General features: G+C 36.6%; 1 protein-coding gene across 1 annotated transcript; it reads left to right on the plus strand.

Moving 5' to 3' along the window:
* Positions 1–44,191: 44,191 nt before the first annotated feature.
* On the plus strand, positions 44,192–55,536 carry LOC131160294 (uncharacterized). The gene is made up of 4 exons (XM_058115779.1): positions 44,192–44,304; positions 51,393–51,696; positions 51,893–52,009; positions 52,101–55,536. Exons 2-4 carry the CDS (start codon positions 51,394–51,396, stop codon positions 54,864–54,866), a joined length of 3,186 nt encoding a protein of 1,061 aa, XP_057971762.1. The 5' UTR covers positions 44,192–44,304; position 51,393; the 3' UTR covers positions 54,867–55,536.
* Positions 55,537–72,089: the final 16,553 nt, after the last annotated feature.

A 72,089-nucleotide genomic window follows, 5' to 3' on the forward strand; every position in this document is an offset into this window, starting at 1 on the left:
CCAAGTAGATAATTTCCACCATATTCCTCCCTCTAACAAAGGTAGCTTGGGCAGGGTTTATCAGATGCTCCGGGCAAGGTTTAATCCTTCTAGCTAATAGCTTGGCAATAACTTTATACATAACATTATAGCAAGAGATTGGACGATAATCATTCATTGTGGATGTATGGCTAGATTTAGGGATAAGGGCAATGGATGTGTGATTTATCTGTTTTAATAATTTGCCACTTTGGAAAAACTCCTTAACTGTTAGGTAGAGATCATGACCAATGATATTCTAAGACTTCTTATAAAACCTTGCAGAGTAACCATCAGGGCCAGGAGCCTTGTCATTTCCAATACTGAACAGAGCCCTTCTGATTTCCTCATCTGTTATAGGGGATACCATATCATTTCTTCTTGCTTCATTCAGAATAGTTCCCATCTTTATCACTTGAGCATTTACCTTTACACAGCTCTCCTCAGTACCCAGTAACTGAGAGTAAAAGTTTACAAACTCAGCAGCCACCTGGACATATGATTTTGTGAGCTCACCATCCTGTTTCATTACAGTAGAGATGTGATTCCTAGCTTTGTTCCTTCTCAGGAGGGCATAAAAGAAGGAGGAATTTCTATCACAATGTTTCAAAAACTTATATTTTTCCATTTGGAAAAGAAACAACATGTTAGCATTTTCTAATCTTACTGCAACATTTTTCTCTCTATACGATTCCTTTTGCAGATCAGGGCATGTCGGATCATCATGTAGTTTACTCTGAATTTCCACCAGTTCAGCATTTTCCTTTTCACTCCGGACAGAGATATGGGAGAAATGGAGAGCATTTAAAGATCTTAGTGGTTTCTTCAAGGCTTGAAGCTTCTTAACAAAATAGAATTGTCTATACCCATCATCAGACCTCTGCCACACATCTTTAACTTTTTCCAGGAACTCAGGATGTACTGTCCACATATTAAAGAATTTGAAGGGGAGCCTGCCCACCTCCAAATAAAAAAATAGAGATACTGAGTGGTCAGATAGACTCTAGGGAATTGGAAGTGCACCTGAGACAGCCAGCCATTCAAGTACCTGGCTTGATTTACCATGACTCTGTCAAGCTTACACCAGACTCTCCCATTAGACCACGTAAGAAAGCTCCCAGTTGACTTCAGATCAGTCAGCCCAGCCATAGTGAAACACTCACTGATATCCTCCACATCATATATTGTCACTTGCGCCCCATACTTTTTCTCCTCATTATTCAGAACACAGTTAAAATCCCCAGCTAGTATCCAAGGACCAAATATACCAGAACCAATGTGGATAATATCCATCCAAAGTGGTCTTCTGACAACAATTGTATTAAAACCATAAATGAAACTGAGTAAGCATTCATTTGAGGTTACTTGGCATTTAACAAGGCAATGGATGGCTTGCTCACTTTTATGGTGGACTTGCAGCTTCACTTTGAGTGGGTTCCAAAGGATTAAGATTCTTCTGGCCTCATGAAGGTCAAAATTATTGACTTGGTTCCATGAGAGGAACACCTTATTCATCATTTTTTCCAAACTTTCCATAGATAGCTTTGTTTCTAAAATCCCCATTAAATCCATATTATTTTTTCTAATGAGGTCCTTGACCCCTTTTTGTTTCAGAGGCATGTTGAGGCCTCTGATATTCCAAACACCAATCTTCATTTTGTATGTAGGGAGCTAGGACCCCCTTTTTTATTCTGTTGGCTAGATGCACCACCTTTCTTCCCATTTCTCCAATTTTTTTTTTGCCATATTAGATCCATCATTCACTCCATTGATAGCTTGACCACAGGTTTTAGGAGCACCAGCTGCAATTAAGCCACACACCACAATCTAGGATTCAAGCAGGCATGGATCAGGACACTGGAGCCTGCGAATCAGAACCCCTAGCCTCTTGTAACCCACTATTTCCAGAACCTGCAATAGCTGTAACTTCCGGGGCCAAGGCATCCTCTTCAGGTTAAAATTCACACCCCACAGTGTCCTTCTTTGAACCCTCAATTCCCAACCTTGCTTCTACTTCTGGGAATAGGTCCTCAACAAAACTCCCAAAGCTCCCAGAATTTCCATTTATTCCTGCATTTAGATTTCCTTTCATACCGTCCCCCTGGTCTGGGGCAACATCACAGATGGGGTCAGGCATCACACCCACACCTTGCTTGGACAATTGCATACCTGAGGACCCATCTATGCATTCAGTAGAAACCACTATTCCTTTCCCCTTATCCACTTGCTCTTGTTTGTTCTTCTGCCAGTTGCTATTCATTTTTTCCTGGCATTGGCTAGGATTTTTCCTTATCGATAGTCTTCCCATCTTCCATCTTCCTTTTCCTGAGACCACAGTGACTAATAGTGTGACCCACATACTTACATTGGGTACAAAAATTGGGCAAATTCTCATAAACAGCTTCTTGAACCATTTCTTCATTATTTGGTAGGAAAAATCTGACTGGATCTTTGATTTCCTTGGCCACATTTACCTCCACAAGTACTCTTGCATATGATATTCTCACCTGCATCATGGTTAACTTATCTGCATAGACAAGGTTCCCCAGTTCCGAAGCAATCCTACCTAGAGCCATTGGATTCCACATCTCGATTGGAAAATTTTTGAGCTGCACCCACTGGCAGAGTGGATCTATGTTCGTGGCTAAACTGGAAGTATTTGGGCATCTTTTTCATGTATAGTGTCCTGCCACGAGTCAAATATGGTGCTTTTTGCAAGACATCTTCCAGTTCATCATTATCCTGGAATTTGAACACCACCCATCCATCCTCATGTTTAATGTAATTCATCTTAACTTTCTAAGAATTCACCATAGTTCTAAGTGCATCCCTGCCAGGGAAATTTCCAACAAAATACCCCACGAGGCACTTCTGATACGACTCATCTAGGTTTGTTAGGTCACTTGCCTCCAATAAAGCACCACTGCCATTAGAGTGGAAAGTAAGAATGGCAGTACAACAGCTAGGTTTCGTATTATTTGCGAAGAGTTCAGACCAAGGAACTCTCTTATTGTTCCTTACTAACGTTCTTGCATTCTGAAACTTTTCCTTAGCATTTTCCTTCTTCAATCCCTCGCTAACAGAATCATCTTCCACTGTATCATCCCAGAGTTGTTTCTTGACACTTTCATTTCCATTCAAGCATCTCTCTGCTGACTCCTCACTCCCAACCAGACCAAGGGATTCCATAATCCGCTCATTCAATACCATCGGAGTAGATTGAACCACTCTAGCAGTCATTTCAGGATTCTTCCAGCCCTTTAATGGACTTGCATGTATCTCTGCATGAGGTTGAAGCTTGTCTATAAGTGTTGTAGTTGGTAAAGACCCAAGCGACTCCATGAATCTTTTCTCAGCTTCTTCCTCGAGCCTCACATATTCTGCTATTATCTCAGAATCTTTCTTTTCAACCCATTGACCCCTCCTACCTCCTTTTGCCACAATGAATATGAGGGCATCCTCGATCATTTTCTTCCTCCCCTCCTTGGTGGCCATAGCAACCTGAGTCCAGCTTTTCGATCACCCAGTCATCAGCCGAGGAGGTTCAAAATTGTATCAGACGGGAAACCAAAGATCTGACCCACCATAGCCCAATAATCCACCCCACTGTCTCAACCCGAGATGCAATTAGAACTAGCATTCAAACCGAAGCAAGAACAAGATCCAATCCACCTATGATTCAATCCAACAACACTAAAACACCAAGAACAAGTGGAAATCCCACAAGCATAGCACACTCTCCCCGGGCAAGTGCCTCTCCCTAGAGAGAGGTGAGAGCTTCTCTCTCTAACTTGCTCGTAACTTCTACATTATTATGGGGAATAGGCATTAGGGTTAGGGAAAAGCCTTTAAAAATGCATAACAGGGCGCACAAAAGGAGGAACTGGGGGCAAGAAAAAAAGAAAAAAATCCTACCTTTCTTTATCTCTCTGGCTCTCCCTTTCTCCCTCAACCGCCTCCCGACCTCTCGGTTCTCTCCCTCTTTCTTCCATACTCCTCTTTTCTCCCTTGCTCATTCCCTCTGCTCCCTGCACTCTCCATAGCCTGCGGCCACCAGTTGTTGTTGAGAGCACTCAGCAACCGCAGCTGAGCCACCTGCAGCCACACCAGTTTGTAGCACAGATCCAAGAAGACCTCCAGCAGCAGACCCGAGCACTCCTCCCTCTGCTGCACAACCCTAGCCCGAGAGCATCACCCAGCTCCTCCAGCAGCAAACCCGAGCACTCCTTCCTCTGTTACACAGCCATAGCTTCACTAGACCTGAACACAGCAGCCTCGAAGGCTCTCCTCCGCAACTGCTCCCTTCTAGAACTACCCACGGCCGTGAGCCACAGCAGCAACTTGCTGTCAAGCCGCCCCTCTGCAGCAGATCACCACAGCAGACATGTAAACCCACACACTCAGCACACACACATACTGGTTTTTTTCTTTTTTTTTTTATATTTCATTATTATGGAGCTTTATCTTCCAATACTTGTTTTATATGTATCTATGCTTATATTTTTGTTGTGGTCGAGATACTAATTAATTTATTTTTATTGTTGCACATCAGATCTTTGTTACATTAGTTGTACATGTTGAATATTTTTATTGTAAAATTATTTTTGTAGTTGGTATTTTAATATTGGATCTTCATTCTTAGGGTTTTGGTTGTTATTGTTGTATCGTTGTAGAATTTTTAATGTTGTCATATTTGTTTTAAAAAATTTTATCTCCAAGTTCATGTTTTTGGTGGTGGTATTAATTGATTTATGTTTATAGTTTAGGATTTTCGTAGTGCTTGTATGTTATTATTAGTAATATTATTAGTACGCTGATTGTATACCCTTATTCGTAATACTATTATATTGTTTAGAAATTATTATTAATATTATTATTATATTGATCTTATCACATGGATCTTATTATTATTCATATTCTGTCGCTTGCATGTTGTTATTAGTACTATTATTATAGGTATTGTGTTAGCATTAAAATTACACTATTTGTACATGATTAGTGGTAATATTAGTACATTATTTGTAGATAATATTAAAATATGGTTATTACATGGATTGTATTAGTATTAGTATTATATTATTTGCACATTATTATTAGTAATATTATTACATTGTTTATGTATTATTATTAGAAACATAAGTATATTATTTGTATATCACTATTAATATTATTGGAATATCATTGTAATTGTCATCATCATTATTATTACTATCACTATTACTATCATTATTCTATTTTAAAGTATACGTATATTTGATTGTGTTATTTTTAGTATTTGTATTAGCTTGTTATTATTTTAATATTACTATATTTTTGTTATTAAGTATTTTCGATTTTTTCCCTATGATTTCAAAAAAAGGGGTATGAGCTTTCGAGCTTCACGTTTGGTTCTGAGGGAATATATATATATATAGCTTTGGGGCTTCACGTTTGGTTCTGAGGGAATATATATATATATATATATATATATAACGTATATTTTTGTATAATTTGTTTACTTATTTATTTTGCATGTGTATTTGTAAATATACAAAAGGATTAACTTAAAGACTTTTTAAATTTACATAGAGATAATTTCATAATTAATTAGGTATCATTCGTAAGAACGGGTGCGTAGGGGGTGCTCGTACCTTTTCCTCACGTAATCAAACTCCCAACCCCAGTTTTGGTAACGTAGACTCATTCTACCCTTAACCGGGTAGTAATTAAGTGTTATAACCGTACTAAAAGGTTAGTGGCGACTCCATTCCTGTTGTTTTTCCTAAAAATTTAAACCATATTTTTTATTTCACTACCCCGAGGCACACGCGCTCCGGGACGTTGCGACAGCTTAGCGTCTCCGCTGGGAAATCAAGTAAACTTAAAGTCTAATTTTGATCCGGGATTGCGGAAACCGAAAGGGAGTACGTTGGTTAAACCCTACTTTGCGGAAACCATAAGGGAGTACGTTACTTGGTTAACACCCAAAGATAAATTTACTAAGAGTTTATTTGAATTCTGAATTTTGGGAAGAGTGTGAATGTTTTGTTGAATATTAAATTGAGAAACAAATTACATTCTCTACACGGCTTACAAATTCATATACGCAGGACTGCAAACAAAATAACCATCTTTATTGGATATTGTGGTTGATTGAAAAAATTGATTGGTTTGGTTGATTGATTGATTACTTGATTGTTTAAATACTTTATTGGTATATGGTTGTGGATTGGATATTATTTTAAGTATTGGTTGTGTATTTGGTAAATCAATAAGAAGTCAAGAATACATTAAAAAGAAGTAAAAGAAATTTTTAAATCCAATTCACCCCCCCCCTTCTTGGGACTACACCTTAGTTTTCAGACCCACTATGTTTCTTAACAACTAACACAGGTGCAACCCATGGTGATACACTAGATCAAATAAATTCCCTTAACTCAACTACATAAATTCCTATAATTTGGCTTTTTAAAGTGCTTTTTCGAAAATATTTCCTATTGAAAACTATTATAAAGTCAGTCCTAACTCATAGCCTCAATCCTCAACATCTCTTACCCATTGCACAGATTCCCGCCAATGGTTAGCCTCGCCTTTAAACAAAGAACTTACAATGATAACTTTATACTCATCAAGCATCATACCTACTAAGGAACTTACAATGATAACTTTATACTCATCAAGCACCATACCTGCTAGGATATCTCATATTGGGATGTGTAATCATTTGTATGTTAGATCAAATGTATAAAAGTCACTGGTAGCTTATCACAAGTGAAGGGTCTAGGATGTAATTCTTCATCATGGACACATGAAACACATTGTAGAGCCCAGATAATATTGGGGGATGAAACTATTCTGTAAACAATTAGATCAATTCTCAGAAATATCATAGTCTCCACATCAAATTGTGGCTCTCGTGGTGAGTATCATTATAACTCTTCTACCGACTCTGAGCGGTTTTGATTATATCCTGTATGAGTTTGATTTCCTCAAAATTCGGTGGAATATTCTTCAGTCCCATTCATATAAATCTACGATTTACTCATTCCATACCTATCAAGCACTCGCTGAGATTGAGGCGTTTCGTAACGTCATCCCTCAATTTAGCAATTCATATCCTGCTTACTTAAACAAATAATAGTATTTTTACAATTTTCCAATCATTCACGTGTTCCTATGAAACTATCATACATATGACTCGGTAAAAATCACATTTCAGTATGTAACACAATTTCACCGTACAGATAGAGTCTCTAGACTTTCAATGCCAAACCACTGCCGCTAATTCCAAATCACACGTTGGATAATTCTTCTTGTACTCCTTGAGTTCTCGAGAAGCATATGAAAAACTTTTCCTCGTAACATTAGCACACATCCAAGCCCTTATCTGAGCCGCACTGTAAATTATAGAACCCTTTTCTTCGGAAGGAACTGTCAGTACTAGTGCAGTGTTGAGCAGCTACTTTTAATTTCTGGAAGATTTATTCGCATTCCTCTGTCCACTTATATCTTACATATTTTTTCGTCAACTTGTCAAAGGACTTGATAACTTAGAAAATCTTCCATGAATCGGCGATAATATCTTGCCAATCCCATGAAACTCTTGGTCTCGTGGACATTCTTCGGTTTGCCCAGTTTACTACTACCTCTATCTTACTTGGGTCCACAGATATACCATAATTGGATACCCTGTGCTCAAGAAGTACAACTTGTTCCAACCAGAACTCACATTTCCTGAATTCGGCATACAACCTCCTTTCCCTCTACACCTGAAGTACCATCCTCAAATGCTTTTCATGCTCCCCAGGACTCTTTGGATACACTAGATTATCATCGATAATCATTACCATAACAAAACGATCCAAATATTCATGGAATACTCTGTTCATGAGATCCATGGATGCAGCAGGAGCATTAGTCAATCTAAAGGGCATAACCAAAATTCAAAATGATCATACCAAGTTTGGAACGCAGTCTTCGAAACATCCTCTGCCATGACCCTCATCTGATGGTACTCAGATCGAAGATCAATTTTAGAGAAAACTTGTGTTCCCTGAAGTTAGTCAAACATATTGTCTATACGAGGAAGTGGGTACTTTTTTTTAATTGTTACGTAGTTTATTTCTCGATAGTCAATACACATTCTTATCGACCTGTCTTTTTTTTTAAACAACAACATTGGTGTGCCCCACACTGATACACTCGGCTTGATAAACCCTTGTCCAACAACTCTTGTAACTATTCTTTTAATTCTTTTAACTCTACGGGAACCAGTCTGTACAGAGCCTTAGAAATTGGTGCCATTCCTAGAGATAAGTTGATAGCAAACTCCACCTCACGTTCGGGAGGTAACCCTGAAAAATCCTCCAGAAACACATCGGGAAATTCCCTTCTATTGGAATATCCTTTAGTTTTAATTCTGCCTCTGGCACTTCCATCACACAAGTTAGGCACCTCTGACATCCATCCAAGAGTAGCATTTTTTAACCTGAATGGTTGATAAGATTGGTGGCGAAGTGCGCACATACGATCCCATGAATCTATACTCCTTCTCCCCGGGAGGTCTAAATACTACTTCCTCCTTATAACAATCAATACTGGTATAGCTAGATGCTAGCCAGTCCATTCCCAAAATTATGTCAAAACTGTGCATGTCAAAAACCACTAGGTTAACTGACAGTATTCTCCCCTGAATACTAATTGGATAATCTTTAAGAATCCTTCTACACACTACCACAGTCCTCGTCGGGGTGGCCACCGATAAATCAACATTCAATGGCTGAGCTTCTCTCTCACATAATTTAATAAACTCCCTAGATAGGAATGAATGTGTCGCCCCTAAATCATACAAAACAACAACTTTATTTGACAAAAATGAAATATTACCTGCCACCACATCCTTTGCCTTTTTGCTTCTCCCAATGTCAAAGAATAGACCTATTCCGAGGCGGTGTTCCTCTGCTAGACGCCTTGGGATGCCCGAACATCTTCTTAAAATTGGCTGATGGTGGTGGCATTGATCGGCTATGAACGACAGTCTCGTGCAATGTGGCCAGGTTGACCTTACCGAAAACAAACATTTATCCCAGCTCGACATTTCCTCGCATGTTTCCTATTGCATATGAGACAAGGAGGGCGTGATTGATTACTCTGCCCACTCGATTTCCCACCACTAGTCTTTGGCCCACTTGTTCCTCCTCTATGGATCCTGACTTGATCCGGCGTGAAAACTAGGAGGCATGGGCTTCTTCCTATGATTTACTCTCTCTACACTCCTCTGCAAACTGGCCTCCAACATTGTGATTTTATCCACTAGCTCTGAGAAATCTTAGACCTGGAATGCCACTACCTGCTCGTAGATCCCCTATCTCAAACCATTCTTGAACCTCTGTGCATTCTTTGGTTCTTCTGGGACCATATATGGGGTGAAGCGAGACAACTCAACAAATTTGGCTGTGTACTGCTATATGGTCAAGTGTCATTGGATCAGATTCATGAATTCCTCCACCTTTGCATTCCTGGTGGAGGCGAGGAAGTATCTGTCGAAGAAGATCTCTTTAAAATGACTCTAGGTTAGAGCTGCAGGTCCTAGCCTCTACTCCTTAACCAGTTTTATGGCTTTTCACCATCTCTTAGCCTCCCCAACCAACTTGAATGTGGCGTACTGAACCTTCTATTCCTCTGTACAACATAGAACAATCAGTAACTCCTCCATCTCTTACACTCAGTCCTCCGCAGTGATCGTGTCAGCTCCTCTCACAAACGTCAAAGGATTTATATAGGTAAAATGCTTGATGGAGCAACCTTGGTCTGCAGGTGGGTAATCCTGACCTCTGGAGTCCCGCCTCATCTCTGCCCTAACCTATCGGGCTAAACCTCATAGCAATGTGGAGGTATCGATGTCATCCTCGCTGGAAGCCCCTAAGTCACTATCCCTTCCAGCGTCCATGTTCTTATCTCAGTGATCCATCTTGAAAATAGGACAATAAATACTTTTCTTAGAACCCTACTGCCGGAACATAGCCCGTACCATCAATTCACTAAAATCATAAAATTCACTACACTCTCATACTAAAATACTTAGACTTTCTCCACACAATAAACTAATAACCCTCCGAATTCCCAATCTCATGTTCCAATCTTACTGCTCAAAAATAGAACCGTTGATGGTATGTCATAATTTTCCAAAAACCATCGCCTCAGGAAAATCACAAAAAATCGTCACGAAATTCTTGCCTCTAGGCTGCAAGACAAAACCCAATACCCTTTTCCTATTCTTTTCTTAAATCATTCCAATACTCTGGTAGTATTATCTACTATAGTCTACAGAACCTAACAACCTAGGCTATGATACCACAATTGTAGCACCCAAAAAAAAAAAAAAAAACACATACATAAAATAACACTGTCAACGTACGACAGCTCTGATACCATAACTGTACATTCCCAAAATTAAAACACATGCTACATAAATGCATAAAATCCCAAATTTGTAAATTATCAAAAACTCCGTAGGGTCCAAAGCATCTTTATCTTTAATTTACATGAAAAATAACGGAAGCAAAATATTTTTCTACTATTATACGTACTAGAGTACTAACTCAACTATGACTTCTACAAGTCCCAAAATAATACATATGTCCACCCCAAAATGTCCAAAAAAACCATATAGTATCCTACCTACACTCACCCTCAGCGAGATCGTCTAAGTCCTGCCCTGGAGCTCCTAGGCTCAACTCCCTGAAGGCCCTGAAAATTTGATATATTTGTTGGGGGTGAGACATTTCCCAATAATACGGAATATATTATTATTAGGGAGTGGCAGATGAATGTTATTGTGACAACTATTTATATACATTTATTATATAATCCCTAAATAAATATGACGTTGGTATAAATAAATCACATCTCTAAAATTCATAACACCTATATCATTGTAGTTCGTAATAAACCTACTAACGTATGTTTTACAACATATCATAGATAATATGATGCAGTTTATAATAAATCTACACATTACATGATCTATTTAGAACTAACAACCGCTGAGATTGAGGCGTCTTGTACCACCATCCCCAATCCAGCCATTCATATAGGGCACTCACTGGGAGGCGTCTCGTTTCGCCATCCCTCACATTAACAAGCCCTCGGACTAAGGTCCTAAGGATCGGGGCATTTCGCCTCGCCGTCCTCCTTTGCCCTTACTTACTTTTATCCGGGCGTTTCATGTCGCCATCCCCCATTTCCTTTCTTTACGTTTAACATGGCATTTCATATTGCCATCCCCTGTTTCCTTTTCTTTTACCATAATTACTAAAACAAACATTAGTATTTTCACTATTTCCAATCAAGCATATGCCTATGTCAATTATCATTTCTGCAACTAGGTTTCAACCGTCACTACCTTAACTTGGTATAAAAGTAACATTTCTATACATACATACGTCACAGTATAAATTCACAATTCTACTCATATTCGTATGTAGACACCCCAATTTTAGCCAAGCCACCCCAACGAAGTCCGGTGAAATGAGATTTGACTTCGAGCCCTAAGCAACCCTGAGTTTCAAAATCAAGATTTTAAATCCCCAATTGAGTCTTTTTCATTTCAGAACATCGAGCCCATTAAAATGAAACACCCAAGTTTGGAGTTTTCAAAACAGAGTCTCTTAGTTTAGGTCCTTCAGTTTTAACCAATTTTCATAATTATGTTAGTTGCAAAATTAATCCGTCTTAGTTAAAATCCCACAATAAGTTTCCCTTAATCACAGTTTGTCTCGTAAAATTGTTTGAGTGCTAAGATTAAATCCTCATGAGTTCAAGCTCGTAATTGTGTGCTCTTAGAATTTGGACTGAAACTTTTCAAAATTCCAAAATTTTGTTTTATCAAAATAAAAGTCCAATTGAGTTTTGTAATTTATTTTTTTGTTAAGTCCAAATTTTGTTTTATCAAAAGGCCAATTGAGTTTTGTAATTGATTTTTTTTGTAAGTCCAAAGTTTCTTTTATCAAAATTTTATTTTATTGTCAAGAGATCAATTTTTATGAAATCAGGAGCTATTTGGTCAAAATTCTGAAGTCAAAATTGAGTTTCATTAAAGCGGGGAAGGGGCACGTGTGCATGTGTGAAGCACAAACAAGGAATGTGAAATGAGAAGTTACAAATAAAAATTACAATAGGTAAGTACAGAGAAGTGAAAATAAAATACAAAACAACAGTAAGGGAAGGTGTACAAACTAAAGTTGGTAATCAAAAAAAAAAAAAAGGAAAGAAAACTCGGGGGTACATACATTTGCACAAAATTACCAAAAAAAAAATTCAAAAAGAAAAATAAAATGGAAGATCCCAAGCCCACCAGTCCAGAGCTGCCACCTTGCATCACTCCAATCACCTGCGAGAAATAGAAGGGTTGGTAAGCAACGAAAAGAAAATTGCAAAAATAAAATAAAAATCAGATGCCATGCCCTCCTCTCCTGCACTGCCACCTGTGTACCCCAATCACCTATGCACAAGAGAGAAGGAAACCAGTTAGCCAACCAGAAATTCACAAAAATAAAAAAGAGGAAATCACACGTGAGTTGTTAAGAGGGAATTATTCCCTGACACAGCTCGTTAGAGGGGAATTTTGTTAGGGTAATTGGGGCCAAAATGCACTCTCAGGCTTCTTATAAATAGAGAGTCCTGACACTATAGAAAGGAAACCTCGGAGAATACAGAAAAACTATGCAAGAATTGAGGGGGAAAGAAAGCAGAAGAAAGATATGGGGTTCTGCAGAATTTGAGAGAGAAAATCAGAGAGAGGGGGGAAGGTTTTGCTAAGTTGATAGCAGAAAAAGGCTCTAAAGCTACAAAATACAGGAGTTGGAAAAGAAGACCGGAGGAGAAAAAAGGAAAAGGTAAAATACAGAATTTTCATTTTCATTTCATTCAATTCCTATAAAATGTGTAAAGTGCAAGTGCAAGTGCAAGTGCAAGTGCAAGTACGCCCCCTCTCTCTTAGTGTTCAGGTTCTAATTTGATCTGGAACTCAGGCTCTTTGAAGGTCCAGACTCATACCCGAACCCGTGCCCAAATCCTTAAGGTCCGAACCCAAGCTCGGGTTCAGACCACTGTATCTGGATTACCCATCAGACCTGAGCCTTAGACCCATCTCCTTCTTAACAAACCCGAAGCCCAATTTAATTCTAAAACCCCATGACCCGTTTGTGTTTTGAACCAGAGCCCAGCTTCATTGTAAAACCCCACGACCCATTTTTGTTTAAAATCAAGCCCATTTCAGTTTAAAACTATCCCAACCCAACTCCCTGTATCAAAAACACCCCAAGCCCATTTTGAAGTCCTATCCCAGAACCCAATTTTGAACTACCCAAGCCCAAATGTTTTTTAAAACTCCAGTCCATTTTTCAAATTCACACATGAAGCCCATTTCTTCTAAAACAAGCCCAGAACCCAATTTTGAACTACCAAAGCCCAATGTTTTTTAAAACTCCAGCCCATTTTTCAAATTCACACCCCAAGCTCATTTTAAAATTTTTTACCCCTACCCCTTTGCAAAATTACCTTGAGGCCCGCTAGTTGTAAAAGTCCAAGCCCATTTTTGAAGTCACCCAAGGCCCAAGTTGATCCCAACTCACTCCTCAGCCCACACACATGTCTAGTCACGTGTACCAGACTCACTTGGAGTACCTCTAAGTTCATACAGCACCCACTGGTTGACTTATGTGAGTTAACCCTCCCTCATTCACTCACTAGGTGAAGACAAGTCAACTCGTCTTCACCACTGACACAAACCCTAACCCTAACAAACCAGAGCCCCTAGAGATACAAAACATCACCAGTACTCAGACTATCACAAGAATCTGATCACAGACGACATCACAATCAAATCATATATGCATGTCGAACTTCAAAGAAAATTTTAAAGGAAAAATAAAAAAAAACTTATCTCTCCGAAAACTGAGGGAATTTCCCCCAGCAATCTAGATAGACCTCCCATCTAGACACCTCTACATTGGTTGCCATTCGCTGTGGTAAGAGAAACCGAGCCTTCGGTTGTAGCTTCGGAGGAAGTGAAAGACGGTAGAGACCAAGGGAGCTTTAGAGAGAATGTGAGTGATGAAGGAAGAGAGGGTTCATTTTCAGGAGTTATAGCAAGTTTAAGGAATGAAAGTTAGGGAGAGAGAATGCTGAGTTGGTCTGAGGAGAATCAAAGATAAGGTAGGGTCTACTTCAATTTCAGTTCAAGGAAGAACAAAAAATAGAAAAGGGATTACAGATCTGAACTTGAGCTTCAGGTATGTCAAGAAAGAACAGCGAACCAGAATTTGAGACTCGAAAACAGACTGAGAGAGTTGCTGAGGGGGTTCAAACTAGGGTTTCACAGTGAAGAGACAAAAGGAAAAGATAGAAATAGAGAGGGTTTTTAGAGAGAGTGTAAAAATGGGAAAAGCAATTTTTTTGAGCTTAAATATGTTAAGCTCTGGCACCCTAGGATTTTCACACGTGGTACCCCCATCACCCTACAATCAAGGGCATGCACGAATGAATCTCGGTCGTTCATTATGTGTTTGTTTTAAATGCGCCAAATGAAGCCACATTGACAACTGAAACATCACCGTTTGATCTGAGTTGGCTTGGATGGTCACAATCTCTTCAACTTCAGCATCTCCGGTGTGTTTAATTGCTACTATTCAATCTAGATCCATCGGATGGCCATGATTCACTCTCGTCAGCAACTCTGACATGCCCAACTACCACCATCCGATCTCCGCAGTGTGTCAACAACCCAGATTGCCTGTGACAGGGGTCATTATGAGGGCCCACATGCTCCTCTGCTCACTAGATGATGCGTGGCGCCCTCATCCCAAGACCATTAGTGCCCCTCCGCTCGCTAGATGACACGTGGCACCCTCGTTCCCAGACCATTAATGTTCGCTGCGGATCGTTACAAATCGTTAGATCATTCTCCCCTTTGGACCTCAGGGATCTTGCCACGTTGTCATGCTATGTCCTGCTTCGTTATCCACTGTATGATCTGCAGGCCACTGGATGGCTTAGATCTCACTGTGTCAACACTCCGAGTGGCCGTCCGATCACCTTCCCTAGTTGACAGCCACGATCCATCCATGCCATCGATCTCCACTCAAGTGTTCCCTACCATTCGGATGACTCCACGTGGACTCTAGTTCTCTACGCATGCAGAGGCACACACAGACGTCGAATCTCCCTCATATCAACAACAGAGATGAAGCCATGACTCGTCTCCAAGCTCCACTCATCGCGTGCCACGTGGCACAGTTGGCCTTGACCAGCCTTAAACTAGTCCCCCTCCAGATCGGTCAACATTTGACCGGTCTTACTCCCTGAACCGGTTTTTACTGATTTTTTTTCTTTTTTATTATTTTTCAAACATTCAAAATAATTCATCTTGAAATTGAAAAAAAATTATAAAAATTTCATAAAAATCACAAAAAATTCAGAAAAATTCAGAAGAAATCCTAAAAATATTCTTGACTTGATTTTCATTGTTTTTTCTTAATTACTTTTTTTTTATTTCAAATTTTGGGAAAAATATAAGAAAAATTGTTATAAAAATTCAAAAAAATCTAAAAAAAAAATACAAAAAAATATTTTTGAGTTGAGAAACTCATTTTTTCATCCCCAAGCAAATTTCAAACCTCTCGGAATATTATTTTTCATACTTAGAAAATTCTATGAAAGTTTCAAAAAAAAAAAATAAAAAAAAAATCGGGAGTATATTTTATACCCTATTTTCTCAATTTTCCAATCCCGATGATTGCAAAGGGAGGCATTGAGCTTTTTGGAGTATGGTATGCCTTGGTTATGAGGGAATACTTATATAGTATTTGTTTTATTTTTGTGCATTTTCTTTTATTTTTTATAGGGAGTAATTTTCTAAGACTTATTAAATTTATTTTGAGATAATTTTCGATTAATTTGGTACCGTTCGTAAGAAAGGGCACGTAGGGGGTACTAATACCTTCCCCTCGCATAATTGAACTCTCGGACCCGACTTTGGTAACATAGATCGATTCTACCCTTAATTGTGTAGTAATCAATTGTTCTAACGATACTAAAAGGTTAGTGGCGACTCCATACACATTGTTTTTCCATGAAAATATCATTTTCAAAATCACACACCTTTTCCAGTTCACGTACCCCAGGGCAACATACACATGGTTGCATTTCCGCCCCGCGCAAGAGGAAGTTGCGACAACTTGGCGACTCTGTTGTGGACGCCTGAGAGTCAAGCCGATAATTAAATGAAGACTATCCTGAAATTCAAATATAATAAGCCTTCTTGATTACTCCTTTTGTATATATTGTTCATAAGTTTATTTGTTTGCAAGCACTTCACGAATAACTATAGTAAATATAGGTGAATAAGTAAAACACTTGGCTTTGATCGTGTTGGCTTTATTGACTGAATAAGCATGCGACTGGTTGAGAACACCAAGATTAAGCATCTGTTTACTTGTGAATATCTTGTTTCCATGGTCGATAAAAAGCATGTGATTCCTTTGTTTACATGATTTGTTTGAATAAAGCATGTGTTTAATTGCAAATAATGAATGGATGGATGTAGGGTAGGGGGATGAGTTTAAAACTCACACACTAACACAAACCTATACCCGGGTTTTCCTACTAGGATTAGATAGAGGTGTAATAGCATTTGTCCCTTCGTAGCTAAAGCTTGATGGGACCCGTGAACCACTTCGCTCAGTGCGAACTTTGTTTGGACCTTTGTGAGGGAGGATTGAGTCTCAATCTGGGAACATGTTGTCTATAGGGAATAGAGTCTGTTGGGAGTCCCAGCCAGGAGTATATAGTCTAGAGGGGGGGTGAATAGACTCTTTTTGCGGAATACGTATTTTTCTACAAAATAAAAACTCTTGGCAATATACAAGAGATTATATCGCAATATAAATATAAATCATACACAAAATATAAAATAAAGAGTGTAAGAGAGAGAAAGAACAATACCGGTATTTTTACGTGGTTCGGCACCAAGCCTACGTCCATGCCTTAGCACCAAGCCAAGGATTCCACAATCCACTAAAGATACTCCTTCACCGGCGGAGAAGCCTTACAACTCGAGAACAAATCCCTACACTTGGGAACGAACCCCTACCGCACTCACCAAGAGCCTTCGCTTCGGTTCACAAAGAACCTTACAACAATGGTTCACAAAGAACCTTACAAGAGATTGGAAATACAATTTAATGCTCCTTAAATGAGCCAATATGAAACATAACCAAATCCTCACTCTATTCTCTCAAGGAATGAATCTTACAAGATAAGTGAGCAAGAGAGGATTGAGCACTTGTGAAGAATAACTAAAATGCAAAGTGTAAAGTGCTTAGGTTTTGGATAAAATGATATTTTTCACAAATATGATCAACAATGCTCAAAACCATATTAATACGAGTTTAAAAGCTTGTATTTATAGCTCAAGAATCTTAGGAGCCGTTAACTAGCTGTTGGGGAAGAAAAAATATTTTATTTGGCCAACTAGCCGTTTTCCGCCCATTGGGGCGCTTCTGCCCAGAATTCGTCGATGAAATTTGAATTTTGTCAATGAGGTCCCTGAATCAGAAAAAGTTACCAAAATGAAAGTTGTGGAATTTTGTCTTAACTTTCCAAGGACACCAAGATAGTCCCATTTAGACTTTTATAGAAAAAGTTATGCTCAAAATACCGTAAGGTGTTTAGGACTCAAGACTGCACTACGGCAGTGACGATTACTTTGTTTTTCCTTATCAAAAAGTGTTTTAATGACTCAAATCATTTTTGGACAAAATTATATGAAATATATTAAGTCTAATGAAGATTAAAACTTATCCAAATGAGTTTCCTTTTGAATATAAGATATTTTAATTAATAGAACACGTTTGAAAACCCATTTTGATATCTTATATGCTTAGTATGTCCTTTTGTAAATATACTCGACTTTCTTTGAACCTTTAGGACGTTAAACTTGTTTTAACACAATCGGGACTAAGTATAAAAATGTTCTTAAAACTAGGATGTTAAAAACTTGTCCCTTTGAAAACATATTTGAGTTTTAGGATTCATTTGACAAACTCTTGTTTTAACTTAGAAAGCTATGAAAGGTGAGTTTGTGTTTATGTCTTTAGTGCAATCCTATAAACTCATGTGTCCTAGTATGCTTATGCAATGGCTCAACTCTTACTCAGAAATCATGCAAGATACACATCGCAAGAGTTATAATACGCACTCACTCACACAACCCTTATTACAATTAATTTATACACTCAAGCTTTCTTTGGTTGTGCTTGGGTTATTCCGAGTACGTGTCCATTTGATCTTTCCTTCTTGACGTCTACTCGGTCTAATCTTTGCCTTCGATCCAATAATTCATGTACAAGTACCTGTACTAAACATGATCTGCAAAGACAGGAAAACACTAGGAACAACATGTAGGTTAATATCATCAAAACACATTAAACAATGATGGTGTAGCCACTAAGGCTAACATTCTCCCCCTTTTTGATGATGTCTAACCTATTATTAATTTACTTAATCTTTGCATTTATATTTATACTAATCATGGCTTGATATGCAAAGATAAACTTACCTAGAACCACTATTGGGTTGTTATCATCAAAACAATGCAATTAAGCTTACGTAACCTCTAAGGCTAACAGAGTCTAACCACATATGATTGTCCAGAATTCCTTATCTAGGATAGAGCCCCAAAAAACCCCAAGTATACCTACCCCGGGTTTAGGATAGAAGCTCCATCCTTCTCTAGGTAATCTCATTATTGTACATATCGATCTCAAATTGCATGGTAGTATTACTAACATATTGCATCCATATAGGCATCCCATTCACTTTACGGAGGTTCTGGGAAAGATCCGAGCCATTCATGGAGGATATAGTGATTTACTAGGAAACCAAACTATAGTACAGTCATACTCTAAAAATCAGCAAAGCCAATGGGGAGATAGTCTGAACAAAGAGTCAATAGTGAAGCTATTGACCAAAGTCTGCCTATATACCCGGTTGAACCCCCTAGATGAACTAAAAATTATCTGGAAGGGGTGGACACCGCAATGCCATTTGGAGTTCTCGCAGTTATACAACCATATCGGTTTCCTATTGTGTTGAATCAAGTGTAATCCCAAGAGGGGGGGGGGATGAATTGGGTATTTAAAAAATTCTTTGACACTTATTTACTGCTTAAACCCTTCTTATATATTTACCAATGAATTTTTGTTACTCAATTACTTGTGTGCAAGGCTATCCAACCTATACATGCAATATACACAATTTAAATGCCGTGTTGAAAATAAAGAGTAAAGGGAAGAGAGAAGAGAAACACAGTTTTTACGAGGTTCAGCCGACTTGGCCTACGTCCTCACCTTGAGCAACCACTCAAGGATTTCACTAAATCCTTGCTTCTTAAATTGGTACGGAGCTTCCCTTATAATCCGATGCTTACAAGAGGCACAACCCCCTCCTACTCCGCTGCTTACAAGAGATTCAACTCTCTCCTCTCACACCGGTTCACACACCGAACCGTGTATACAATAGAATCTGAAAAATAACACTAAAAAATGCTTCTAACAAAAGTGTGTGATTACAAATCAAATTCCTAGCACATTAACATATGATTAAACTTGAAGCTCATGAATGTATGAAAACGATACAATCGTTTTATGTATGATATGCTTCAACACACAAACCCTCTTTAACCAAAACTCCCACATAATGATATATTTAAAATGCTTTGAAGTATACTAGGGTTCTAGTTCACTTTGTAAAGATGCACACATATATCTAATGTGAACTTGATAAAAGCCTTATCTTGAATATTTTATCAATCTATATCAAAAAACTTTCTATCAAATATTTAATCACAACTCGATCTTTGTAATATGTAAATGTATATGATATGTAATTCAAAGAACAAAAACCTAAGTATAAGATTTTCCAAACAAGATATCCCTTAATAAAATAGATATTATGAATACCAAGGATATATTCTCAAGTATTTTAATATATATAAAATATGAATCCTACAACTGAATGCACACTTGAATCAAACCATTAATAACTCAACCTTAATCAAGTAACGATCTTGTTTAAAATAAATATGTATATGTATAAGCAATTTCAAGATCAACATTTTAATACCTAATCAAAAATAGATTTTTCAATAATATGCTCTATGAAAAACTATATATATATATAACTTGAATAAAAAACAATCAACTAATAGCTAAACAACTTTCTCAAGTAATGATCTTTTCAAAAACAATTTTTTTTTTTATATGTATAAACACACACAAGATCAAACTTTTCTAAAGAAAATCAAGAACAAGTAGTGAGATGATAAGTTCTTGAAGATAATAACTTGAATGATCAAACCTCAATACTAGATTGAAATAAAATTGAATGAATGAATGCCCTTTGATTTTCGGAGTAGATTTGCCCAAAGAAGATGAAAGTAGAATGAAGTGCAGACAATCAGCTCAAGTTTCTCTATATTCTTGCAATAATGTGTGTTCTTCTCTTTCTTGAGTATATTAGTTTCGTCCTAGGGTTTAGATATTCAATATATATAATGTCTTACCCTTAGGATTAATCTCAATTGTTGGATTGATCTCAATAAGGTTTTGCAGCTGACTCTACAAAAGAGACTTAAAGTAGCTTAGAGGAATGATGCAGAACTGGTAGAGCTTATGGGGAAGGTACAGGATGGTCAGGAAACAGAGTTCGGCATCTCAGATGATGGAACCTTGAGGTTTCGTACCATGTTATGCGTTCCTACTGACCCTGAGATCAAGAAGGTTATTCTATAAGCACATCGGTCCCTGTATATTGTATATCCAGGCAACACTAAAATGTACAGGGATCTTTGAGAGTCCTTCTGGTGGAGCAACATGAAGAGGGAGATAGCCCAATATGTGGGTCAGTGTTTGACGTGCCAACAAGTGAAAGCTGAACATTAAAGACCGGAGGGATCATTGCAGCCACTCCATATTCCTGAGTGGAAGTGGGAGCAAATAGCGATGGATTTCATCACAGGATTACCGTCAGCATTGCATGGATAGGACGCTATCTGGATAGTAGTGGATTGATTGACAAAGACTACCCACTTTTTGCTGATCAGAGTTAGCTATTCCATGGACATATTGGATGAGTTATATATCTAAGAGATAGTTAGGCTCCACGATGTCCCAGTGTCCATAGTTTTAGACAGAGACCTATGGTTCACATCTCAATTTTGGAAGAGTCTGCAAGGGGCCATGGGTTCTCAGTTGTCGTTCAGCACAACTTTTCATCTTCAGATAGATGAGCAGACAGAGATGACAATATAGATTCTGGAAGATATGCTGCAAGCATGTGTGTTGGACTTTGGAGGTCGTTGGATACAATATTTGCCACTAGTTGAGTTTGCGTATAACAACAGCTACCAGGCCAGCATTAGGATGGCACCGTATGAGGCATTGTATGGCAGAAGGCACTGATCCCCATTATACTAGGATAAGATTGGGGAGAGATGGATATTGGGGCTAGAGCTGATACAGCAGACTCAGGACAAAGTCAGACTCGTCAGAGACAAGATCAAAATAGCACAGAGTCAACATAAGAGTTATGCAGATACTCGTCGACGAGAATTGGAGTTTGACGTAGGAGATCACGTGTTCTTGAAAGTGGCACTGATGAAGGGAGTTATGAGGTTTGGGAGGAAGGGTAAGTTAAGTCCTAGGTATATTGGACCATTTGAGATTCTTAAAAGAGTGGGTCCAATTGCCGATCGATTGGCATTACCACTGGTCCTGTCTAGGATCCATGACGTATTCCACGTTTCTATGCTGAGAAAATACGTCCCGGACCCCTCCCATGTGATCAGCTATGAAGCACTAGAGTTGGGTGATACTTTAGCTTATGAAGAAGTGTCAGTGCAGATTATTGACTGGAAGGAACAGGGGCTACGGACGAAGAAGATTCCATTGGTTAAAGTATTGTGGTGCAATCATGTCGTAGAGGAGGCTTCCTGGGAATTGGAGGATCAGACGCACCAGAGATATCCACACTTATTTAGTGGAGTTTAGAGTTGGGTCAATCAGAATAAAAGGGATAATATTGTGTATTTTTATTTGTAGAGTGTAACGTAAGATAGATAGAGTTCTTAGTTTTGGAATATGAATGGTTTTGGAAGAATTTTGAATATTTTTAATCTCCCAGAACCCTCTTTGTAACCACGGTATTCCTCCGCCATAAGTGAGGGTAATTAATAAATTGGGGTGTTTCTCTTTAAGGATGTAAAGGTGATGAATAGCAAATTTCGATGACAAAATTCTTATAAGGAGGGGAAAATGTAATAACCCCAAAAATGGTTATATAAGATTAGTGGGGTGATTTCAATAATAATAATAATAATAATAATAATAATTAACTAATTAATTAAACATTAATAAGGAAATTAATTAAATTAAGAAATCTGAGGATTATGTGTGTGTGTGTGTATATATATATATATATATATATATATATAAGTATATAATAATGGTAATAATGGATAAAGGTAAAAAAAAAAAAAAGAATAAAGGAAGTGAGAATCTTACCTAAGAAGCAAACTGAGAGTTTCCTAGTTGCAGAGTCGTCATCTCTCTTTCTCTCACTCCTCATTCTCTCTCCCTCTCTCCTTAGTTTCGTGACGGATTCTCACCTGATCGGAAATTGGAAGATACCGCTGGACTCCATTCTCCGCTGTCGTCATTTCTACCGGAGCGGATTGGTGGTAGGCGCAGCATAGACATATCTCTTGGACTAAGCTAATTTCTCCTTTTTCTTCAATTTCTTACAAATTGTAAGCCCAATCGACGATCGAACACCACCATGAGAATCTAGGGATAATTCTCTACAAGTCTAGCGGAGCAGAATTCTTGTGGGGTCTTCGTAGGCATAACCCCAAATTTGGGATAAGGGGGTTATTAAGGGGCTTATTATTATTTAATTGGTGTTGATTCAGAAATGATATAATATTGAACATTTGGGGTTGAAGCAGGATTTTCAAAATTTAGGGCTCGAGTGAGCTCCGCGGGTGTAATTTCGGGACCTGCAGACATAGTTTAGAAAATTAAGTGGGGGTGTTAAATATTAGTTTAAATGTTAATTTGAGGTATATGGAGCTTAGGGAAGGTTAGATGGGTATTATTTTGGGGAAATGAGTTAATTAATCTAGGAAAAATGCAAATTACAGGATTGGAGTTTCGGGTTCCAAGGGCATAGGATTTGGGTTCTAATGAGACTCTTAGTAAATCAGGTAAGAGGAATAAATTATAACAGTAGTATTAGAACTAATATTTGAATTAATATGTGAAAATGAACATATGGTATTTTGTCTGGGAATTATTATGATGTAAATATTAGATAAATTGTGTGGCATTTGAGTAACATTAAATTGTGATATTTTGGTGTGTGAAATTAATATGTTATGAATATTAGATGAGAACTGTGTGGCATATGACGTGTATTGAAAAATGTGAAATATAACGATGAGTAATTTATGAGAAAATATTGAAATGAGAATTATTGTTGTGATTAGTGGAAAATAATGAAATATGATATTTATATGTGAGTAAAACTGATTTGCATGAAAAATTAGATTTTGCAAATTACTGAAATAAGAATTTTGAGAAATGTTGAAATACATGAAATACGATATATACTATTATGAGATGATGAAATGTGCATAGAAAATGATGAGAATATTTATATTGAGATGAATTGAGATATACTGGTATGAGAATAATGATGTATATTGATATGGAAATACTAATATGTGAAAATGAAAAATATGAATACTGTAATATGGAATTGAAATATGATTGATGAGATGTCAATACCGCATAATGATTATGGGTATATGGTAGTGAACCCTAATGGATGGTTGTGATATTGAGTACGGTACCGTTGCTAGTGGAGTAGTGCAACCACACGGACTCTTGGAGCATGTGGCGTGACAATCGACTGTGCCATTTTGTAGAGTTGTTGGACTCCCTAAGTCCGAATCAGGGCTATAGGTCGGTTAGTCATACTACATACGCGATATGTGATATGATATTTTGATCTATCCGGGTCAGCCAACCACGGTTAGATCCAGCCTTCGGGCCGCACAACCTTGACCATGGGGGGAAGCATTGTAAAGACCCAAAAATTTAAAAAGGATTAAAATAATTTGAAAAAAAAAAATAAATAAATAAAATAAAAGATAAATAAATAAAAGGAATGGCGTGGGAAAAGAAAAAAAAAATTTAAAATAAAGAAATTAAATTAAATTAAGATAAATTAAATAATTAGTTATTAAATTAAATATTTTTACATTGGATTAAAAAAATTAAAATTAATTAATTAATTAAAATGATATATATAAGTAAGTTATTATAATATATATATATATATATATATATATATATATATATATATGAGATAAGTATAAGTTAAAATAATATAAGAAGATAAGAAGAGAAGAAAGAAAGAAGAAGGAAGAAGAAGAAGTCTGCAGAAGGATCACAGGCGCAGACACCCCCCCCCCACCTGAATATATTTCCTGCGTCCAAGCACTCCGTCTCTGTCTCTCTCATTCTCTCAATTACTCGGCGAGTTTGTGACGGATCGGGAAACGGAAGGTGCCATTGGAATCCTGGTTCTGCTGCCGACATTTCTACTAGAGCAGATTTTTCATGGGAACGGCTTAGGCACTGCTCTTTGGGAAAGGTAATTTTTTCCCATTTTCTCAATTTCGCCGTTAATATGTGGTTAAATCGACGAACAGACACCACCCTGGCTTCTTAGTCGTCGTTATCGTCATTTTGACGTAGGTAATTTTTCAATTGGGGTTTTCTAGGCCCTACTCCAAAGCGAGAATGAGATTTAAGAATTTGGTTAAATTTAAGGAGATAATTATTTATTTGGTATTTAAAGGACTAGGAAGTATTAAATTAATATTTTATTCAAGAATAATTTATTGGAATTAGGAATTTAATTTCAGGGTCCGGGTGAGCGCCGCAAATATTTTTCGGAGTCTCTGTTGGCGTAGTTCAAGAAACCAGATAAGTGAAAAAATATTTTCAGTATGTAAACATTAAATGTTGGTTGGCTTATTTTACAGGTAGTGTATGAATTTTATTACTAAATTGTGTGGCATGAGATTTTGTGCAAATATATGTTAAATGTATGAGATGCAGGCTAAATAAGTAAAACAATGAGAATAAAATATGATATGGACAATGATGTTTGTGTATGTCAAATGCAACCATGTAAATGTAAGACAGCTGAAAGACAACCATGTTAGCAGATCTAGCACACTTCTGTGTAGACTAACTGATGACAGCTAAAAGAAGTTGTGTTAGCAGATTTAGCACGTTTCTACGTAGACTAACTGATGACGGCTAAAGACCAGTTGTAGTACGAAGTAATGAAATGAAATGTTATGCAATGAAATGACGATGAAATGGCAATGAAATGAAATGACAAAGGTAAATGATGTAAATGGGAAAGAGTCACTTAAAGTGAAACGAAATGCAAAGTTAAGTTATGAACAGGAATGAATGTGTGCATGGATGTATAATGATAAAACAGAATGATGTATTATGATAATAGAAGTATGTATGCACGTAGAACATGTTACGATTGGGCGAGACATACTCTTCGCCTAAGGGCTTGTTGAGTAAGGCGAGTGCACTAGTAGTTACAGATGTGGTAGTAGCCGCATAACGTACTAGGGCAGAGGGAACCTACTTGTATGGGGGGGTAGATTTCCCTCTCCTTAGGACCTTTGCCGGTAAGCTATTATTGAACAGCTTGAGTATGAGATTAATTTATCACTTAAGGGCTTACTGAGTAAGGTGAATGTCCTGGTATGCTTTAGCTGCGACATTTGAGTTGCCTAAATATCATAGCAAAGGGGTGCTACTTGTATGGGCGGGTAATTACCCCTATCCTCGAGTAATCTCGTGGGTTAAACATTTGCATGTGTTTGAATAGGATCAGAGAATGATTTCAAAGATTGTGTTAACGATTTTTAAATATTAAATATTATGTTGATTATAAACTCATGATGGCCACACACTGCTTTAATATATTGTTTCTTCCCTTACTGAAATGTATCTCACCCGAAAATGAATTTATCTTTTTTTAGGATTTCCTCGAAATCGAGCTTTGAGAGCTCGAGGTTTTTATAGCATTACTGGGAAATAGAAAAAGAAAATGGTATATTTCTATGTTAATTTTGGGGAATGTAAATATTTAAGTTTTATGTCTTTATGTTTTAAGGCTATTGAGTAAGGAATGATTGTGAAATTACTGAATTGTTTTGGGAGTTATGTAGATTTATGGAAATGCAAGTGATAAATGATTTAATATGGATTATAGGTAGAATTAGTAAACTCTGGTATTATGTTATATGGAGATTATGATTATGTTTTCTGTTACGTATGTTATGTTAATTATGGATTATTAGGTATAACGCACCGGACCCTAGTTTAAGGGTTCGGGGTGCTACATTTTTGGTATCAGAGAAAAGGGGTAGTTACCCCCGATCCTCGAGAACTCTCGCTTATGAATGATTGTAGCGAAGTAAGACTCTTCGCCCGAGGGCTTACTAAATTGAGGGACAGCGATACGTAATGCCTCAATCTCAGTGAGTGCTCTGATAGGTACCCGCTGTTGTCACGGGCGCAAGGCCCATAAGAAAAGTGACAATGCCCGAAAGGGGGATGTTTCAAATGGTATCAGAGTCAACACCCAGCTGGAAGTATGATGAGATTCACATCGTCTGGGTTTGGAAATGTGGGTTCGCAACGAGGACGTTGTGTTCTATAAGTAGGGGGAGAATGTGATACCCCATGGATGAAAGACTTAAAATATTAGATATTACTACCCATATCAACAAGGTGCACCTTTCTTTTCGGGAGTTTTCCCATAAGAACTCCATAGTTATGCGTACTTGGCTTGGATCAATCTTGGGATGAATGACCACCTGGGAAGTTTTCTAAAGAAGTGTGTGAGTGAGGACAAAACACACAAAGGACACGTGTTGATCTGTGGGGCCAGTTATTAGTATGATGTTGTCTGGTCTAGGTGGAGGAGGAGAGATGCAGTGCTCACTGACAGACCCAGGTTGGGGCGTTACAAGCATGGTGTGGAAAGAAAGATCCTTAGGGTGACGATAAGTTATAGACGTGATATTGGTATTTGATACCAAGGATATTCATGAGCCAGAAAGTAAAATGGAAACGGTAAGTGACAGAATGATAAAACGAGCTGAAATGAGAAATGAAAGAAATAATGGAAATTGAGAAATATTGAATGGTAAAATTGAGAAATGGAACCATGTGAGTTAATAATTAAATAATTGAGGCAAAATGAAACCCTCCGCCTGAAGGCTTACTGAGTAAGGTGAGTGCCCTGATAGCTATCAGATGTGGCCATTCCTGGCAGCATAACGTGTTAGGGCAGAGGGAAGCTACCTGTATGGGCGGGTAATCTTCCCTATTCTCAGGAACTTTGTGGGTAAATATGTGTTAGAAATAATTGAATTTGAAAAATGATTTTAAAACTTATAAAATCTTGTGTTGTATATCTATATGATTATGAGAATATGTTTATTAGTGTATTTTTCTCAGATGAAATGTTGATTTGAAAAGTAAAGTGTGTTATAACTGAACTCTTATGGTCACACACTGTAAATAATTTATTCCTTCTTACTGAGATGTGTCACACCCAAATTATCTAAATTTTTAAGGGAACAGGGATAGGCCAGGTGATAGAGCTCCGAGACCATAGGGAGTTGGGACCCTGACACACAGGGTGAGTTCTTGGACTAGGGGGTATAGTTCCCCTAGGGTTGTGTTGTTTTTGGGTATGTGACGGGAATGTATACATATGTGTGTATTGATACTCTGGATATTATATTCTAGTTGTTAAGTATATATTATCTTCTGTTGTTAGGTTGTATAAATGAAATAACTCTTTACCCGGTACCCAATGCGGGTCGGGTCATGTGTATGGTAATAGGATTGTTGACATGGCCGATTTGAAAATGTTGTCGATGACGAGTGAATATTTATCTATTATTGTTTTATAAAGAAAAAAATGTATGAAAATCGAGGCGTCATAGTTAAGATAATTGTCCTATTTTTATAAATTTACGGATATTTGTGTTTTAATATCGTAGGATAATTGTCGGAAGGTTGAAGTCTTGCATGCAAATTTCTTGTCTTCTCCAACCGTTGCTTTTGGACTAAAGCAATCTCGATATGGACATCTACTAGTGATGCTGATCATGCTATGATTGTCTGCTCATGCTTCAATTATGCTGGTGGTTTTGAACCTCCTCAGTTAATTATAATCCAGGGCCTGTGACGCTGGGCTTCAAATTGAAAGGGCGCTCGAGAGTGGGTTTGTAAAAACCCCAAAAAGAGATATAAAATATTAGTGGATTGATTTCAAAAAAACAAAAATAAAAAATAAAAATAAAAATAATAATAATAATAATAATAAATAATTAAAAATAATAATAATTATTAATTAATTAATTATTAAACGAATTTAAAAAAAAAAAGAAAAAAAATAATTAATTAATTAATCGAATTTAAAAGAAAAAGAAAAAGAAAAAAAAAAGAAAAAAAAATTAATTAAAATTTATTTTTATTTTTATTTTTTTTTAATAAAATATATTATTATTAATATTAATTAAATATATTTATTATTATTATTATTATTATTATTATTATTATTATTATTAACATTATTACATCCTGAAGCTTCCAGCTTCAGGATTTCTTTTTCTTCTTCTTCTTCTTTTCTTCTTCTTCTTTACTTTTCCTTTCTTTATTTTTATCCTTCTGCAACTCTCAGAACACTCTCTCTCTCCTCACGTTCTCTCTCCCTCTCTCCTCGATTTCGCGACGGATTTTCGCCCGATCGAAAATCCGAAGATACCACTGGACTCCATTCGCTGCTGCCGTCATTTCTACTGGAGCGGATCGATGGTAGGAGCGGCGTAGGCATATTCCCTGGGGTAAGCCATTTCCCCCTTTTTCTTTAATTTCTTGCAAAATATAAGCCCAATTGACGAACGGACACCACCACGAGAATCTAGGGATGATTCTCTACAAGTCTAGTGGGACGGAATTCTCATGGGGGTGTCGGGCCAAAACTCCAAATTTGGGGTGCGGCGATTATTAAGGGGCTTATTTTTAATTAATTAGCATTAATTTAGAAATGCTAAAATATTAAGCATCTGCGACTGAAATAGGATTTCTGAAATTTAGGGCTCGGGTGAGCGCCACGGGTGTAATTTTGGGACCCGCAGGAAAAATTTGAAAAATTAAGTAGGGATATTAAATAATAGTTTAAATATTAATTTGAGGTATATGGAGCCTAAGGAAGGCTAGATGAGTATTATTTTGGAGAAATAGATTAATTAATCTGGGGAAAAATGTAAATTGCAGGAATTAAATTTCGGGCGCCAAGGGCGTGAAATTTTGGGTCCTAAGGAAGTTCTTAATAGTCAGGTAAGGGAATAAACTAAAGCAGTAATTTTTCATACAAATTATTATTGATTATGAGTAAATTTATTTTCAGAAAAGCATAGGTTATATTGTGTATTACGCATGAAATGTACGATTGGGAAAATACTGCTATGATGATTAAAATGTATATGTATGTATGAGATATAAATAATTCACGTTTTTAGAATATGAAGTATGACTTTTAACAGCATATGTGTGGCATGAATATTATTTTATGTGAAATGTATTATGATGTGAAAGATTTTACGAACCAAGCATGATTTCAGGCATTTATGAAAATATGAGTGATGTTGTGATGGTTTTGACGATTGTGTGATAAATGAGGTATTTTCAGTATATATATACCTGAAACAATTTTGGCGCGAGGCCATATATTTATGTTATCGGCACGAGGCCGTATTTATGTTTTTGGCACGAGGCCGTATTTATGTTATTGGCGCGAGGCCACGTATTTATATTTTCGGCACGAGGCCGTATCTATGTTTTCGGCACGAGGCCGTAATGATGTTACGTATGATCATGTATTATATGTTTTCACAACCAGGATGTTGGTTTAGTTCAGACCAGGAGCTCGGTACCGTAGCTATGGGTTCATTTTGGCACGAGGCCTTATTAGTGCTACCGTCCCACGAGGGGATGGGAGATGGATAGTCGATGTGGCTTTCAGTAGAGTGTGGACGTCCACCTGGCAGTCCGGACCAGGGTGTGGCGGGCTCATCGTACTTACAGACATATTTGATTCGACAGTGGTCGGCCAGCCATTGTCGGGTCCCGCCTTCGGGCTGCACAACCCGTCATGGGGGGTAATACATGACACCAGCTAGCTAGTCATCCTGGGTTTATTTTTAGTACTACAGTTATAACAAATGATTTTATGGATGATATGAATTATTAACAGATGTGAAAATATATGTTTACCCAGTACGATATGATGATGTTTATGGAATTATGAAATGTACTATATACGTATAAATGCATTAAATATTCATGTTGCCACACAGCTGTATTTAGTTTATTTTCCCTTACTGAGAAGTGTCTCACCCCCAATATTATTACATTTTTCAGGAGTCCCTGAGAGACCGGCGGGTCAAGGCCGCCGTTGAGATTAGTGAGATTACCCCGTGAGGAGGGTAAGATTTTGTACTAGGGTTAGAATTATTTTGTGTTTGACCCTAGAGATATTTTGATGTATGTGAGGATGTATAGAATGCTCTGGTATTATATTTTATGACGGGATGTTTGAGATTTTATGTGTACTGCTGCTAGGTTTTCCGCTGTGTATGACAGGTGTCCCCGTTACCCACGGGTTCGGGTTGACCATTTTATTTAGTATGTGATATTTTAAGTTAAGAAATTCAGGGATGTTACATTTGGTATCAGAGCCTAGGATACTAGGTTCTGTAGACTCTAGAGTGCAGCAGTAATAATACCAGAGTATAGGATAAAAGGATTTGAGGTCTGGTTTTGTTGTCTAGATGCAGGACTTCCGTGGTGGTTTGTATGATTTTCCTGGGGTGACGATTTCAGGAAATTCATTGTAAACTATCGTCGGGTCGGGTATCTAGGTTGCAGGATTGAACCTTGAATTGAGATTAGGAGTGAGAAGTTAATTAGGAGAATATACTATATGAGTTGGGGGATACACGTAGGAAAAGTGGTTTTGAGTTAAGTTATTTCTTCTTTTCAGGATGGACCACGGTGGAAATAGTGCCCACGCTAGTGGGAGTGAGGGCGCTGGACCCTCAGGCGCTGCGGGTAGTGATTCAGATGCAGTCTTACGCAGCGTAGCACAGCAGGTTATGGCAGAAATTGCCAGGAGTTCGAGAGAACAAGGTGGTCCGTCTGTAGGCCACGGTTGTACGATCGAGAAGTTCATAAAGATGAATCCTCCAGCTTTCTCAGGGGGAACGGATCCTGCAGTCGCTGAGAATTGGGTGCAGGAGATGGAGAAAATTTTTGCAGTGCTGCAGTGTTCAGAGGAGCAGAAGGTGCTGTTCGCCACCTACAGATTGACTGGAGAGGCCGAGAGATGGTGGTCAGCAGTGAGATTGTTAGAGCAGCAGAGGACTATACCTGTAGAGATGACTTGGGGGCGATTTAGAGAGATATTCTTCGACAGGTATTTTCCAGCCTCTTCTAGGGAGGCTAAGATTACGGAGTTCCTGAATCTGAAGCAGGGACAGCTGTCAGTACAGCAGTACGCGGCGAGGTTCATCGAACTATCTCGCTTCGCCCCGTACATTATTCCAGATGAGGTGAAGAAGGTACGACAGTTTGAAAGAGGTTTGAGGAGAGAAATTTATAAGCAGGTATCGATTCTGAAGTTGCAGGATTTTACTGAACTAGTGGATAGAGCCACTATAGCAGAGACTGGAGAGCGATTGGAGGCTGAGGAGCAGAGGCAGAAGAAGAGATCCATACCTTCTGATTTCCAGCAGGGAGCCGACCGTGCCGCGTGGAAGAGAGGTGGCTATTATAGGGACCGGAGACAGAAGACCGGGAATCGCGGTTTCCAGGGTGCACAGCCATCTCCCGCTTGCCCATCTTGCGGGAAGAAACACCTGGGAGAGTGTCGTGCTGGGCGAGGTGTCTGCTACAGGTGCGGGGAGCCGGGACATATGATGAGGGAGTGTCCGACACAGATTGGTACTGTTCCTAGACCTGCACGAGGAGGTTACCAGGCACCACGAGGAGGCCAGCAGAGGAATACGGCCCCAGCTAGAGTTTTTGCTTTGACACCGGGTGATGCTGAGGCGGCAGGAGATGTGGTGACAGGTACTGTTTCAATACTGTCATTTAAAGCTACTGTTTTGTTTGATTCTGGGGCGACGCATTCATTTATCGCCTGGGATTATGTTAAATTGTGTGGGTTTGAGCCTCAGCAGTTAGAAATTAGTTTGTCTGTTGCTACGCCAACTGGAACCGTAGGGGTATGTAGGAAGGTACTCAGGGACTGTCCAGTGGATATTCAAGGGAGGTATTTGTTAGCTAATTTGGTGATTTTAGACATGCATGGGTTTGAGGTGATCTTGGGCATGGATTGGCTAGCTGCCCACTATGCTAGCATTGATTGCCGTCAGAGAGTGGTAGTGTTTAGACCTCCAGAGGGACAGGAGTACAGATTTGTGGGATCACATGTGCGCACCCCACCTCAGTTATTATCGGCTATCCAGGCGTGTAGATTGCTATCAGAAGGTTGTCAGGGATATTTAGCCTATGTGAAGACTGTATCAGAAGGCGAACTGAGGGTGGAGGATATCCCAGTGGTGAGAGATTTCCCTGATGTATTTCCAGAGGATTTGCCGGGACTACCTCCTGATCGTGAGGTAGAGTTTGTTATTGATCTGGTTCCGGGGACAACACCGATTTCGAAGGCCCGTATAGAATGGCACCGGCAGAGCTAAAAGAATTGAAAGAGCAGTTGCAGGAGCTGTTAGATAAGGGGTTCATTCGGCCCAGTGTGTCACCCTGGGGAGCACCAGTTTTGTTTGTGAGGAAGAAGGATGGCTCGATGAGATTGTGCATCGACTATCGAGAAATAAATAAAGTAACTATCAAGAATAAATACCCGCTCCCGCGTATTGATGATTTGTTTGACCAGTTACAGGGGACACAGATCTTTTCGAAGATAGATTTACGCTCCGGGTACCATCAGGTGAAAGTCAGGGCGGAAGATGTTCTGAAGACGGCATTTAGAACACGGTATGGTCACTATGAATTTCTAGTTATGCCATTTGGGTTGACGAATGCTCCTGCGGTGTTTATGGATCTTATGAACAGGGTTTTTCACCAGTATTTGGATCAGTTTGTGGTAGTATTTATTGATGATATACTGGTATATTCGAAGAGTGCAGAGGAGCATGAGGAGCATTTGAGTATAGTGTTGCAGGTGCTGCGAGAGAAGAAGCTATATGCAAAACTCAAGAAGTGTGAGTTCTGGCTGGAACAGGTTACCTTCCTTGGACACGTTGTATCCAAGGTGGTATTTCTGTTGATCCGAGTAAGATTGAGGCGGTAGTTGACTGGGTACGACCAAAGAACGTGCACGAGATCAGGAGTTTCCTAGGATTGGCTGGGTACTACCGCAGGTTTGTTGAGGGCTTTTCTCGATTATCAGGCCCGTTGACCAGATTGACTAGGAAAGGAGCGAAGTTTGAGTGGTCTGATGAATGTGAGCAGAGCTTCCAGGAGTTAAAGCAGCGACTCATCACTGCGCCTGTGTTGACGATTCCTTCAGGAGAAGAGGGGTTCATAATTTATAGTGATGCGTCCCATAAAGGGCTCGGATGCGTGTTGATGCAGCGGGGGAGAGTGATAGCCTATGCCTCACGACAGTTGAAAGAATATGAGAAGAACTACCCTACCCACGATTTGGAGTTGGCGGCGGTTGTTTACGCGCTGAAGATTTGGAGGCACTATCTATATGGGGGTAGGTGTGAGATATTTACTGACCATAAGAGTTTAAAGTATTTCTTCACGCAGAAGGAATTGAATATGAGGCAGAGGAGATGGTTGGAGCTAATAAAGGATTACGACTGCACTATTAGCTACCACCCGGGAAAGGCTAATGTGGTTGCTGATGCTTTGAGTCGGAAATCAGTGGAATCATCTGTATCTGCAGTGGGGATTCAGCATCCGATTCAGATGGATCTAGAGAGGCTCGGTGTGGAGCTGGTAGAGGGTGATCACCAGGCGTTCATTGCTGACTTGGTTTTGCAGCCGACTCTACAGGAGAGGATTAAAGCAGCTCAGAGGAATGATGCAGAACTAGTAGAGCTTATGGGAAAGGTACAGGATGGTCAGGAATCAGAGTTCAGCATTTCAGATGATGGAGCCCTGAGGTTCCATACCAGGTTATGTGTTCCTGCCGATCCTGGGATCAAGAAAGTCATTCTGGAGGAAGCACATCGATCCCTATATACTGTACATCCGGGTAGCACTAAAATGTACAAGGATCTCCGAGAGTCCTTCTGGTGGAGCAACATGAAAAGGGAGATAGCTCAGTTTGTGGGTCAGTGTTTGACGTGCCAGCAAGTGAAGGCTAAACATCAGAGACCGGCGGGATCGTTGCAGCCACTCCACATTCCTGAGTGGAAGTGGGAGCATATAGCGATGGATTTCGTCTCAGGATTATCGCCAGCATTGCATGGACAGGACGCTATTTGGGTAGTGGTGGATCGATTGACGAAGACTGCCCACTTTTTGCCGATCAGAGTTAGCTACTCCATGGACAGATTGGCTGAGTTATACATCCAGGAGATAGTTAGACTCCACGGCGTCCCAGTGTCCATAGTTTCAGATAGAGACTCACGGTTTACATCTCGTTTTTGGAAGAGTCTGCAAGGGGCCATGGGTTCTCAGTTGTCGTTCAGCACAGCTTTTCATCCTCAGACAGATGGACAGACAGAGAGGACGATACAGATTTTGGAGGATATGCTACGAGCATGTGTGCTGGATTTTGGAGGTCGTTGGATGCAGTATTTGCCACTGGTTGAGTTTGCGTATAACAACAGCTACCAGGCCAGCATTGGGATGGCACCGTATGAGGCACTGTATGGCAGGAGGTGTCGATCCCCATTGTACTGGGATGAGGTTGGAGAGAGACAGGTATTGGGGCCGGAGTTGATACAGCAGACTCAGGATAAAGTCAGACTCATCAGAGACAGGATCAGGACAGCGCAGAGCCGGCAGAAAAGTTATGCTGATACTCGTCGGCGAGAATTGGAGTTTGACACAAGAGATCACGTGTTCCTGAAGGTGGCACCGCTGAAGGGTGTTATGAGGTTCGGGAGGAAGGGTAAGCTGAGCCCTAGGTATATTGGACCATTCGAGATTCTTGAGAGAGTGGGTCCAGTTGCCTATCGTTTGGCATTACCACCGGTCCTATCTAGGATCCATGACGTATTCCACGTTTCTATGCTGAGGAAATACGTCCCAGACCCCTCCCATGTGATTAGATATGAAGCACTGGAATTGGGCGATACTTTAGTTTATGAGGAAGTGCCAGTGCAGATTCTTGACTGGAAGGAACAGGAGCTACGCACGAAGAAGATTCCACTGGTAAAAGTTCTGTGGCGCAACCATGCCATTGAGGAGGCTTCTTGGGAACTAGAGGATCAGATGCGCCAGAGATATCCGCACTTATTCAGTGGAGTTAGAGTTGAGCCAGTTAAGTGAATGGAATATTGTTGTAGTTTTTATTTGTATAGTGTAACATAAGATATATAAAGTTTTTAGTTTTGAAACATGAATGGTTTTGGGAGAATTTTGACTAGTTGTAATCTCCCAGAGCCCTCATTGTAACCACGGTATTCCTCCGCCATAAGTGAGGGTAATTAATAAAAATAAGAAGTGGTTTCGCTAAGAAAGGGAAATAGGGGAATGGCAAATTTCGAGGACGAAATTTTTATAAGGTGGGGAGAATGTAAAAACCCCAAAAAGAGATATAAAATATTAGTGGATTGATTTCAAAAAAAAAAAAATAAAAAAAAAAATAAATAAAAATAATAATAATAATAAATAATTAAAAATAATAATAATTATTAATTAATTAATTATTAAACGAATTTAAAAAAAAAAAGAAAAAAAATAATTAATTAATTAATCGAATTTAAAAGAAAAAGAAAAAGAAAAAAAAAAGAAAAAAAAATTAATTAAAATTTATTTTTATTTTTATTTTTTTTTAATAAAATATATTATTATTAATATTAATTAAATATATTTATTATTATTATTATTATTATTATTATTATTATTATTATTATTATTAACATTATTACATCCTGAAGCTTCCAGCTTCAGGATTTCTTTTTCTTCTTCTTCTTCTTTTCTTCTTCTTCTTTACTTTTCCTTTCTTTATTTTTATCCTTCTGCAACTCTCAGAACACTCTCTCTCTCCTCACGTTCTCTCTCCCTCTCTCCTCGATTTCGCGACGGATTTTCGCCCGATCGAAAATCCGAAGATACCACTGGACTCCATTCGCTGCTGCCGTCATTTCTACTGGAGCGGATCGATGGTAGGAGCGGCGTAGGCATATTCCCTGGGGTAAGCCATTTCCCCCTTTTTCTTTAATTTCTTGCAAAATATAAGCCCAATTGACGAACGGACACCACCACGAGAATCTAGGGATGATTCTCTACAAGTCTAGTGGGACGGAATTCTCATGGGGGTGTCGGGCCAAAACTCCAAATTTGGGGTGCGGCGATTATTAAGGGGCTTATTTTTAATTAATTAGCATTAATTTAGAAATGCTAAAATATTAAGCATCTGCGACTGAAATAGGATTTCTGAAATTTAGGGCTCGGGTGAGCGCCACGGGTGTAATTTTGGGACCCGCAGGAAAAATTTGAAAAATTAAGTAGGGATATTAAATAATAGTTTAAATATTAATTTGAGGTATATGGAGCCTAAGGAAGGCTAGATGAGTATTATTTTGGAGAAATAGATTAATTAATCTGGGGAAAAATGTAAATTGCAGGAATTAAATTTCGGGCGCCAAGGGCGTGAAATTTTGGGTCCTAAGGAAGTTCTTAATAGTCAGGTAAGGGAATAAACTAAAGCAGTAATTTTTCATACAAATTATTATTGATTATGAGTAAATTTATTTTCAGAAAAGCATAGGTTATATTGTGTATTACGCATGAAATGTACGATTGGGAAAATACTGCTATGATGATTAAAATGTATATGTATGTATGAGATATAAATAATTCACGTTTTTAGAATATGAAGTATGACTTTTAACAGCATATGTGTGGCATGAATATTATTTTATGTGAAATGTATTATGATGTGAAAGATTTTACGAACCAAGCATGATTTCAGGCATTTATGAAAATATGAGTGATGTTGTGATGGTTTTGACGATTGTGTGATAAATGAGGTATTTTCAGTATATATATACCTGAAACAATTTTGGCGCGAGGCCATATATTTATGTTATCGGCACGAGGCCGTATTTATGTTTTTGGCACGAGGCCGTATTTATGTTATTGGCGCGAGGCCACGTATTTATATTTTCGGCACGAGGCCGTATCTATGTTTTCGGCACGAGGCCGTAATGATGTTACGTATGATCATGTATTATATGTTTTCACAACCAGGATGTTGGTTTAGTTCAGACCAGGAGCTCGGTACCGTAGCTATGGGTTCATTTTGGCACGAGGCCTTATTAGTGCTACCGTCCCACGAGGGGATGGGAGATGGATAGTCGATGTGGCTTTCAGTAGAGTGTGGACGTCCACCTGGCAGTCCGGACCAGGGTGTGGCGGGCTCATCGTACTTACAGACATATTTGATTCGACAGTGGTCGGCCAGCCATTGTCGGGTCCCGCCTTCGGGCTGCACAACCCGTCATGGGGGGTAATACATGACACCAGCTAGCTAGTCATCCTGGGTTTATTTTTAGTACTACAGTTATAACAAATGATTTTATGGATGATATGAATTATTAACAGATGTGAAAATATATGTTTACCCAGTACGATATGATGATGTTTATGGAATTATGAAATGTACTATATACGTATAAATGCATTAAATATTCATGTTGCCACACAGCTGTATTTAGTTTATTTTCCCTTACTGAGAAGTGTCTCACCCCCAATATTATTACATTTTTCAGGAGTCCCTGAGAGACCGGCGGGTCAAGGCCGCCGTTGAGATTAGTGAGATTACCCCGTGAGGAGGGTAAGATTTTGTACTAGGGTTAGAATTATTTTGTGTTTGACCCTAGAGATATTTTGATGTATGTGAGGATGTATAGAATGCTCTGGTATTATATTTTATGACGGGATGTTTGAGATTTTATGTGTACTGCTGCTAGGTTTTCCGCTGTGTATGACAGGTGTCCCCGTTACCCACGGGTTCGGGTTGACCATTTTATTTAGTATGTGATATTTTAAGTTAAGAAATTCAGGGATGTTACAGGGTTGGTTGCTGAGTTGTGTGCGTGAGTTGGGAAAGAAGACCTTGGGCCTTACATGGACATGAGAGTGGGTTGCGGGCCATGAGTGTTTGGGTTACTGGGCTGTAGGCAAGGAAGAGTAGGCAAGGGATTGGTCGTGTGCTAGAACCAAATTGGAATTGAAAAAAAAAAAGAAAAAAGAAGAGGAGAGCTGAGTTTTTTATGTGACCCGGCCATGGAAAGGCTAACAAAGGTGTAGGCCCCCGTGTGTGAGATTATTGATACGCTGAAGAGGTGCTGAGGAGGGCAGCTGGCTGGGGGCATTTAAAAAAAAAAGAAAATAACAAAGGAAGGGGGGTAGTAAAGGAAAAAAAGAGCCTAAGGGATTAAAGGAAAAAGGGGAAAGGCTAGGGTTTGGTCGCGAGGGTTGGGTGTGAGGCTTTTTGCTGTTGTGCATTGGGGGTTGTGTCATTGGACAGCCAAGGAGACCCGAGCCGCTACTGTGTATGGAGACCCGAGCAGTTGCAGCTCTTTTCACGACCACTCCATCTTTCCATCTCTCTCTCTCTCTCTCTCTCTCTCTCTCTCTCTCTCACACACACACACACACACACACACACACACTCACTTGTTAACTAGTTTATTGTTATTTATTTTATTTTGTCATTTCAATACTTATTTTAATATTCAGTTTCAGTTAATTATTACATTGAATACTTTTAATTAGAGTTAATGTTGATTTTAGATGTCTGCTTAAATAAGTTGGTGCATTAATTTATTTCATGGTTAAAGAGTTTTTTTTTAGTTCTCTCTCTTTTATCTTGAGTTAATTTAATCTTTGTTCTAAGTACTTTATTGTTAAGTTTACTTTGCTTTATTTAGAGTTAATGTTGGGTTAAATTTATGTTTGTTTAAGGCATTAATCTCGGAGTTTATTTTAATTGTTGGATGCTCGTAGTAGATTTATGAAATTTTCACTTTGGTTCTTTATTTGAATATTTGAAGCTTGGGTCATTTCTTGTCATTTATTTGATGCATAATATGTTTGTTTTAAGCTCATTTTAATGCATTGTTGTGAATACTTTATTATTGGGTTGATTTTCGTGTGAGCTCATTTTTAATGTGGATTTAATTTGTTTAAGTATTTGGTTAAGTTTAAGAATTTGGGTAGATTAATTTATTTTAGTTTAGGATTTTGTTTAAGTTTAGTTCATTCACTTGTTTTAATTTCATCAAAAAAATTTTACAAACCCCAGAAACCGAATTTGAACCATGTTCATAAAATTGTTTTGTTATTTTCTTCTTTCTGTTTTTACACGAGTTTGAAACCGAACTACGTTCCCTGAGGAGACGATTTGGCATTTTGAGCTGATTATTACACGACGTAACTCTTATACTTAGGATAGCTTCCGAGCTACTCATTTTTAGAAGTGAGTCAATGATATTATTACATCTGACCCATGGTCCATAAAGATTGCTGGTTCCAGCGAGAGTTGTGATGCTTCCATCAAGGAAGCCTAATTTATTCTTAACAAAGAGAGCAAGAGTGAATGATCGACTCCATGATAGGTAGTTGGGGCCAGATAAAGATGGAGTAATGACAACAATATTAATGCCATCATAATGGTGAAGGACATATGGCTTGTTGGGGTCTTTGGATGGTGAGAGATTTTTGGCAAAAGAATCATTTGTAGACATGATAAAACTTGAATGAAGGTTGATAGTAGTGGAAGGAAGTCAAAATGAGGAAGGTGAGCAAAAGAATAATTCAAAGATCATGCTTTGATACCATGTTAAAATTGGATGAGGAATGAAAAAGATAAGCCACAATTATGTTGAGAAATAGATGGCATGAAACAAGGAGATTGTGAGAGTTTGAATATATTCCAATATGTTGCAAAAACTTAATTACAGAGGAACCCAAGAGGGTTATTTATACAAACCAAGAAAGAATAAGATAAACTAGCTAAAAAAAAAAAAAAAACTGGCAGTAGCTAATAAATAAGATAAGAGAGATAAAAACAAATCCCTATACAAGTTGTCTAACAGAAGCATAGAGTAAATTACGGAGGACGGCGTGCGGGCACTGTTTTTCCAAAAATGATAGTTACGTTAATTTCCAAGGGGCTACACTAATTGTTCTGTAGGTTAAGGATTATGGGGTTGATTTTTTGTTGACTCATCTCTCAATTTCCTTGAATCTTGAGAGACTTTTGTGTTTTGATGACTGGGCGCATTCATGTCATTAGATGAATATATCTTCATGCCTTGAGGATACATTGTAACGACCTACTTAAATATTCATATAATAAAAGCAGAATAAATAAAATAGTAAACTCGAACCCGTGGGTAATGGGGACACCTGTCATACGCAGTGGAACCTAGTCAGCAGTAAATGTAAATCACAAACTCATAACCACAAAATACATAATACCAGAGTCAAACATATCTCAAAATATTGTGTTTATATACAATCTCCCAAAAATACAAAAAAAACATCTTTGGGATCTCACATTTAATAACTTCTGATCCTAATTCAAACTTACCCTTCTAGCGGGGTAACTCAATAAACTCAACGGTGGCCACGCTCCGCCGATCTTTCTAGATTTCCTAAAAATGATTTAATGTTTGGGGGCGAGACACCTCTCAGTAAGGGAAAATAAATTAAAATCAGCTGTGTGGCAACATGAATATTTAATGTTGTAATACATATACCGTACATTTCTCATACCATAAAACATAAATCGTAATATGGTTAGATAAACATATAATTTCATACTTCCAAATAATCATACTAATCATATATTATCTGATATAATCTATAATACTGAAAACTACTCAGGATGTATAGCTAACCGATGTCATGTATTATCCCCTATGACGGGTTGTGCAGCATGAAGGCAGGACCCGACAATGGCTGGCCGACCACTGTCGAGTAAAAAATATTTATAAGTACGATGGGCCCGCCACACCTTGGTCCGGATTGTCAGGTGAACGTCTACAACTTTACATTGAAAGCCACATCAACTATCCATCTCCCACCCCCTCATGGGGTGGTTAACACCAATCTGAACATAGATATCTAATCTATAAGTTACGATACTGTGCTCCTGAAACTGAACTAAACTAACATCCGGATTAACATATACTGTTTATCGTAAATTAAATAATAACATTTTCTGAATCCTACATTAACATAATAATTATGGTCTCGCGCGCGAAAACATGAATAAATGCGCCCTTGCACCAAATAATATGAGTAATTGTGGTCTTGCGCCGACCATCAATTACAGCCTTGCGCCGAACATATCATATATTCTGAAATCATAATTTATTGTGTTTATTATGTTATTCCTGAAAATATTACTAAACATACTTTATTTTGTAAATCTAACTTAACATGGTATAATATATATATAAAAGAATATTCACGCCACACAAATTGAATGAAATCATATATTCTGTTCTGAAATCACATGTCCTGTGCAATTGCAATATTTTCCCAAACTCACATTTTCTCCATTATACTTATATATATAATCACATGCTTTCTGAAAATTATTCTATTATTAAATAAGAGTAATTTCAATGAAAAATAATTATTTTAATTTATCCCCTTACCTGGCAACTGAAATGACCCTATATAATACTGGTCTTACACCCATAGGAAACCTTGAGTAGTACCCTAAAAATGATAATTTTCAGAACTAAACTTCAGTATTTATTCGAGTACATTTCCTTCAACTATGGAAAGACCAAATTTCGAATAAAAAATCTTACCTCAATTCAGGGATGAATTTCAACTTACTTCCACCAATGATCCGCTCCAACAGATTTAGAGAGAACTTCCCCAAGAGCGTCATAGTGGCCTCAGATCATCGATCCGACGACTAACGAGGCCAAAATTGAAGAGAGAAGAGGGAGGAACCGTAGGGAGGAGAGAGAGGGCGTTGAGTGTCAAAATTCTGCCAAAAAAATGAAGTTTGGCCTTTTTATACACTGACCCTTGTCGACGAGTCACGTCACCTCTTCGACGAGATCAAGAGACAATTCGTCGATGAACCCTACCCTTCGTCGACGAAATTCAGAGTCGCCTAAATATCCTCTCGGTATTTTCTTGTCGACGAAACATACCCTCATTGACGAGACCCTATGTTATTCTCGTCGACGAATCCCCTGTATTCGTCGACGAGTCAAGGATTAAATTCCTCAGTTATTACTCCCAAAGTGTAATATCGTCAACGAACGCGAAGCGTTCGTCGACGAAATCTGCTGCCTTCTTCTGTTTCTGTTTTCATTTCCCTCCATCTTTATTATTTAAATATTATTATTTTTCGGGTCATTACATACGTTCATGACCTTTCTAGTTAAATGAGATCTATCCCAATGTGTGTAGCTTCCTATACCTAATATGTACATTTATTTGGCATCCACATTAAACTTTTGAGGAGTGTATGAAGACTACAAAAACAAAGATATAACTTTTTTTTGTTTGTTAATTTCATAATTTTTTAGTGTTTCCTCCCATTTTGGGAATTTTGATACCCACTCTCATGTTGAGAATTATGATACCCACCTTTTAAAATGTAAATAGAGATTCTAGTATTAACAGAGTTTTATGGAAATTCGTGGGAGTAGGATTCCCAATTTATAGAACATGTAAAAAACTAAAAAATTATTTACCAAATAATTTTCAAAAATTCAAACAATCAATTTCCATAATTTTTGGAAATTTGAAATCTTATAATTGTTTAAATTCAAAATTTATTATTATTTTTAAATTTAATTATTAAATGACCTAACTCCCTGGTTAGCTTTTTTAAAATTTTTTTTTCACAAAAGAAAACAATTTGGGCCGTGTTGGCACACATTTAGATATGCCCATAACTAGTAATGATTTTAAAAACTAATAAAAGAACATACAAACATATCAAATAATAAATGTGGAACTGCTCCCGGATAACAAAATATAAATGCCTACAACAAAAAATAACAATAACAATAATAATAAAATCAAGCCTTAGTCCCACTACGTGGAATCGATTATATAAATCTTTTTTCGCCAATTTATGTGATTATTGACCATTTTTTTTATAAATTCAGGGATATTAAATTCTTACTCACTATCTCCTCTCAAGTTATTTTAGATTTATCTACAACCAAAAACATAAAAGAAAATTATTGGGAAGAGAAGAAAATCACGAGAACAAAATTGTTAAAGAGCATACACAAACATTTAGCCATGATAGAGGAGAGAAGTATACGTGTGAAAAAGTAATTTTTAAAATTGACAATTTTAAAAAATTGTTACTTGCTATAAAAATTAATTGAATAACTATTATTATGTAGGCCATGGAATTTAAAAATCTTTTTTAAAAAAGAAAAACATAAAAAAAATTTATTGTAAAAGGAACAAAATTAAATTTGTGAATTCATTACCATTTATTTTTCTTAGTTTCTAAAAACATTATAAAATTTTATTTTTAGAAATATTTAATATAAAGAAAAAATAATAAAAAATAGATATATTTTTTTCTTTTCTTGTCAAACAAAATTTTAATTGAAAGGAAGCCTTACAAATATTTCAATTTTAAAATTAATCTAATTTTGAAATTCTAAAAATGCTCGTGATCTAAAATGGCATATACGTGGCTATATACATAAACAACGGAGGGTGGTCGATTTTGAAGCATAGGTGCGGCAGAGCGCGTGAAACTATTTTCTTCACACCGCCATTTTCATCTTTTCATCCTTCTGTCGGCTTTGCTCTTCCTGCGTCTCTGGCTCTGCGTGCGCCTGTGGATGTACGTATATGCCGATGATATATATATATATACACACACACACACACACACACACACACGCACACACACACATATTTATTTACTTATTATTTATTTGTCTTGATTTCATGCTAATTGAATCCTCTTGAGGATGATTGTTCATTGATTTATGTTCTCTTCTTAAAAGTATTTATTCATTTAGACCTGGACTTTATATGCGATACGTTGTATTCTTTCTGATTCTCTCTCTTTCTAGCTTTCTCTCTCTTTTTTTTCTCCCTAGGGTTTTTTTTGTTTGTTGTTTTTGTTGTTTTTATGCCGATTTATGTTTGCGGAGTCTGTATTGGAATAGATTATTATGAAGAGATCCACCATTTCGTAATTCTCGTGAATTCTGTTTTCAATTTTAGCTTAATGAGACTTGGATTCTTTATTCTTCTTTTTTAAAATTTGTTTTGCTTTGCATATATTACTTTTTGTTTGGTGTCTCGTTAGAGAGTATTTGCCATGAATTTAGGCTTCGTTGTAAAGGTTTTCCAGAAAACAATTTTTGAAATTATTTTTTTATATTTGCGCCTGTGGATGTACGCATATGTCGATGATATATATATGTACACACGCACACACATATATTTACTTATTATTTATTTGTCTTGATTTTATGCTAATTGAATCCTCTTCATTGTATAACATAAGGGGTTTGCTTGGTATCATTTCTGTTTCTTATTTCTGATTTGGATCTTGTGCACTGAAGAAACAATATTTATTTAGGTTGCTTCTAGTGTCGGTATTTAGTTGTTTTTCAAAAAATTGAAACCAGTTTTTATGATTTTTAGTTGTTTGGCAACCAGAATACTCTATTTACAGTACATAATTTTTTAATTAAAATTAAGTTAAATTAAATGACCGGCCATGTAAATTTAAAATATAACTAAAATAAAAATATCCATAAACTTTCAAAAAATTATAAAAGAAATAATAAAATCCATTAAAGTAATATTTTTACTATTTTTATATTGTCATGTACAAAAAAATTGTAATTTAAAATATAATAATTAAGTAAAATAATTATAATAATTTATATAATTATTATAGTATTTTTAATTTGTATTTTTATATTTTATATTTTTTATTTGATTCAAGGACAAAAATGAACATTTGTTCAATCAAGTTTTTAGTTTGTTTTAGCCTTAGAAATATTTACCAAATAGGTTGTTGGTTTTAAAGTTTTAGTTTTTGATTTTTAGTTTCCATTTCTGTTTTCTTTTCATAACTTTTGATAGTGATACCAATAACCCCTAAGCTTTCAAATTACAGCATTATAATCATAAAATGTGTAATTTGAAAAAACAATATATGAGCTACTTGAACAAGATATAAACTAGACAAGAGAAGAAGTTTGAACTTGAACAATATATAGAAGAAATATCATTAGTGCTTATGCTCCTCAAGTTGGCTTAGTAGAAAATCTTAAGAGACAATTTTGGGAAGATATGGATAGTATTATACAAGGCATACCAAGGACTGAGAAAATATTTATAGGAGGAGATCTGAATGGACACATTGGAAGAGATAATCAAAATTATGAGAGGATACATAGAAGATATGGATATGGAGGCAAAAATGAGTTTAGGGAGATGATCTTAGACTTTGCTATGTCATATGATTTTAGTATAATGAATAATTGCTTTAAGAAGAGAGAAGAACACTTAATAACCTTTAAAAGTGGACAAAATCAAACTCAAATATATATATATATATATTTTTTTATAACTAGGAGGGTCATTTATCATGCAAGGATTGTAAAGTTATTCCAGGTGAAAGCCTAACCACACAACATAGAGTCTTAGTGTTAGATATATGTATTAAAAAAAGGAAGAAAAATGATAAAATAAACCAATGTAAGAGAACTAGATGGTGGAACTTAAAAGGAGAAAATATAATAAAATTTAAAAATAAAATGATCAAAGATGGGGATTGGACCTTAGAGGATGAGATAAATACAAATACTCTTTGGAATAGATTAGCTAGCTCTATTAAAAAGATAGCAAAAGAGATTTTAGGTGAATCAAGTGAAAGATTCTCGAATAGCAAAGAGAGTTGGTGGTGGGATAAAGATCTACAAAAAATCATAAAGACAAAAAGAATTTGGTATAAAATGTGGCAAAAAAAGTAGAAACAGAGATAACTTTGAAAAATATAAGGAGGTAAGAAAAGATGTAAAAAGGGCCGTTAGTGAAGTTAAATATAGATCATTTAATAGTTTGTATGATAGATTAGGTACAAAACAAGGGGAAAGAGATATATTTAAACTTGCTAAAGTTAGAGAAAGGAAGAGCAGAGATTTAGGAAATGTAAAATGTATAAAAAGTGAGGATGATATTGTCTTGGTTAAGGACGAAGATATTAAAGAAAGATGGCAAAGTTACTTTAGTAAGTTGTTAAACGAAAACCAAATAGAAGCTTAAACTTAGAATTGTCAAATGAGGAAAAAACTAAAAATATAAGATTTATTCGTAAAATTAGAGTTAATGAAGTTTAGTTTGCACTAAAAAAAATAAAAAATGGGAAAGTTATGGGACCAGATAACATCCCAATTGAAATTTGGAAATGCTTGGGTGATAATGGAATTATATGGTTAACTAATTTATTTAATGCAATTGTAAAAATTAAGAAAATGTCAGATGAATGGAGGAAAAACACTTTAATACCTATATATAAAAATAAAGGAGATATTCAAAATTATAATGACTATCGTGGAATTAAACTTATGAGTCGTACGATGAAACTATGGGAAAGTGTAGTTGAGCAAAGATTAAGGTTAGAAACGAAGATCTCAGAAAATCAATTTGGTTTTATGCCTAGTTGATCTACCACAGAAGCTATTTATCTTTTAAGAAGATTAATGGAAAAATTTAGGGAAAAGAAGAGGGACTTGCATATGATATTTATTGACCTTAAGAAAGCATATGATAGGATACCTAGGGAAGTTCTATGGTGGGTTCTAAAAAAAAAAAGAGTGTATGTTGTAGGTATACCGATATCATTAAGGATATGTACGATGGAGTAATGACTAGTTTAAGGACTATAGATGGAGAAACTAGAGAATTTCCAATTACCATAGGTGTACATCAAGGATTTGCTTTGAGTCCTTATCATTTTGCTTTAGTGATGGACCAATTGACTAGGAGTATTCAAAAGGAAATTCCATGGTGTATGTTGTTTGCAGATGATATTGTATTAATTGACGAAATTAGAGACAAAGTAGAGGTTGAGTTAGAATTATGGAGAGAAGTTTTGAAATCTAGAGGCTTTAGGATAAGTAGAAATAAAATAGAATATATGAAATGTAATTTTAGTAATGATAGGAGGAATATTTGAGACAAAGTTAAACTTGATGATGAAGAAATAAATACCACTTGTAGATTTCGATACCTTGGATCTATTATGCAAGCTGAAGGAGAAATTGAAGATGATGTAATGCATAGAGTTAAAGCAGGTTGGGTAAAATGGAGAAGTGCTTCAAATGTGCTATGTGATCGTAGAATACCCTTAAAATTGAAAGGGAAGTTTTATAGGATTGCTATAAGACCAGCTATGCTATATGAATTGGAATGTTGGGCGAAGAAAAAACATAATATCCAAAAAGTAAAAGTTGCCGAGATGAGAATGCTTAGATGGATGAGTGGTATAACATTGAAAGATAAATTAAGGAATGAACATATTCGTGGTAAGTTAGGTGTAGCTCCTATAGAAGACAAGATAAGGGAGGGACGACTCAGATGGTATGGACACTTGCAACGTCGGCCTTATAGTGCACTTGTGAGGAAGAGTGATTAGTTACTGTGGGGGGCAGTAGAAGGGGTAGGGGTAGATCTAAAATAACTTGGGAGGAGATAGTGAGTAAGAATTTAATATTCTTGAATCTATCAAAAGAAATTGTCCATGATCGCATAAATTGATGGAAAATGATTTATATAGCCGACTCCACCATAGTAGTTAAAAGCGCTCCTGAGGTGTGCTTAGGCACAAGGCGTAGTGAAGTGAAGAGGCTTGTGCCTCAAACTAGGTGAGGCGAGGCGACTTGCAAGAGGCGATGCTAGGTGAGACGAGGCGCACTGGGGTGATAGGCATAGTGAGTCGCGCCTTGTGAATTTTTAGTCATTTAAAGGAGAGAAATAGCCACAGCCAGACCCGTAGCCTTCATTCGACTCAAACGAACATAGCCTTAGCCCCTTTAGCCCTTCGAAGCCCTTCGTGAGTTCGTCTTGCACATTCGAACGAGCATGAGCTTTCGCGATCCTTCGAACCAGCAGCGTGAGCTCGTCTGCGAGCCTTGGAACCAGTCGGAAGCCTTCGCGACTTCGTCTTCGAGCTTCGAACCATGATCGTGAGTTCGTCTTCGACATTTTGAAGAAGCACGACCCTTTGCGACTTCGTTTCGAACCAGCAGGAGCCCGCGCGAGTTATTCTGCCTGCCTTCGAACCTTTGTAAGTCTTCTTTTTCTTCTTCTTCTTGCGTCCTGCTTCTTCTGCTGCTTGCGTCCTGCTGCCTGCTGCTTCTCTTCTTCTTCCTCTTCCTGCTGCCTGCTTGCTGCGTGCTGCTGCCTGCTGCTTCTCTTCTTCTTCTTCTTCTTCTTTATATGTAAGCTTATAAATTAAATATTTTCTTTAATTAATGTAAGTTTATAAATTATAACTAATACATAATATTTATTTATTTTTACTGAAATTTAGCTGCTGTTTTTTAATTTGTAATATTAAGTTTAATTAATGTAAGTTTATAAATTATAACTAATACATAATATGTATTCTTTTTATTGAAATTTAGTTACTCTTTTTCTTCTTCTTCTTTATATGTAATTACTAATTAAATATTTGGTTTAATTAATGTAAGTTTATAAATTATAACTAATACATAATATTTATTCTTTTTACTGAAATTTAGCTATTGTTCTTTAATTTGTAATACTTAGTTTAATTAATGTAAGTTTATAAATTATAACTAATACATAATATTTATTCTTTTGATTGAAATTTAGCTACTATTTTTTGATTTGTACTCTTTTCTTTTGATGTTGAACTATGTTGAATTGTTGATGCTTTTGGGCTTCGTACTAGCAATTTTTTTAAATTTTCAATTTTGTAATTCAATGTTTTTGGCATTTTAAATTATAATATTACTAGATATTCATATGTTCATATATCAATTACCCCAAATAGACATTTTACACCATTTTAATAATTGTGTGCCTCACCTTCATGAGGCGCGTGCCTTTGCCTCGCGCCTAGCGCTTCTGCTTTATAGACCCTTTGCGCCTCGGCTCGCCTTGCGCCTTAAACAGTTCAGAGTGAGTTGAGGATATGAGGGTTAGATTGACAACGAGGTCGAGACATTGGATTAAGTGATTGACCATACAAATGTGAATCTAGTAAAGAGAACAGTATTTGTTTATTGTCTTCATTAATTTTTTTTTTTTGAGGATATTTAAGGACTCAATTATTGGAGAAAATTGGGTTTTGTCCCAACTTGGTGGAGGATATGCTGATCATTTCAGTTTAAAGCTTTGGCAGGAGTAAAGATCAGTCATATGGAGATGTTGGCTATATGCTTAATTCTGAGGTATTTGGATGGAAAGGAACACTCACATTAAGGGGAAGACAACTCCTAGGTTTTTGGTTTGGGATTGGGTTCAATATTTGGCTTTTTTGTGCTTTGTGGCTGCAGGTTGTTTTGAGGGGATGTGTTCTGGAGATGCTGTCATTGGTTGGCTGTTTTATATTGACTGTTATCTTTTTCTTTCTTTCTTTCCTTTTTTCCCCTGATTTTCTTAGGAGGATACCTTATTCTGCTTCATACATTCTTTCTTCCTTAGTAATATTTCTTCTTTTTCTATAAAAGAATGTTTTACTCAATAGTGAAAAGAACAAGATTTGTAAACATATCTGGATAATACATAACAGATACAAATACACTCTATAGCAACCAAGTGAGGCTTCTTTAATTACTGCTAAGAAGATGGAGGAATGAATGAGGAAGTCCAAAGTCCTCTAGGACATAACATATGATTTTGTAAGGCTACATTATGTTAGGGTTTTATATCATCACTTTTATTTACTTGCCCCGTGTCAGAGTTGGTAATATTGTCTGCAACATATTGTTGTATTAGCAAAATTGGCATATGTAGTTTTTACTTGTACATAAACTTTATTAAAAAGCAGTGACTATCACTCATCAGATATATATATATATATATATATTTTTTGTTATTGTTGCAGAGTTGTGGTAAACAAACAGGTAGCAACAATGCCATTATCTGCATTCTAAGTTTTCAATTTCCATTTTTGGTTTTTAGTTTTTTTTTTTCTTTTAATTTCTTTTAAAGTGACACCAAACACCCCCTTAGTTTTAGTTTGTTGTTTTATCTCTTGGTTAATTCCCAAAGTAGAGTTTTCATGGAAATTTTAAATTGAAGTTGTTCCCATTTTTTAAAGTTTCAGTTCTTGGAAACATATGACACCCCATATTTGGTTGTTCTTTCACTAAATGAGCTCTTAGATGTTAGAAAGATGATTAGATGATAGCAGATGAGTAAAATAATGTTAGCATAGCATTATCATGTTTCTTATGGTTAATATAGGGTTTGTATTTCTACTTAATAATCTAGATATAGTAGAAATTGATTAGAAAAATTCAACTTAGAATTTTTATCTAAAAAAATGGTGTGCTTGTAAGCTGGCTGACATTAATCAAGGATCAATGTGCTGGTAAATGTAGAGCTATTAGGTAATCAAGGGATTCAAAATTTAGAATGTTGTGGCCCTGCAAGAATTTCATATTCATTTTAGATTACAAAAAGACTTATTTTTGCTTTATTGTATATTTTTTAGCAAAATGGAACATTAGCTTGATTTTTATTGATTTTATATTTTTGTATCAAACTTATTTAAACTCAAAGTTTGAAATTTATGATGATATGTGAATCTTTAACTTCTAGTGTCAGGAAAATCACAGTTCTTCGAAAATGAAGCAACTTCTGATTTTCTTTACCAATTAATGGCCCATCATATTTTCTGGCTGTTGTTATCTTCATTATTGAATCTGTTAGCATGTCTGAAAGGGAGTTGATGGAGCTTGATGAGGAGGAGAACGATTTTGTGGGGAAAGTTCCTGAATTCGGTGCAATCTTCATGTCTAACACCGCTACAAAGAGAGAGTGTTTTAGGCGAAAAATTTTTGGCCTTCCATCTTCTCAAGCTTGCTTTGTGAAGCAGGTTAAAGCTGGAATGGTTTTGTTTCTATTTGAATTTGAGAAGAGACAGCTTTATGGTGTGTTTCAGGCATGCTCTGACGGTGCCATAAATATTGTACCCCATGCATACAGATCATCTGGCAAACAATTTCCTGCACAGGTATTGATTGTTATATTTATGTTTCTTTGTCATTATTCCTCAGGTGGCTGCCTTCTTCCTTTCTCGCCGTTTACATTTATCTTGTAAATTTAAGTACTCAGATGGCATTGTCGAGTTCTGTTATTGTGGAATTGCACTGGGATTTTCGTTAGAAGTTATTTACCTTCTCCCTCTCTTTCTCTCTCAAATTGTGCAGGTTCAATTTTCCACAATTTGGTACTGTAATCCCCTTCCTGAAAATGAATTCCGTGCTGTTATTGAAGATAACTACTACGCGTCAAATAAATTTAACTTTGGTCTTTCTAAATATCAGGTCTTCTTATTCCTTATTCAGTTGTCTTCATTATCATGAAAGTTTGCTTCTTAGTATGTCCTTATCTGTATCTATTTTGTCTAATTTGTAGGTTCATAAGCTTTTGTCATTATTTAGATCGAGGAAATTAGAAGATGAACGACCACAGATACAACTTACCAGAAATAGTGTTACAAAATCGGTTGGGAACTCTTTGGATAAAGGCAGAAGGAGAGATGATGATAGCATGCTTTTAATGAGCAATACGGTAAAAAATGAACATAATTTGAATATTGAGCCTGGGACAGTCATCTCTGGTGGAAAGTCTGGGAACTCGTGGAGGAAAATAAGAAGCATAGCTGATTATGGCAGGTTTTCAGAAAGAGACCGTGTAAAAAATGAGCATAATGTGGATTATGACCATGGGTTCGCCATACCAATTTATCCAGGGAACTCCTTGGATGACGTAAGAAGAGCAGCTAATGATGGAGAATTTGCAACAAGTGAGAGGGTAGGAAATCAATCTTACCCAGATAGCAATTGTCAGGTTATCTCTACTGAGTGCTGTGGGAACTTCTGGGGTGACTTGAGAAGAGCAACTGATGACGGCAGGCTTTCCACTAGCGATGAAGTAGGAAGTGGGCATAACAGGTACAGTGATTGTGTTCGTGGGACCCAAATTCAGTACTGTTTGGACAGAGGAATAAGAGTAGCTGATGTTGGCAGGCTTGCCATCAGAAATGGTGTAGGAAACATTCAGAATGTAGATAATGATCTTGGCCCCATTCCATCAACTGAGTACCTTAGAGATTCTATAGTTAAGGAGAAAAGAGTAGTGGGTGGTTATGGCAGTTTTGTAACAAAGGAGAGCGCAATGAAAGAGCATAATTTGCACGGTGATCTTGAGTCGGTTGTATTGACTGAGGACCTTGAGGACTTTGGAGTCGAAACAAGAATGATGTCTGATGATGATTCCAGGTTTGTAACCAGTAATAGCATAAGAACTAATGCAGACAATGATTGCAGGCCAGTCAGCTCAACTGAGTGCTCTGGGTCGTATCACCAAAATATAAATCCTTTAGGGTGTTATGGAAAACCAATTCAAGATATGGATAATATTTCAGTTCTGGATAAACTTCGACCATCTTCTGCATTGCACTCCTCAACGAAGCCACAGATTCCTAGCCTTTCTTATTTTACCTATCATAAAGATGCAGTTATTAAGAGGACTGACCATTATGATCCTGAAGCATCTAGTCATAATTTCAGATGCTCTCCACCATTTGGGGATAATCATGGTTATAATTTAGCACATCAATGTGTTCCTTATAATGGAAAATCTGCAGATAATTCTTTCCCTCAATCTAAATTCCATCATGATGTTGCACTAGAATGTGCAACTCACTATAGTTATGCTGGTAATCCCCTCCCTCCATTTGAAAACCAATTGTTTCCTTCTCATTTGGAGCCTAATGCTATCAGCAAATGCCTTGATGTGCCTTCTGACCCTTGGAATTATGCTTCATTGCCTGCCCCCAGCCATCAGAAGCATTCCTACCCTAAAGGAGCCATTCCTTCCTCAAGTCCTGGATCTTGCAAAAACAGGGAAGTAGAAACCTTTGATATTGGAGGTTACAAAGATGTGTCCTTTTCAGAGTCATCATGTCCTGTCACTATTTTGGACAACCAAAATTATTCAAGGAAAGCCATGTCCTGTTCTTTGGGGCTAAGCAAGAAATCTTCCTTTATGGTTGATCATGGTTACCCTTCAGCATCAGAAGCCAAATTTGAGCATAAAAGACAATTCAGTGAAACTTTTAGGGTTGAGAGTAAGTGCGATTTGCAGGGTTGTGCTTGTTCTTTACAGTCCAGAAGCCTATACTGCAATGAACACAAGTCACCCGGTCATGATGTTGAAAGCATGCATTCTAATCATTTAAAGAGCAGAACTAGTGTTTTTTCCCGCTTGACTTCAGCTCCAAAACTAAACATACAAGAAAATGATTCCCATATAGGTGATGGAGATGGAGAATATGATATGGATGTAGAGGACATCATGAAAATGTTGGATAGGAATCATCTTTGTTGGACAAAGGCAAGAAACTATAAACATTTAATTCAGAAACACAATAATGTTGAAAACTGGAGGATTAAGAAACAGACCTTTCATTCTCATAAGGAGAGGGACTGCTCAGAAATGTTGGTGATAAAGCAAAATGCTGATGTGACTGAAGAAGTGTATGGCAACCATATGGCTGAAGGGACACCGCTATTGGATTTCAAGCGTCGGAGTGAATTGCTGAAAAATATGGACAAAAATAAGACAAAAGGTTGTTGTGAGACTGCAGACAGCGAGAACAAGATGCTTGGACACCACAAAAGGAGAAGACTGGTTAGGCCAAACTTTAGTAGTAATGAGTCAGGTTTTAGTATTTATGAGTCATTTCAGGACAAAGGCATTGTTGGTGACCTTGCTTTAAATCTACATCAGTCATCTAATGACAGTTGCTTTAGCAAAGAGAACACCGAAAGTCATAAGGCTGTAGCTAGAAGCCATGGAAATGAGGACAATTCATCTCAGAATGTTGCATTACATAGTGTAATGGGCTCCTCTGATTATCAAGGCAGTCCCACTGACAAGGGGAGAGGTACAAAACACACAGAAAAGAATGGTGAAAGTGGTGAGGTGTCACTTAGAAGCGAATGTGAAGATGGTACAAAACTATCTGAAGATATTGGTGCCAAAAATGCTTCCTTGTTCATTCTGCACAAAGACAAAGGTTGTAATTCTCAGGAAGGCTCGACTGTTGAGGATTTAAATGTGGATGAATTATGTCAAAATCGTTCTGGCATTATTGCTGCAGTCTCCAATGTGTAGGAGTCTTCTCATGAACCAAGTGAGAGAGTGGGGGAAAGTGCTCAAATGGTATCTAGCATTATCAATAGCAGGGGAGGCAGCGGAAAGGAACCATTTCAAATTATTGAACATGAAAATGCTGCTTAGATGCAATATGGCTGAAGGCAATGGATTAGGCACTCAAAACTAGAACCTGAATGGGTACCTGAACACGTAGAGCTGGTAAATCTTTGTAAGCCTGGTGAGACTGGGCATCTAACAGGTCTAAGCTCTGGTACAGAGATTAAGCTTGTTTGAAAAGGAAGAATAACCACGAGAGAGAGATTTAAGAAAAGTTGGATACAGAGAAGTTTTTGTTGCATGGAAATGGAACCAAGGCCATGAAATTGATTTTCATCGAAATGCGGAAAACAGTATTCTCTATAATTGCAAGCTAGTGCAATGAAGAGCTGGCTGGGAATGTTTTCGCACATCAAAGGATTTCTCATCCAGGATAGCTGACAATGAGCTTAATATTTTGGTCTTCACATGTTGCTGCTTTTACTTGCTTGGGAAATTGCACCCTTACTCTATTTTTGCTTATAATGAATGCAACTTCCATGTCTTCTTGCCAACGGGTTGGGTGTGGTATGTTGGCTGTGGCCACTGCTTTGAGTTGAGTTTGAAGTTTTTAGCTTTTTGGAGTTGTCAAGGCTTGTTGTGCTTATTAATATTTTCAATAGTAATTTTAAATAGTAATTTTGAAATCTATGACTGTATAAAATTATCAAAATAATTTTTAATGAAAAATTTAAATGCCCACAATTCTCTTTTGAATTTTTTATTGCTAATATTTGTTCTTTTTTAATGTAATGTACAAAATTTGTTTCTAATGCTTATAACCCTGGGTTTGATGTGTTATACAATAAATAATCACCAACGAGAAATTATAGCCGATGTCTCTCCTTCAACGTCTTTAATGGCAATTGTCAATACAGTAGTGCAATATAACATGGGATTGTGACATTACAGACTTCTGTTGCTAAGCATTTTTCTTATCAATATGTTTGAAGAAAAGAAAAAATTTCTTATGTTGGTGTGATATATATTTTATTAATGATTATAGTTTTCTAATCACTACATAACTTGTTTTAGGGTTAACTTTTACATTAATAATATACTTAAATATTTCATAAAGCTAGGTGAGCATGTATATTGACTCTGCTAGTGATGTATTTAATGTCCTACAGTCTTAAATACTTTTATACATATTTGGTCTCAAGTTTAGTGAAGGAAGAGGGTTATGCTAGGTATGATATATTGAAAAAGAAAAATGTAAGAATGAGTTGGGGATCATTATAGAGAAAGATTTAAGAGATGAAGATATCAATGTCAAAAGAAAAAGGAGATTAAATAATAAAAATCAAGATGTTCTTAGGTTGTGCTCCTTAAACAGGATAAGCAAAAAAGTCTAAAAGATAATCTTGTAAAGGGAAATGGAAGCCAAAAGGACTTAAAGCTCATATCAACCTGGTGTATTTCATAAAGACAGAAGAGCAAAGAAGGAAAAAAAGATATATATTTTATGTTGTAAATGCATTTAGTTTTATATTTGTTCTGTAATAATGCATGGCTTGCACGATGTGGATGAAAGTTCAGAATGACCATAGACAGACCTTAGGACACCTAACACTTTCATGAAAAATCATTTTCATAAAAACTAAAATCATATAAAAAGGATTTAAATCATTTTGGGTCAAAATCGGACAAAAATTAGTTTTTTAACTATCCTCGGTCAACTGACCCTTCACGTTTTAAAACACCTCAGCCAACCAAACTTGCCCTAAGGGCGAAATTGTATTTTTGGTCATGTTCGGCCGACTGACCCCAAATTGAACTAAAATGCCCAGCCGACTGGCCTTGCATATTTGGCCTCTTATCTAAGCTCAGTTGACTTATCGTTTTAGAACAAAATGCCCTCAGTCGACTGACCCTAAAGAATCGGCAGATTGGTTTAAGTCTCAGCTGATCGAACATATGAAGGTTTGTAAAATCGCCTTGGCCAGCCAACCGGCCCTTTCCTCGACTAACCAAACCTATTTAGAAATTCAAATTTTTGTGTGAAGTCAGCTGACCGACGCTAGCGTCAGTCGACCGAACCTCTCAGGTTTAGGCAATTTTTAGCGCTTAAGTATGATTAATTTTTAATTAAACATGTGAATTTATTTGTAATCCCAATAGGGGGGTGAATTGGGTATTTTAAAAATCTAGGTCTCTTAAGTCCTAATTTTGAAAACTTACAATCACACGCACAAACTAATTGACAATCAGCTCAGTGTTTCACAATTTATCAATTTAATGTGTGATTTTATCAATCAACCAATATTATCCAATCGCTTACTAACGCAATAAATATTTCGTACATACACCACAAACAAATAATTAAGTTCAAGCGGAAATTAAAAGAGTTAAGGGAAGAGAGATGCAAACACGGTTTTTACGAGGTTCAGCCAACCTGGCCTACGTCCTCGCAGGATTCCACTATATTGCTCCTTAACTTGGGACGGAGCTTCCAATTACAATCCGCTGCTTACAAGAGACGTTGCTATCTTCTAATCCGCTATTTACAAGGGGTTTAGCTTCTTCCTTACGATTCACAAACCGAATCGTTAATACAAATAACAATCAAATATTCCTGAACACTCAAACGCTTCTCAATAAGCTAATGAGTATAATCAGCCCTAAGCACTCTCACAAAGTATAATATGAAGTTCAAGAGAGAATATATTTTTCTCAATGATGTATATGAAAAGTATGATCTTTATATGAAAAATATATATGTATGTGATGCTTCAAAGATCTAAACTTTATTCAATATCTCCCAAAAATGATATCTTAAAAATTATGCTTTGAAGATTCTAGGGTTTGCTTTCAAATAACTTTTGCAAGAATGATAAAATATTAAATCTTTGAATCAGAATATAGCTTTGAATATCAAAATGATTTAAGCTCTTGTTTTCAAATACCATTTGCAGAAATAATATTAAATATTTTGAATAAAAAATATGCCTTTGAATATTACAAAATATTTTTTCAAACAAGTATATATGTGAGATTCGAGTTCTTGCTCCCAATATAAGATTTTAAATAAAAGAATACGGGAATAGATGAGCTTATAAAAATAAGATTGAATGCTCAATTATAAACTTAATCAAACTTCAAGATCAAACAAGTTTTTCGTAAGATGATATAAGTGTAAGCACTTGGATCTTGAAGATGATTTTGATGAATGCCCAAACTTGATGTGAATACGTTGAAAGTAGCAAAGCTTAGCAAAAGGTGTGCAAAGGTTGTGCAAAAGTCATACCAAAGTGTTAACCTAGGGTTTAGAGTTGGTATATATAAGTATTCTCGGTCTTTGATCAATTTTCAACTATTGGATCATTTAATTAAAAAATTTACGTCCGTTTCTATGCTGAAGCGCCGTTCTACGCCACGAATTCGTCGACAAATGTTTGTATCAGTTGACGAATGTCCTTTAGTCGCTCGTCGACGAGAACAAGGGATTCACCGATGAGTGGGTTGTCTGAGAAAATCAGAGTCTCGGTATTTTCTCGTTGATGAGATGACTCACTAGTCGACGAGTGTACTACACTCGCTCGTTGATGACTCCATGTGGCTAGTCGACGAGTGCCTTGTTTTTTTGCCCTATGATCCTTCTGAAATGCAGATCCACCCTATGACAAATGCATATGAATATGTTATAAAAAACATGCATCCTAGGGTCGATCTATATGTCATTTTGAGTTTCGCATCATATCTTATGAGTTATGCAAATACAATCAAACCTAATGCGAATTACAACTGAAAATCTGGATTGCTTTATCCTTCTGCTTTTCGGCTTCCATGGATTAAGTCAAGTGGTATGTACTTTGTGTTCCTTGTGGCTTCCATAGCGTACTTATCATCCGTGCATGTTAAGTCATGATCCTGTTCAAAATCTCAATGCACAGGTAAAATATCAAGTAATTTGTCATTATTAATGTAGAATTGGACTCATAAAGTCAACAAAATAAATTCTAAAATACCGAGCATGTCTCTTAATGGTCAAAATTTTGAGAAGTCTATATATACCCCCTACATAAGCTTAATTAATAACTTTGATTAGCTAAAAAAATCCTTTCAAATATTTTGGGCTATTTTTTAATCAAAGTTCCCCCAAGCTAATTTTATTGCAAAAATCCTTTTGGGGTAAATTTTTTTTTACTCTCTCCCACTCTGTTTCACTCATTATTTTGAAAAATCTTTATGGAAAAAGAGCATTTATTTTAAGGCATTTATTTCTTCATCCATAGCCTTTATTCTCATTTAAGTTTTTGTTTTGAAAATCATTTTTAGAGAGTAAAAGCTTGTAGTTTCTCGACATATTTTTCTTGATAAATATTTTTGGGGAAACCTCTTGTGGCTCATGAATCTTTGAGCACTTCCATTGCAAGATTCATGAGCCCATATTATTTTTATTGCAAATATATTTTTGTAAGCAAAAATCAAATTTCTCCTTGCATCATTTATTGATAAAATCTTTGTGAGAGAAATCATCAACGTTATTTGAATCTTTGAGCAATTGTCATCATATGATTATCATTCTCGTTATTTGCAAAAAGGCCTTGAAAGAAAAACCCTAGGTTCTGCTATTATTCCTTGAAAAATACTTTTGGGGGAAAATTTTATTAGGGTCAAATCTTTGAATATTTATTGCATACATCATTTTTCAAAGATTGAAAATATGATTTTGAGAAAAACACCCTTACTCTATTAAGCATATTTCATAGGAATAATACTCACGTAAATCTAGAATAGTCATCAACAATTACAAAGACATATGATTTTCCTCCTACTCTCTGAATCTGATTAGGACCAAATAAATCTAAGTGCAACATATGAAGTGGACTAATGGTGGAAATGGCATTCTTCTTCTTAAAACTGGATTTAGTTTGTTTACCTAGTTGACATGCATCACATATCTTATTTTTCACAAATTTTGTCTTAGATAAACCTTTAACTAACTCATTTTTAACCAGTTTTGACAATAAATCTATGCTAGCATGCCCTAGTTTTCTATGCCAAAGCCAACTAGCCTCATTAATAGCAGAGAAACATTTCACATGTTAAGAGGCTAAGTTATCAAAACTGGTAGTATAAACATTTTCATGGCGTTCAGAAAAAACAAAATTTTATTTTCAAAAAGGTTTTCTACTATGCATTTATCATGCTCAAAAGACACTCTATATCCTTTATCACATAACTGGCTTATGTTTAACAGATTATGCCTTAAACCATTTGCTAGTAGAACATCATCAATGACTAGAGAAGGTTCCTTACCAACCTTACCTACCCCGATGATCTTGCCTTTTGCATTGTCCCCGAAGGTCATGAATCCTCCATCCTTTCATGTGATGGACGCGAACTTGACCTTATCGCCCATCATGTGTCTTGAGCAGCCGCTATCCATGTACCACCTGTCCGTGATGGAGGATGATCTCAAGCACACCTGTAATAAACATTCAAGTGACTATTTTGGTACCCAAATTCTCTTGGATCCATTGGGGTTAATACTTGATTCTCCCTTGACTTTCCAGACTTCTTTAATTTTAATATCCCTATTTTAAAAGGATAGTCAAATTTTATATGCCCTATCTTCTTGCATTTAAAACACGTTGTATGCCTATAGGAATCTTTTGAGGGAATAAAAGATTTTGACTCTCTAACAAAATATCCCAAGCAAAGATTTTTTTGCCTCTTATTTTCTTTCCCATTAAATCCAAGACTTTCTTTGTCTAGAGAATTTTTTCGGATCCCAAGGAGTTTTTCAAAATTGTTTTAGCCCTCTGTGAATTTATAAATTATTTTGAAGTCATCCTCCAATTTTCTCTCAAGGCTAGCAATTTTCAAATCTTTTTCTTTCATTAAAGAGGAACAAGATTTCTTTTCTTCTTCAAACGCATTTGACAAATCTTTGTATTTAATTTTCAAATCATCATTTTTCACAGTCATTTTATCAAGCAATTTATGAATACGAATATATTCAATTTGCAATTCTTTATATGTAGACATGTTGTCAATATCAGAATCATTACTAGAATAATAAGACAATAAAGAACATGATGAATGTACCTTGTGGTCACTATGTGCCATTAAACAAAAGTTTGCAACTTCAGTGTCATTGGTTTCAGTGTCTTAACTGCTGATATTATGTGTAACGACCTGAAGAATAATGATATTTAAATAATAAAGAGAGAGAGAAATGGAAACAGGAATAGAAGGAGGGAGCTGACTTTGTCGACGACATTGCATTTTGGAGGTGATATTTCCAATAAATTTCCCAGGCCTCATTGACGAACACAGGAGTTTCGTCAACAAGAGTTCTTCAAGATCTCGTCGATGAGAAAATACCGAGAGAGGATTTTTGGAACGACTGAAATTCGTCAATGAGGGTGCCGGTTCGTCGACGAACTTTCTACAGGACTCGTCGATGAGGTGACGTGGCTCGTTGACAAATCTCGCAGTATAAATAGTGCTAAACTTAGTTTTCTTGCGCAGAAAACTCACCGAACCCTCTCTTCTCTCTCCTCTACGGCCCTTCTCCCTTCTCTCTTCGATTTTGGCCCCGTTGGTTGCCGGATCGACGATCTAAGACCACCACGACGCTCCTGGTGGAGTTCTCTTCAAGTCTGCTGGGTGGATCGTCTGTGGGATCGAGTCTAATTTCTTCCCAAAATTAGGGTAACGCCTTTTACTCAATTTTTGGCCTTCTCGAAGTTGTAGGAAATGATGTAGGCAAAGAAATATTGATATTCTGTTATGGCGAATGTTGTTTTCAGGGTGTTGAGTGGAGAATCCTGCGGGTGTAGGACCCGTTACAGTAGGGAGATTTTAGCATAAATCAGGTAAGGGAAATATGCTATGCTAGACAAATTTAGTATGATTTTCAGTATAGTATATATATATTTATACCAGATTATTATTCACAGTAGGAATTAATATAATTTATCCATTATGTATAATATGTTTTTGTTGTCACTTTTCTAGTTTGGTCGATCAACCACCATTTAATGATCGATTGCCCTACACACATGAGTGATCGACCGCACACAATTAATTTTATAAAAAATAAAAACAATGCACAATAATTTGGACTCTTGCATGCACATACACACTAATATATTCCTAAATGACCTACAAGTAAAAATTATAAACATGCAAACATTAAAAAAAAATTGAAAATCATGTAAATTTTTTTTTTTTTTTTTACAAAAACACAAATATGCACAAACTAAGGGGTCGTTTGGTGTCACTGTCATATATTAGATAAACGAATATTAGAAAAGAAAACCAAAAGTCAGAAACAAAAATTAAAATCAAAAACTAGTAACCTATTTGGTTAACATTTATAAAACTAATATAAATTAAGAAATTAATTAAATTAAAAAAGCTCGCTTTCATTTTTAAATCAAATAATATTATAAAAATATGATTAAAATAATTAAATTATAAATAATACACACTAAAAAACTTACTATAATAAAAATATAATTTGTTATAATTATTTTACTGAATTGTTTTACTTTCAAATTTTGCTTTACAATAAAAATTTTATTGGACATGACAATTGAAAAATAGTGAAAGTATGTTGTAATTGGCTTTGTTATTATTTTTTGAAATTTATGTATATTTTTATTTTAATTGTATTTAAATTTCTATGACCATTTAATTTTTATTTTAGTTTTCAGTTTTCAGTTTTTTAACAAACAGCTGAAAACCGACAACAGAAACAGAAAAGTGACAACAAAAACAAACGCACTTTTATAATCTATTTTTTCACTATGGAGAAATAGAAACTAAAAATAAAAAACAGTAACGATACCAAACAGATCCTAAACTAATGCGTATTATGACAAATACTATTCTACATACTAACATGTCATTTTATTGATCATACACACAAAGATAGGCATGTACACAACGCTCCAACATGAACATGCACATTCATAACATATTCAAAATGAAAATCATAAAACTTAAATAGCATGGAGATATGATTGACCTAAAATTAACCACTGCAAATGGGTAGTGGGAAAATATGTAGAACACTCCGAGAAAGGTGAGTGAAAAATAAGAAATGAAAGAAAAATGTGTGGAAGGAGAGATGAAATAATGGATCAACAAATGGGTATTTCACTCCAAGAAAGGTGGAAGAAATGAGTGAAAAATAAGAAATGAAAGAAAAGTGTGGGGAAGGATAGATGAAAGGACAGATAAAATAAGGGATCATCAAATGGGTATTTCTCTTGTTTGGGCTCATCCTTGGCCTTCTTTTTCACTAATGTGTCTGCCAAAAATCGCTCCAAGGTTGGCATATTAATAGACAACCCATGAATTTGAATGTCAAAATTCAAAAGAATAACTAACTTTACCGGCCTATGCTTCTGACTGTTGGAGGAGCAGTTGATTCAGCGATTTCTAGTCTTCATTTCTCTAGCAAGCCCCTCGTCAATCAAATAACCATCCCCTTGCTCCTTGTAATACTTCTTTTCAGTAATTCTTTGTTTAATGTAGAATCGAACGCCCACTGAGGAAACAACAGGTAACATATTCAACCAAAAAAATTAGGCATAAATAAAATGTTTGCAAAGAAAATTAAGATGGATTGAATAGGTTGGAGGAATAACTTTTTATGCCATCTCAATGACAATGTTATCATTTTTATTATAATAACAAAACCAAAAAAACTTATAGGTTCTAAAGATCTTACATAATATAAATACGTTAGTGAAAATAAAGAAAATGACAATGTTATCATTTTTATATGTTGATGAAGTTGCAAGATTCACCATTATCCGTTTGCCCCCGGGCATATGGCTAGGTGGTAAGGGCGAGTCTTAGAACATGCTGATAACCCCAGTGGTCCGGGTTCGGTTCCTACCACTCGCACTGCACATCTGCTATTTACCTCCTGCGTATTGGCTGTGGGCACAACTGGCATAGACAACAGATTAGTCTGGGCAAAAAAAGTGTTTGGGATACTATTGTTAATCCAAAAAAAATAGGAGAGAGGAGTTCCATGAACACAATGAGTGAGATGGAGTCTATAATGGTTTATATCTTCAAAAAGGCTAAACATTGGTGTCGTTTGAGGGAAGCGGTGTGAGGGCGTTTCTTCAACGATGCCTTAGCCTACCTCTTCCTAAACAACTTTCTTGCTCCATCACCTCTATTCACCTACTTATGGAGAAATTGAAAATTCTTTTTATTTTTTGGTACTCTTGCAGAGTGTTCTCTTTTCTATTTTTGTTAACCATTTTGTGTTTTTATTCTTGTTAATTTTTGGGACCAAATTACCCACAAAACAACATTATTTAATGAATGGATAATAGAAGAATTTGATAGTTTACATGAAAATGCATTATTATTATTAGAGAAAATATGCTTACACCCCCTAAACTATATCATTTGTTACACATGATCATGTGATCCTACCCTAGGAAAAATATTGTATGTAATGAGTTTCTATAGGATTTGTGCTTGAAGATTTAGTTGATGATACAATGGAGGATTACCAAAATAAACAGGAGCTTCTTTCACCATCAAAGGCATAAATTCCTCAAGAGTAAAACCTTACTCCATTATCCAAGATGTACCAATCAAAGGACATTCAAATTCTCCATGTTGAATTCCAAATCCAGTAGCTAAAATATGTGGAGTTAAAGCTATAACAATACCCATGACCTGAGTAGAAATTACATTTTCTTCTTTCACCAGATTTGCATAAAATGTAGGGACCCAAAAAATTATAATGATTAAATAATTAAGAAAGATAATAAATGGAATAGATAAATAAAGAATAAGGGAAAATGGAGGATTTAAAAGAGAAAGAATAGCAGACCTTGTCGACGAATCTCCTGTCTTTGTCGACGAGTGTTCTTCTAGAGATCATCGACGAAGTTCAATCCCTCGTCGACGAAGAGATCCCAAATAAGTGAATTTCAGATTTTAAGTTTCGTTGATGAATGCATCCTCTCGTTGATGAATTCCCTTCTGTGATTCGTTGATGAATCCTATCTTCTCGTTGACAAAGCCATGTGGCAACATCGTGTATAAAAGGAACCAAGGTTACTTCTCTATGAAGAAAACAATTTTCCTTCGTTTTCTCTCTTTAGAAAACATTTCTTCTTCCTTCTCTCTAAATTTTCAGCCCGGATTCAACCTGAATCAACAAATGAAAATCGTTACGGTGTTCTAGGGGAGATTCTCTACACATCTAGCGAAACAGATTTCCAAACTTAGCTTTTTAGAGTATCGCTCCAAAGTTGAGGTAAGGGTTAGTTTTTGGGGTTTTAAATGTTTATTTGAGGTTTATAGGTTAAGAAAATACTGAAATAGTAGGTTGTTTGGGGTTTATTTGATTAAACTAGGGTTTTTGATCCAAGGTTCGGGTGAGCACCATAGGCATCAATTTGAGGTTCTTGTTGGCATAGTTCAAGAAAGCAGATAAGGGGAATATATTAAATCAGGGTTATTATGAAATTAATCGGTAAAAATGGAAAATTTATGTATATATGTATATGATTTTCATGTAAGTTCTGAAAAACCAACCGTTTAAATGGTAAATTTTTGAGCATAAGGCAGTGTTACTAGTTATATTTGCAAAAAAGGCAAGATAAAATGGCAGATTTTCTAGATAAATGTGCAAGAAATTAAATATAATTTTAGTGTATTAACAATGATTATGGTTGGCTTATTTTTAGCAAACGTATGATTATATGTTGTTAAATGGTGTGGCATGAGTAAAACGAAATTTTCTGTGCTGAACTATGATATATGTATGAGATGTAGGAAATACTAGAAATGTATTGATAATCAAAATGGGATATGGTTTATTATGCATGTGTTTGGGATTGTTAAATGGCAATATATGATTTGAGAACTCTGGTAAACTGGAAACTGATAAACTGGAAAATGGGCACAGTACTGTTGCAGATATATTTAGCGGAGCTAGTGCACCCACACGTCTCAGATAGAGTGTGGAGATGGGATGGTCGATTGTGCTGGGAAGGGTAGTGTCCCCCTGGAGTCTAGACTAGTGTGGAAGCAGCCAATCATACCTACAGACAGTAGAATGTGGTTGATTTAGCTCTGGTAGGCCAACCAGAGTTAAGTTCAGGCTTCGGGCTACACAACCTGTCATGGGACGGAAGCATGACTACGATCTTTGATCGGTATAGAGAGTTTTAAACGCATAATTGTTATTTTAACCATGGATAATATGGAAATGGTAAATATGATAATAATGGATATGGAAACTAGCAAATGGAAATGATATGAACAAGGATGATATGGAAATAGGTTATAAGAAATATGGAATATGAATATGAATGTAATGACTGATACAGAAATAACAAATATGAAATAAATAAAGAAATGTAATATATATTGTATTATTACATGTATTTTGGGGGAGGGGGGGTATACTCTTCGCTCGAGGGCTTGCTGAGAAAGGAGAGTGTCCTGATAGGTATCAATTGTAGTTATAGGCTGCATAACATGTTAGGGTAGAGGGAAGCTACTTGTATAGATAGGTAATCTTCCCTATTCTCAGAAACTTCTGTCGGTAAACTTTTGTATGAATGTGTGAGTACGAGATAAACTAATCACTTGAAGGCTTACCAAGTAAGGTAATTGCCCTAATATATTTCAGTTGTGACCGTAGGTTGCTTAAAGTATCAGAGCAGATGGCTGCTACTTGTATGGGCGGGTAATCACTCCAATCCTTGGGAACTCTTATTGGTAAAATATCTTACATATGTTTGAGTAGGAATAGAGAATGGTTTTATAATTATGGTTTCATTTGAACATAATGAATGTATATTTATAGTGTACACAAATCTCATATTGGCTACACACTGCTTTAATATGTTCCATCTTTACTAAGATGTGTCTCACTCGATAGTTGAATTTCATCTTTTTAGGACCTTCACGGGATTGAGCTTAGAGAGCTCGGGGCTGTTGTAGCATTTTTGTAGAGAGAGAGAGGGTATAAATTTTGATTATGTTTTTGGGCTGTAATATATTTATGTTTTCAGAGATGTATATGGATGTTTGTGAATATGGGATGTTGGGTTATGTTTTGAGATGTACATAGGTATAGAAACTCTAGTATATTTTATTGAGGATATGTTGTTATTTCCACTGTGTAATTGATATAGAGCTAGGAATTATAATATCAGATATAGGTGAGATATATTTCAAATAATACTCCGAACCCTAGTTTTGGGTTCGAGGTTTTACATAAAAGATCTTAACCAGATTCAGATACATGCCCATAGCTTGATAGGTTATGAATCTTTTCCATTCCAAAGCATTAAACATTGGTAAAATATCAGGAAATTCATCTCGAAAGAACTCAAGGTCCAGAACCTTACCTAAAATGGGTTCAGTGGATTGAATATGTTTCCGATAGATTTTCTTTACTTGAAGAGCCACCAACCATTTTTTGATGTCATTTGCATCTTCTTTTCTAGAAGAAGAACCTTTGTTAGCCACATGCTTGGTTCTAGGCATTTTTCTGAAGAACTAACTAGTGAAATCCTTGAAAATGAAGCGGAAATGAAAGATTGAAAGAACTCTTGAAGTTCAATTAGTTGAATCTTCTTGAAATCTGACTTCAATACTAAAAACAGAGAGTTCAAGAAGTGGAGGTATGTGATCAGTTCATTGGAATGTAAAAAGTTAGGGTTTTTATGCACAGTAAGTACATATACTGCTGTAAGTTAGTCGACTGTGCTCAAAGAGTCAGTCGATTGTGCTCGAAGAGTCAGTTGACTGTGCTCAAAGAGTCAGTCACTTGACATGTGTGTTCCTTCAAATTTCACAAGTCAGTCGACTACACTTCACTGAGTCAGTCGACTACGCTTCACTGAGTCAGTCGCCTGGCCTTCACGCAAGTGATATATATATTCTTTTAGCTCACCCACTCATTTACTTTAGTGTCTCCTTCTTAACTCACCTCTCTACAATGTAATACACCTAATTATCGTCGTATTGAGATGAATCTATCCTCTAAAAGAGGTTTTGTGAGAATGTTAGCCTTTGTTCATCCGTATTTACAAATTTTCAAGAATTATGTCTCCTTTTTGCACATGATCTCTCAGGAAATGATGACGAATATCAATATGCTTAGTCCTAGAGTGAGAGATAGGATTCTTTGAGATATTTATAGCACCCATTTTATCATATTTAATTGGTACCATTGAATCCAAATTAAAATCCTGAAGTTGTTGTTTCATGTATAGAGTTTGTGCACAACAAATACCTGTTGCAACGTATTCAGCCTCAGCAGTAGACAGTGCCACAAAGTCTTGTTTCTTAGAGAACTAAGACACCAGAGAACGTCCTAAACTGTGGCAAGTACCACTTGTACTTTTTCTGTCTATCTTACACCCGAAACAATTTGCATCCAAATAGATGATCATTTCAAATGTTGTGTCTTTAGGATACCAAAGACTTAAGTTAATAGTACCTACCAAATATCTCAATATCCTCTTTACAACTATTTGGTGAGATTCTTTAGGATCTGCTTGAAAGCTAGCGCATATGCAAACGCTGAACATAATATCAGGTCTACTAGCCGTCAAATATAGCAGACTTCCCATCATGCATCGGTAGTATTTCACATCTACCGACTTTCCTTTCTCATCTCCATCAAGACTCATAGAAGTGCTTATTGGAGTTCCCAATGGCTTTCCACCTTATATGTCAAATTTCTTAAGCAAGTCTCTAATGTATTTGGATTGGTTTATGAATGTGCCATTCTTAGCTTGCTTGATCTAAAGACCAAGGAAATATGTCAACTCACTCATCATGCTTATCTCAAACTCGTCTTTTATGCGTTTGGCGAATTCTTTGCATAATCCTCATTAGTAGCACCTAAGATAATGTCATCAACATAAATTTGTATGATAAGCATATCATTATCTTTAGACTTAATGAATAAGGTGCTATCCATTTTCCCTCTAGAAAATCCATTGTCTAATAGGAAGCCACTTAGTCGTTCGTACCATACTCTAGGAGCTTGTTGCAATTTATATAGGGCTTTTGTTAGTCTAAATACATGACCTGGGAAACGAAAGTCTTCAAAACCTTAGGGTTGTGCAACATAAACTTCTTCATTTATGAATCCATTTAGAAATGCACTCTTTACATCCATTTGATAAAGTTTGAAATTTTTGTGGGATACATAGGCTAGCAGCATTCTTATTGCTTCCATTCTAGTTACTGGGGCAAAGGTCTCATCATAATCAATTCCTTCTTCCTGACTATAACCTTGAGCTACCAGTCTAGCCTTATTATGGACTACAATTTCGTTCTCATCCCTTTTATTCCTGAATACCCATTTAGTGCCAATTATAGAGTGATTAGCAGGTCTAGGGACTAGCTCCCAAACCTTATTCCTTTCAAATTGATTCAACTCTTCCTGCATGGAAGCTATCCACGATTCATCATTAATTGCCTCATTTATGTTCTTTGGTTCCTCTTAAGATAGGAACGCCCAATGATTTCAAAGGTTCTTTAATGATGATCTAGTGGATACTTGTCGTGATGGTTCACCAATAATTTGATTTTTGGGGTGATTCTTTACGAACTTCCACTCCTTAGCCAATTCAGTTTGACTTTGAGTGTATCGACCCAGAGAAATTATAATATTTAAATAATAAAAGAGGGAGAAAAGGAAATTAAAGGAGGGCACAAAAGGTCTTCATCGACGAGTTGTCTTCATGACCTCGTCGGCGAGGTGACGTGGCTCATCGACGCGGGCCAGTGTATAAATAGTGTTAAACTCCATTTTTCAGCAGAATTTCTTACATAAAACCTTTCTCTCTTTTCCATTTCGGTTTCCATCCCTTTTTTTTTTTTTTCTAGGTCTATTCTTCGCCGGATCAATGATCTGAAGCCACCACGACACTCTTGGGGAAATTCTCTGCATATTTGCTGGAGTGAATCGTTGGTGGGTCGAGTTTGGAAATTCATCCCAAATTCAGGGTAAAGCTTTCTACTCAGTATTTGACTTTTTGACAATTGTAGAAAGCGTAGTACGCGTAGAAATACTAAAGTTTAATTCTGGGAAATGTCACTTTTAGGGTGTTGAATGGGAAACCCTACGGGTGTAGGACTGTTTATTTTAGGGGTTTTTCAGGAATCAGGTAAGGGGATAAACTAAGCTAGATATTTTATGAAAAATAAGTATGATTTTATAGCATTTTATTTCAGGGAAATATATATATATATATATATATATATATATATATAATTATACATTATGTTGGAAAATATTGCTGAAACTAATGAGATATTCTGAATTTATGAAAAACCCATTTTGTGTGGCATGAGTAGAATTTAGGATAAAATACTATTTTCTAAGAATATGATAATGATATGGATATTTATAATAAAAATCGGATACGGGCCAAGAATTTTACATGTATTGCAGGCGTACGGGCCGTGCTATGGATACGATTTGTCAGGGTACGGGTTGCTATGAATATGATTTTCCGGCATACGGGCCGTGTTATGGATATGATTTTCTGGCATACAGGTTGTGCTATGAATATGATTTGTCGGTGTACGGGTCGTGCTATGGATATGATTTTTCGGCATACGGGCCGTGCTATGGATATGTTTTACTGGCGTACGGGCCGAGCTATGGATATGATTTTTCGGTGTACGGGCCGAGCTATGTTAAAATATGAAATGTCGGCGTATGAGCCGATGATTTTCATGATGTATATAAATATGCAAATTGATGTGATGATATTGATTCGGCAATTAATAGTATGAAATATCCATGTATCATAGTTTGATTATATGTTATATGTTATCAGAACCTAGTTGGCTTGGTTTAGGCTAACACTTGCACCGTACCGCTGCTATGTGTTCATGATCATCATGATATTGTGTTAACGCTGCTGTATGGAGTAGCGTGAGGAAGGATAGTCGATGTGATTTTAAGAAGTGTGAGCACTCTAGTGTACGGATCAGGTCTGGTAGATCCCATCGGACTTACAGACTATACTTTTGACTTGGCAGTGGTCGGCTAACCATTGTCAGGTCCCGCCTTCGGGCCACACAACCCAGTCATGTGGGGGTAATGCATGACAACAGCCAGCTAACCTACCAGTGATTTTTTTCATATTATTATTATATGAGATGAATTATGTGTATGAAATGTAGTATGTTCTGCCATGTTATGATAGTATATGTTTTCCCAGATAAGATTCAAACAGTTTACTAATTATGTTTATGTGTGGTTTATGTATAACACAGAAAAACTCATGTTGCTACACACTAATATTAGTTTATTTCCCTTACTGAGATGTGTCTCACCTCGAATTACATGAAATTTTTAGGAGCCCCTGATAGTAGAGCGGATAAAGCTCTGCTGGGATAGATTCAGCTGACTTGCCCTTTCTAAAGGGTATGTATTTTGTGATAGGGTTAGATGGATTTTGTGGGAAATGACCCTAAGACTCTTTTGGGTGGTTTACATATGTAATTACAGTGGATATAGTATCTCTGGTATTGTGATGGATGGTATTGATTATGGTATTATAAGTTATTTATGATTTTATGTTTCCTGCTACTTAAGCTTCCGTGCTATTTTCTGATGTATCCCTGGTACCCACGAGTACAGGTTGATTATGATCTGCTGGATTTACTATATTGGTGTTATTATAAAAGAAAAAAAATTTATAAAAATTGAGCTGGTCGTTACATTGAGAGTTGTCGTTTAAAGGTGTACTTATTTCATAACTCTCATCTTTTACTTCTTGAATTGCTAGATCTTCTAAACTCTTTCTTAATTCAACTTCAGTAGATTTAGAAGAAAATGGATTAGCTTCATCAAATGTAACATGAATGGATTCTACAATTGAGAGAGATATTTTATTGTAGACTTTAAAAGCTTTGCCATTTTCAGCATATCCTAGGAAGATACCTTCATCTGATTTAGCATCAAACTTTCCTAGGTCATCTGTGTCATTCAAAACAAAACACTTGCATCTGAACATATGGAAGTAAGATATATTTGGTTTTCTTCCTTTCCAGAGTTCATATGGAGTCTTTTCTAAGCAGCTCCTAAGTGAGACTCTATTCATGAGATTACACGCGGTGTTCACCACTTCAGCCCAAAAATATTTAGGCAGGTTACGTTCG

The sequence above is a fragment of the Malania oleifera genome, chromosome 7 (genome assembly GCF_029873635.1).
Source record: "Malania oleifera isolate guangnan ecotype guangnan chromosome 7, ASM2987363v1, whole genome shotgun sequence".
NCBI classification, from domain to species: Eukaryota; Viridiplantae; Streptophyta; class Magnoliopsida; order Santalales; family Ximeniaceae; genus Malania; species Malania oleifera.

Bases quoted from the DNA above. Each gene is read 5' to 3' on its own strand.
- LOC131160294 (XM_058115779.1), top strand. From the start codon at position 51,394: ATGTCTGAAAGGGAGTTGATGGAGCTTGATGAGGAGGAGAACGATTTT. The intron at 51,697-51,892 runs GTATTGATTGTT...CAAATTGTGCAG, and splicing joins GCAAACAATTTCCTGCACAG to GTTCAATTTTCCACAATTTG. The intron at 52,010-52,100 runs GTCTTCTTATTC...TCTAATTTGTAG, and splicing joins TTGGTCTTTCTAAATATCAG to GTTCATAAGCTTTTGTCATT.